We start from the raw sequence: 72,089 nt of genomic DNA, 5'->3' as shown, positions 1-72,089 counted from the left end.
AATTATCCCTTCCATCCACAGGAATGGATACCCTGAACAATGCCATAGAAAGTCTTATGACCTCCTCTAGCAAGGAGGAATGGCCGTCAGTGAACATGAACGTGGCCGATGCTACTGTGACTGTCATCAGTGAGAAGGTGAGAAGGGTGGCAGATGCGGTTGGCCTGTCTGGGATACAGTGCGGTTTCACATACGATAAGCTTCTGTGAAACTCAGGCACATGCCAAGGCTTGGCCTCTGGGGAGCTGTGCTTGCTTGTGGTTAAAATAACTTACATAAAAAAAAAAGAAAACTGCCCTTTGTGTCTGGATCTATGCACACACCTCAGAAGATTCTGTTCTGGTGCTCCTCATTCTTTGCCCAGGAGATTGGAATCATTTGCTAGAGGTGACTGTATGATGTTAGCAGTAACTCGCTAATGGGGCTTGGTTTTCTGACCACTCTCCAGGCTCGGCTGTTACCTAGGGCTGGGGTTTAGTAGATGCATCTGTTGCGGAGAGGTCCTGTGGTAGCAGGGGTCACTGGTCATCTGGAGAGAGGCCAGCAATTAGGCTCAGACACAAATTATCTCAACTTTGTGGTTGAGAAAACTGAGGCACAGAGAGGTTAAGCAACTGGCACCAGGCACACAGCTATGTTGGGGTCCTTTAATGGACCGGGACCCCTCGTCCAGAGGCAACGATAAGAAAGTGAAAGAGAGAAAGAGGCTGATTACGCAGAGAACCAATAAAGTTCCTGACACAGGACTTGCGTCGCTCACAAAGGCACCGGGCGCCTTCTCGAGAGAGTCAAAAGTCAACATTCTGGATGTATTTACTAATTTTCACAAATTACAAATGGCTGTTGCAGAGGATATAGTGTTCATTAGAGTGAGTTCCGAACATTTCTTAACTCAGCATCATATGGATATCAGTTTGTAAAAAAGAAAACAGAAAAAAAAGCATTTGGTAACTTTTTGTTTACATAGTTTTAGATAGAAATATGACTCAGTGGTTCCCTGGTGGCTCAGATGGTAAAGAATCTAGCTTCAATGCAGGAGACCAGGGTTCAGTCCCTAGATCAGGAAGCTCACCTGGAGAAAGGAATGACCGCCCACTCCAGTATTCCTGCCTGGAGAATTCTGTGGACGGAGGAGCCTGGCAGGCTACGGTCAGTGGGGTTGCAAAGAGTCAGACACGACTGAGCAACTAACACGATTCAGTGTGCTGTTGAGTTGGGGGAAGACCTGGGTGGAAAGAGATCCCGTAAATCCTTTCCTGTTGGTGCTCTGGGATTTCCAGTGGGTTTTCCAGGGCAAGTGGATTCTGAGCTACTGTATGGGCAATACATAAAAAGTGTACATGACATTGTTCCTACCCATAGTGAAGTCACAGGCTTGGAGTGGAGTGGACAGACACCAAAACACTCATACCTGGTTGCTGTGTGGTTCAGAGTAGACTCAATTTCAGAATGAGCCACCCACAGCAGTGAGGTCTCTCCAGACACATTTAGAAACTTCCCTTTCTAGAAAAAAATACAAGTCCTTTCTAAACTCAGTCTGGCTGTATATTTTTAAACACCACTTCCTCTGTGCAGCCACTGTCAGCCAATTCTATGACTTATGGCCCGAATGTGTCTGTCCCTGTGGCTGGGCTACTGAACAGGGTCTCTTGCAGAATGAAGAGGAGATCCTGGTGGAGTGTCGGGTGCGATTCCTGTCCTTCATGGGCGTCGGGAAGGACGTGCACACGTTTGCCTTCATCATGGATACTGGGAACCAGCGCTTTGAGTGCCACGTTTTCTGGTGTGAGCCTAACGCCGGTAACGTGTCGGAGGCGGTGCAGGCTGCCTGCATGGTGAGTAAGCCCACTGTGGGGGTTCCACTCTCAGGCCTTTGCTTTTGTCTGATATGCCATAAATTAGAGTAGAATTTCTGACTTAAAAGAAGCTAAGTCTAAGCTCTAAAGCAAGGCTTTGCTGTGTGACACCCTCATTCCTGAGCTATTTGCTGTCTTAAGAGGGCAGGACACCCGGAAGCAGCAGGACTTGCTGGAACCGAGTTCCTCTTAGAGACTCCAGGAACGCTGAAAGCGATGACCTTGAAAACCATAAATTTGAGGATTCTCAATTCTTGAGCCCTAGTTAATTTCAGTGTGTGATCAGGAGATGCTGGTCATTTGTGAACTGGTGACATTTTTGGAACCAAATCAGTAATTTTTTTTTAATTCAGAGTATCAGATGGTCTTTATTTTAGATAGTTGGTCTAAGTGCATTGTTCTTGTTTATTTTGTATCTATGAACTCTATTCTTACCACAGCCCTGTTAGGTAGAGGCTCAGAGGAAAGCATGCTACTGGGGACACTTGCTTATTTGTTTGGGATGGGGACAGGCCCCAGGACAGAGTTGTTAAGTGACAGAGCCTGTGTTTGCCCCCAAGTCTGAATGGAGGAATGACCCAGAGCAAGAAGAGGGCCCTGAAAATAGCTCGTTCCTAAAGTGAAGAAGTAGCTAGAAGCATGCTGTTGGGGCACTTGGTCATTTGTTTGAGAAAGGGCCAGCCCCAGGGCAGCGTTGGTAAGCGACAGAGCCTGTGTTCACCCCCAAGTCTCCAGGCAATAAAGCCAGTGCTTCTGTACCACATATATGATTTCAAATGATCCATTCCACAAATATCGTTTGAGCTCCTGTTATTCTAGCCCCTGGAAAAGTTCTAGTAAGGAGGAGGGAACTGTTTGAAGGAGGCATCCAAACCTGGGCTGCATGGTGTATTCTACAACAGCAGGTGGGGTGGGTGGAACCAGGTGGAAGGAGGTGCAGTCCATGTCACGAAGGGCCTGGGATCTCATGCCAGGGTGTTACCTTCAGCAGAGATTGTTAAGCAAGACAGTGAACAGACCGTGCTCCAAAAGAGAGAGAAGAAAACAAAATGGAGGAGGGTTAAAAGGATGCAGCTGAGGTGGGGAGATCACCAGGGGGCCAAGGGAGAACTGTGTCTAAACCAGGAGTGGCAGTGGGACAAGAAGGAAGCAGGCGATGGAGAATCATCTGGCTGGCGACGAGGAATGCGGAATTTGAAGCACCTGCCCGAAGGCAATGGCAGCCCACTCCAGTACTCTTGCCTGGAAAATCCCATGGACGGAGGAGCCTGGTGGGCTGCAGTCCATGGGGTCGCTAAGAGTTGGACACAACTGAGCAACTTCACTTTCACTTTTCACTTTCTGGAGAAGGAAATGGCAACCCACTCCAGTGTTCTTGCCTGGAGAATCCCAGGGACGGCGGAGCCTAGTGGGCTGCCATCAGACTCTGTGGGGTCGCACAGAGTCAGATACGACTGAAGTGACTTAGCAGCAGCAGCAGCACTTCCCTTAACTCAGTCCACCGTTTGTGGGCTGGACTCTGGGAAGTTCAAGTAGGACTAAGATGTGAGTACTGTGGAGTTTGGGACTGTGGGGAGATGCAAAACCCGACCTTCTGTTATGGTGCAGAGTGCTCTAAGTGTAAGACTGCACCTGATGGAGGAGTGACCTGGAGGAAGAAAGGGGCCCTGAAGAAAGGCTGCTCGTCAAGGCTGAGGTGAAGGAATAGCTGGAAGTACGCCGTCAGGGCTCTTACTCATTTGTTTGGGATGGGGGAGAGCCACACGGTTTTGAGGCTGAGGGAAATGAGCCAGCAAAGCCGGATTGAAACGAGTGTCATATTTGTTGTTGGGCCAAGGTCTTGGTGGAAGTTGAAGATCCTGGAGCTGGGCTTAGCCTGCCGATTGGGTTAGAGTGACTGAGACCTGCCAGAAGATGCCAGGAGTCCAGGAACAGGTGGAGCTGGCTGGGGCAGTGGAGGGCGTTCTCTGTTTCTTTGCAGACGAGCACGTTGCTAGGTTAAGAAGGGGAAAAAAAGGGGTGGCTGGACAGAGAGGCAGAGGCGGACACCTCTGAAAGCAGAGGGCAGAAGGGAAGGCGCTCTGTGTGGTGCACTTGTTACGTGGCTTCGTCCCCACCAGAGTCCTTTGTCAGAGAACAGTCTCCCCTCATGTACTGTGGGGTCAGGATTCCATCTCAAATCCACCTGCATATAAAGAACCAGGGCCCAGTGGAGGGGGACGGGGCAGTGGAGGAGTTGAGATGAACCTCCTGACTGGACATAGGGAGCTGAGATGGGATGAAGGGGCTGTGTGGAGAAAACAGAAAATGGGAGAATCCAGCCAGGCAAAAATGGATGGTAACTGTTGTGTGTGTGAAATTATAAACAAATCATAACAGATGATTTTAGTCATAAAATGAATGGCTTTTAGCCTTAATTATACATTTTCAGTGCTGATGACAATTAATTAGCTTTATCACTGGTTATAGTTTGTTCTGATTCCAAGACTCATTGTCTCTTCTCTAGAAATAATTTCTACTCATTTACTATTTTAAGAGGGCCACCAGCTGAAATGACTCAGCCAATCTAGTGTAAGACATTAGGGATAAACCTTTCTTTATACTCTGTATCCAGCATTTCTAACTTGGTGTCTTTCCTCTTGATTCAAATCTGCATGGTTCCCCATCTGAAATATCTATGTGTGGATGCATGCAATCTGAAATGTCTCTGGCATTAACACATTCTGAATTTACTTAATTGTTAGGCATATTTTGCAGCTGAGTGGTAGAGGCCCAGTTGAAAATATTTTGATGAAAGTGAGAGGGAGAGGGGTCCTCTTAATGAAATTCATCAGGCATAAGTTTGACTCACACTGGATGTAACATAACTAACACTAGAAACTCCCCATCCGGTGTCCCATGTTGCCATACCTGCCATTTATAAAACTGTGCTTTGGAAGTGTGTACTTCTGGTTGTGATGCAAACCTAGAAACATACTTTACACACAGGAGACATGATAAATTGTTTTTCATGTGACTGGGTTGAAAGGGGCTAATTTTGTAGCCTGTGGGCGATGACAGAGTATTGTGACAAGAGTCTTGCTGTAGGAAAGTTCATGCTTCCCAGAGAGAAACAACCTGTTTCACAGTTGTTCTGAGGAGCCTATTAATATTTAAGTAGATTTTTAAGAGTCACCTTAAAGTGCCTGGATTTTAAAGTGCTGGGATTAGAGGGAAAAATTGATACATTTTAACCTTCTAATCTAATTTTGAAGAACTAGTTATCTTTTCATTGATTCAAAAACAGGTGGATTGTATCTTTATATTTCTGAAGGATAGACCCTGTCCTTTGGTACCAGTGCTAATGTATTTTTAAAAATTAATCTATTAAGATTAATGTATCCTAAAATCCTTAATACATATTTTTTTTAAGTTAAAGCAGGAAACAGGAATGAGAACAAACATTTATGAATGCCTTCTGTTTTGCTAGGCCTCTTTTAGGCATTCTGCAAGTATTTCTTCATTGTAATACTGTCTTTTAAGGTCCCCATTCTTCACCCATTTAACAAATGAAGAAAAGGAGGCTCAGAGAGATTTAATAACTTGCCTGGGGCCATACAGTTCACGCATGGTAGCACCAGATTCAAACCCTGCCCTTTCTTACCACTCTGCTTCTCAATCAGCTACGAGCACCCCGCTTCATTACCTGCCTGAGGAAACAGTTCATACTCTCCCAATCCTTTTTCTTTTTCATCAGCTCATTCTTTGACTAGGAGGTGTATTAATCACAGCCTATCAATACAGAGAACTTAAAAGAGAATTTAAAACACTCTAAGGAAAAAACTAATAAATTCTTGGATTCATCTTTAGGAGCTAGGTTGTGAACCTTTGGGAGTAAATATACTGATGAATTAAAATCACATTAAACAGGAAGGAATGATACTATTAACAACCATAAAACTTTTTTTGTTTTCAGTTACGATACCAGAAGTGCTTGGTAGCCAGGCCACCTTCACAGAAAGTTCGACCGCCTCCCCCGCCAGCAGACTCTGTGACCAGAAGAGTCACAACCAATGTAAAACGAGGGGTCTTATCCCTCATTGACACTTTGAAACAGAAACGCCCCGTCACAGAAACGCCATAGCTGCATATGTGAAAGGACTCTGCACTATTCACTGAAGGTTGAATAGCTACACTAAAGAAGAGGCGCTGATCTCTGGCCTTCCATTCAGTTGCTGATGCTTTGTCTTCAGAGAATTTATCCTTAACCAAACAGTGTTAGACAAGCATGTTCTCTCATCTTGCCACCATCGTGTGATATGAAAAGAAGCATGACTAATTTTTTTTGCTGTTGGTAAGTTACATCATGAGCAGTGGAAGGTCCTTTTCTTATTGTAAATATCGTAAACATTGCGTAATTTCACACACACACATACACACACACACGGGGAAGAACGTGGCCACATCCCTCCCAGTGAAGATGCTGAATCCTTGGAGTGAATGACACCTGAGTTAGTTTCACTATCTTCTTGACTGGATCTGTCACAAGCAACTTTTAAGTCCTACGGCACTTTGCTCTGTTTTCAGCATTGGATTAGACACTGCATACTGGATACCATTGACTTGCTATAAAAATTGGATGACAAATTTTTGTTTTAGTTTTTCATAAAACTGAACCTTTGGTTGACAAGACTGGCTGTTGGCATCAGAATAGAAACCAACTGGCAGCTTTCCTTGACGAGCTTCTTGACACATGGACACCATTTCATGTCTACAGCTGTTTGTGGGATATTGGGGGGGAAAAGGGAAGCTTCACAATTGAAAAACTAAATTTCAGAAATTAAAATCGAACAAAATAGCCTTTCTGTTTAGGTGGTTTTCAAACTGATTAAGAAAAAGAAAGAGATTTGCAAAATCAGGATGCATTTTGGGTGGGACATTATTTCAAACTTCTGCCTTATATTGTACAATGCAGCTACAGAATTATAGTTCACTATGGCCATTCTCTACATAAACATTAAAATGAAGTATTCCTCGTAAGCCTTTCATCCTTAATTTGATAATTAGCCAATATGCAATCTGGAGTTGAGGAAATGCCATTTTCTATTTCAGATCTCCACCACCATGTCATGTTGTAGTCCCCATTCTAGGTAAACGTTCTGCTAGGATTCTACATCTAGCTCAGTCTTACCCTAATGCTTTTTGCCCAGAAAGCTGTCTGTCCATCATGTATTGTCCATGGCAACAAACTGCATTAAATTGAACCTTTCTGCATTTATGTGTTCAATATTAAAATTTGTTGAACTTTAGATATATTTTTAAATTTATATTTTTTCCATTTATCTTCAAGATTTAAGAATTTCTTATCAGAGTAAAATATACATAGGAACAATGTACTATTTAACAGGTTTCCCCAAAATAGCACTTTTCTCCTTCTTTATCAATAGACAAGAGACTTAGCTGTAAAGATACACAGATTTAGACTCTTGTTGATACTGTTTAAAAGAAGTTGCTAAGAAGCTAAATCTAAACATGTTTTTACTTTTCAGTGATAAAATTATCATTTTATAGCATCATCCAGTTATAAAAGCAATGCTTTATCTATTGCTATGTACTTGTCACAATGGTTTCCACATTTTTACCATCACATTTTGAGCCTTATGAGGTAGAGAAGGTAATAATTTGAGAAATTTAAAAAATATGAATTAAAGGGGCTCAACCACCTAGCCTAAGACCTCAGGAAAGTGAGTGAGAAAGCCAGGACTAGAACTCCATGTATCTCAACTCCCAGTTATTCAAGTTACGCTGCTTCCAAGCAAGTCAGGAGGAGTCTTTTCAAACTTACTCTGAGCATATCCAATTATTGTCAAGCAGTCTTAAGATTCCCTGTATAAGCAGGGAAGTATGGCCAAATTACTTGTGCAGTAGAATTAAGTATGAAACCAATGCCCTCTCTCAGTCCAGGACTGTTTTCCTGCATTGTGCCTCAGATGTGTTGTAAAGACAGGATTCTATGTGCAGCACAACCTGTTCAACCCACAGACTATCCAGAGATGGTGTTACATGTGGTAGAAATATTCCTAATTCATGATACTTAGCCACCAGAGAACACGATGGAATGAGCAGGTGGCCCCCTGCCTCTGTTCCCTCTCAGAACTCTGGAGTTGTTTGCTCGCACCCTAGAGCTATGGCAAAAAAGATGCCACTCTGGAAATGGATTATACTTCTCATCAGCCCAGATACTATTCTGTGGAAGTTATCAATAACATCCTAAGAAATTACTTCATTAAAGAAATCCTTACTGTGCCCTTCAGGATTCAATCATGATGATTTTTCATCTTGACCTCCACAGTGAAATATTTTAGTGTGATAAACTTCAAAATTCTTAACTAGTGAGCCACTTTTATATTGGAAATCTCTACCAGAACCGCATTCATTTTTAAGGCATACGTTTGTTTTCAGGATCAAGAATACTGAGCTAGCTTTAAATAGCAAACTGATTTATATATGCAATTATAGGATGCATTAAGATGAATGATAGCCTTTACATACTGAAAACTTTACTGCAGATATTTTGTTTTAAAGATAGCTTTGCATAGTAAATGCAATTACTTTTGTAAAACTAATTATGTTAAGCCGTATGTTCAGACACTTTCTGCCATGGCCAAAAAGTATGTATGAAAGTGTGTGTGTATTTTCTGTGAAAGGATGCCAGTGTTTTACCTGATATTGTAGTGACACTTCAGTTACCTATGCATTCTTTGTATCTGTGATTCTGTAAACAGGCAGCCATGTTCACTATGCCTTGTATGTCTTCTCATTTTTTTAATTAACCTGTTAAATACAGCTTAAACTATTTTTATTTTATTTATTCTATTTTTACTGAAATATACTGCATTATTGTGTTTAATGTATTATTATCTTTACTGGATATTATCTCTCAATGTATCCAGGTCTAAGTAATCTCAGTGAACTATACATTGCCTCAAAGGTGGTTTTGTAATGATTTGTAGTCACATTTTTATTGGAATATGTAGAAGAAACAGCAAAATACCTACAAGTTCCTTTTTATTTTTTAAAAGCAGCGAGACGCACACTTGCCACCTCGTATGCGTGCTCCTTGGCCCCATCCAGGGCAACAGCCAACATGCCTATGGCTAAACATTTTACTTTGCAAACTTAAAGCACTGCTTGGTGCTTCGTTTTTATATCCTTCACAACACGTGTGAACTCATCTAGAGACACACACATGTCCTCATTCCCTTTGTTTCCACCTGAATATATGATCAACCATAGCTAATTGGGACCATTGTTTATTGTTTATGTCTGTCTTACTGCATGAAGCAACATTAGACCCATTCTCATTAAAATAAGTTCTTGGTGATAAACTGTTGGCACTGCTAGTTTTTAAAAAATGCCACTTTTATGATTTTATGATGAACATCTGTACAAGTCTACACAAGGTCATTTACTAGAAGCCCTAAGTCTTTCCTCCTTTTCTTACATGACACACCCACTTCATAAGCATTGCAACACAAATTAAAGATTTCATTAACAATGTGAAAAACATTTCCCTAACTGATATTAGCACAGCTTAACTAGTAAAAGCATTAGCTCTCTAGTTTGCCAGACTTACTCCACCCAATACACAGCTAACATGTGTTACACAGGCTGTAAAATGAAGTTTAATTTATTTCACCTTCAGAGAAAAGATACTACACACATTTATCAGTGAGAGCACTCCCTGCCATCCAGAGCAGCTTGTTTATCCCAAAAGAACATTTGGTTTTGCTTTTGGCCCCTTCTGCTGTTGACCACTTTTACACATTTAAATGTAATATGTTGTGAGAATAAACTTAGCTGCGTAAAATGTTTGGCTCATTTATCTGACATCAGTTATACATATCCAGGCATAGTGATAAAAATCTCCACGTCAGTCATTTTATTTTCAAATTATTCTTAAAACCATTTTAGTAATGTAAGATTTTGCTTTGATTAGCTGTTGTATATTTCTACCTGGTAAGAACTAGAAAGTAACTTTAAATTTTGAATAACTCATCACACTGTCCTTATTTGTTACTCAGGAAGGACATCTGGCATTTTGGACTTAGAGGCCTATTTAGTCACCAACTTGATGCTCGTGTATGCACTCTTTCTAGTATTAAGAGAGTCCATTTTTACTTTAAGATTGTGATGTCAAAGAATGAAAGAGTTGTACAGGCACTAAATCCAAAATGAAAAGTAACTGGAAAAACAGTATTTGAATCTGGTTTAACTGTTAGGCATATAGAAGAAGATAAATGGAATTTAAAGTGTATAGCCATTTTTTTTTTGTTCATCTTGTATTTCCTTAGCTTTTTTTCTTAAAGGTAGTTACTCTTCAAAGAGCAAAATTTCAATTGGTTTCAGGTATTATACAGAGGTAAATAATTACAGGTTAAAAATCTGAATTTGCTATTGGGATATCTAAATACCAGTAATTTCATTATTTTAGTTTTTGCAGCATTTTTCTCTTAAGCTGAAGAAAGAAAAATGTTAGTGTAATCAGTATTTTTCACTAGAATTCTAGCATATTGTTTTTATCCAAAGTATTTTTCCCTTTTTACTCTACCAAAATATTTAAACAATTGATCATGTCCTTCTTAGAAGATTCTCAAAGAAGAAAACCAGAGACTTAATGAAGGAATGGTTTAATACAGAATCTCCATATACTTATAAAGAGAAAAATAATTTATAACAAGATTCATGTTATGAGATACTGAAGTTAAGTGGCTAAAGTTGTGACATGACATGAACTATACACTGCTATAGAGATGAGAAAAATATCCTGAACAACTCCATAAGAGGGTGAGTTTTCTTCTTATAACTTAGAAAGTAAAAATCTTGGACCTGCTACTACTGGACAGTGGAGTGCTCTTCAGCCTGGGGCAGAGGGGTGAGGGCAGGAAAGGGATAAAAGATTCCCGGGATAAAATATCAGGTCTTTACTGAACAAAGGTCAGTTCAGCTGCACTTGGCCTCCAGTTTTTGATTTTTGAAATTAGTAAAATAAGCTGAGCATTTAAAACATTTCCATAGTTTTTAAGTCATAGTTAACATGAAAATTCTTTGGGGATTTAAAAAAATATGTCTGGTTCAAGTACAAAAAGTCATGTTTCATTGACATGCATTAATGATGATAAGTGTAAATCTTCAGCTAAAGAAATTTATTACTACTAAATGAAATCCACCATCTTTATCCTCACTTCAAGTGAGGAAATTAGAGCGGAAATGAATACTAGAGCTGAAACAGACCTAAATATTCATCTTGAAGAAGATAATATTCTCCTAAAATTGTGACATCTGAATTGAAATTTAAGAATTTATATAACACTATTCAACACAACTGGATTCTGAAAACAGAACTTTAAATTCAAACTTTATAAATGTGACTGTGAACATGTTCTTAAACAGCAGGATTTATAGTTGTAACTTACTTGATTTAATATCAATTTTTGTTGCCATGATGAAAAAAAAGTCAATAGAACCAGAAATAATAACCATAACCAATTCTTGGAAGGCAATTGATAATACAGTTAAGATGAACTGACTTTTAATATAATTAAAATAGTGCTACAATATAGTTTAATTGAGCATCAGAAATGATTTACCAGAGCTTCACTACTTTGTGCCATTTGAAATAACTGTTTTCACCTGATCTTTGAATAGACCCAGAAATTTGTATACATTTCTTGAACAATAGGTGTGTCACTTACATTCAACAGTTTGACGTTGTCCTCAGAAGTACTACTTAGATGGAAATTTGCTTATAGTCTTTTTTTGTTTGTTTTTTTAACAACAGTATTTGGCCTAAATAATCAGAAGGGAGAGCTTATGTTCACTGTGCTTAGGATCCTGGAAGCTCTTCCAGTGAGAAAGTTTTCACTCTGAATGGACATATAAACTAAAACATTGGACCTTTCTGTTTTTCCTATTTCTACTCAACCTCAATCACATTACAAAAGATCAACCTTGATAGTGATTGAAATGTTTAAACTACAGCTGACTTGGTACTGAAGAGTGATCTAAGGTCTGTACAAGAGCATCTTTTCCACACTTAAGCTTGCTAATAAACGCCTCAAAAATTAACTTTGAAAACAAGTCTGTTACAAGGCACACACTGTTTCCCTTGTGGAAAAATTGTTGCAGCTTTAAAACCAGTGTCCTAAGTCCAGACTGAAAGTTACCAAGAGTGAAACCAGTCCTAACAGCTGTCTAACCTGCAGACTCTGGCGGTGGGGCGGGGGGGTGGGGGGGTTGGGGGGGAATCTACTCCTGACCCTGTAGAAAAAAATGCAAGACACTCACAGCTATGGTTGAGGATGCCTGGATAAAGAGGAAGGTAAGTTTTCTTTAGATTTTTCCCCTCTTCTGGGTATTGATGGTGTGGAAAGATAGCCAGGCAAGACAGTCTTGGGCCCAACCCAACGATAGTAAAAATGTGGAGCTGGTATGTGAGGCCTGATCCCTTGGGGACTGCGAAACGGCAACATGACTGGAGGCAAAGCAATCTCTATGGGTTTCAGTGCAATCATTCTGTCTTCTGGCCGAGGTCTCACAAAGTTTGTTGGCCGTTCATATGGTCTGGCAGATGTGTTCTTCATAACTGTAGGCACTAAAGGATTAGTGGTGGACTTGCTGGGTTTTCTTCCCTGTGAGGAAGAACCCACGTGATTTGTATTTTTCCGTGGAAGAGATGTTTTTGTTAATGTCTCCGACTGATTAGCACTCACATTAGTTTCTCGACTCAGGAACTCAGCAATTTTCATTTGGATGCCGCTGTTGTCAGCAATGGAAGATTTTGGCAATGACATTTTTTGTTTCTTCTTCTTCTTCTCCCGTTTTGAAGATTTACCCAACTCAATCCCCTCCAGTAGACCCTTTGCTGCTGCACGGGCCAAAACATCTTTCACAGACACTGTCTCAGATGGGTCCCGCTATAATTAAAGAAGCAGTTAGTAAATGTGGGAGTTAACTGTTACCATGTATATCACAAATACTTAATCAGTGTTTCAGTAAAGATAAAAGAGTATCATTATTATACTAAAAGAAACAGTTTTTAGGCTTCAGTCCCTACTATATCCCATAAGCTTCAGGAAATTACTATCATTGTACTCAGACCTCCCCATTTGTGAACCTGATAGAAAGAAAGAAAAAAAAAAAATTACAGAGCTTATTTCTTATCTGTGAGCTAAAATGAACTAGATGTTGACAAGTACTTAGAGAGGTGGGGGTAGAGAGTAAGCAAGGAAAGAACACTCAGGAGAAGCATAAATAAAAATAGGGATTTTGGCCACACAGTAATAATTCTTTTTCATGCCCTTTAGGTATTTATGAAATAAGCATACCATTATGAAATGTTCATAAAAGTTCCTAGGTTCCTTGTATGAAGCTTTGTTGTTTCTTAATCCCTAAGTATGAAATGGATTGGGATTTTATCCTTACCTCCCTTGTTAGAACAGAAAGAAAACAACCATTGGTAATTTCAGATGGTTCCATTCTAAAAAATTTGTCAGTAGACAAATGTATTTCCTTTAAGGAGCACAGTGGAAGGACAGGGGGACTAAGCCTGCAATAGATAACAGCAAATAATTAATAGTTAGAATGTTTTATTTGCTAATCAAGGGAGTCAGTAAATTGCAACAAAGCATGCATGCATGCACCAATTGTTTAAACAAAAATTCCAAATAATAAAATGTCAAGGGGAGCAATCAAAATGGCAGAGTACGGCATGATGTGAGCCAACCTCCTCTCACAACTATGCAAAATATATATATATGGAATGATTCTCACAGAATATCTACTGAACACTGGCAGAAGACCTCAGACATCTGAAAGGGCAATAAAATCTCTACATAACCAAGGAGGACAGAGGCAAAAAGAGGGAAAAAAGGATCAAAATGGAACCTGTGCCCCTGGGAGGGAACTATGCAAGAGGAAATGTTCCAGCACCCTGTGAAGTCCCTTCACCAGTAAGGAGATCCACTGGGACAGAGAGGGCACTTCCTCAGAGGAGAGCACAGACCTGTCTTCAGCAGGCAGAATAGAGAGAGACCTGTACAGGTGGTCAGTGCCTCAGCTGTGCACTCCCCAGCCTGAGACACACATCTACTGGTGCAAGTAGCAACTAGAAACTGAAGCTCGGGCTTCAGAGGGCCAATCTGGGGAGAGGACCAGGGTTGACTGTGCAGAAACAGCCTGAAGGGGCTGGATTCTGGTGCAACTGCAGCCAACAGTGTATGCAGAGAAAGCCTGAACCCACCATAGTGGTGATGTGCCATTGTTGAGGGCATGTGAAGGGAGGGGCGGAACCTGTCATAGCAGTCTCTTTCCCTGCACACACACTCCAAGACAATAGGACACAGGCTACATGAGTTCCAGGAGCAGGCACCAATCACTGCATGTGAGCGCCAGGAACTGGCATGAGCCACTGACAGTATCACAAGTTCCAGGGGCATGAGCAAGCTCCCTCTGAGAGCTCTGGGAGTGGGCACTAGGTGTTACTCAGAGAGAATGCCAGCAACTGCATCTGCACACACTCTATCAATCAATGGGATAATGGATAGCACACATTGAGGAAAGAGGCAGCAGGCATTCATACTGAAAACAACCCTCACACAAAAAATACTAAACCCACAAAAGCTACACAGGGCTGTTCCCACATATAAACAGCCCTCTAAGTCCACAGAAGATAATTCCTAAAAGGGAAAAATATGCAACCTAGAATACTATACCCAGCAAGATTATCCTTTAGAACAGAAGAAGAGATAAAGAATTTCTCAGACAAGCAAAAACTAAAAGAATACAGTAATACTAAACCTATCCTAAGTAATATTGAAAGGTCTTTTCTAAATAGAATAGGAGCAAGAATTTATTATTTAAAAAAAAGAGAGAAAACCATAACTGGACAGTAAGTCATGTAAGCCAGCAAAAAGATAAACATGAAGATGTAAAAGAATCAAAACACATTAAAATCATAAAATGTTGGGGAGGAGAGTAAGAAAATGTAGATTTTTTTTTTTAGAATGTGTTTGAGCCTGTATTACTATCAGTCTAAAGCAAGTTGATAAAAGGATAAACATCCTTGAAAAACAGAATAACCACAAGTCAAAAACATACAACAGATTTACAAAAGCCAAAAGAAGAGAACACAAACATAAAAGGAAATCATCAAATCACAAAAAGAAAAACAAAAGGAAAAAGTAACAAGAAATACAGAATCAACTGGAAAACAAGGTTTAAAATGGTAATAAATATATATCAATAATTACCTTCAATGTCAATGGCCTAATTGCTCCAAATGAAAGACAGAGTGGCAGACTGGATATTTTTAAAAAGCCTACAATATGCTGCCTTCAAGAGCCCCACTTTAGGACAGACAACATACAGATTCAAAATGAGGGGGATGGAAAAAGATTTAATACAAACAGAAATGACAAGTGGGGGTTGCAATAACCAAATAAGACAAAATAAACTTGAAAACAAAGGCCAAAAAGAGATATATAATAATAAAAGAATCAATATAAGAAGAGGTTTTTACACTCATCAACATTCATGTACCTAATATTATAATTGTTCAGTTGCTAAGTTGCATCCAACTCTTTCATGACCCCCATGGACTGTAGCCTGCCATGCTCCTCTGTCCATGAGGTTTCCAAGGCAAGAATACTGGAGTGGGTTGCCATTTCCTTCTCCAAGGGATCTTCCTGACCCAAGGATTAAACCCACATCTCCTGCATTGGCAGGCGGAGTCTTTACCACTGAGCCACCAGGGAAGCCCTGCACATAATATAGGAGCACCCAAATATATAAAACAAATACTAACAGACATAAAAGGAGAAATTGATGAGAATACAATAACAGTAGGAGATTCAACGTCCCATTCACATCAGTGGACATATCTTCTGGACAGAAAATCAATAAGGTACCAGATCCTAAATGATCAAAGAACAGTTCAGAATGCACAGCCAACATTCTCTAGGGATGATCACATACTGGGGCACAAAACAAATCTCAGTGAGGTTAAGAGCATAGAAAGAATCCAGCATCTTTTCTGACCATAACGTCATGGAGCTAGAGATCAATCACAGAAAAAGAAATGAGAAAAAAATGACCACATGGAGACAAAATATGTTATCTTAAAAATCAGCGGGTGAATGATGAAATCAAAGGGGAAATTTTAAAATACCTGAGACAAATGACAATGAAATCACAACAAAATTTATGGGATGCAGCAAAAGCAGTTCTTAGAGGGAAGTTCATAGTGATAAAAGCCTTCCTCAAGAAACAAGAAACATCTAAAACAAGTTAACCTACTACCTAAGAGAATTAGAAAAAGAAGAACAAAACCTAACATCAGCAGAAGGAAGGAAATAATAAAAATCACAATGGAAGTAAACAGAGATGGCGATTCCTTAAAAAACTAAAAATAGAGCTACCATATAATCCAGCAATTCCACTCCTGGGTATATATCTTGAAAAAGATTAAAACTCTAATTCAAAAAGATACATGTACCCCAATGTCCATAACATCACTATTTACAATAGACAAGACATGGATACAACCCAAGTGCCCATCAACAGATAATTGGCTTAAGATGTGATGCTATATACATATATAATGGAATATCAGCCATAAAAAGAATGAAATATTTCCATTTGAAGCAACATGGGTAGACCTACTAGAGAATATTATACTTAGTGAAGTCAGACAGAGAAAGGCAAATACTATTTGATATAACTTAAATGTAGAACCTAAAAATAATACAAATGAATCTATATATAAAATAGAAAGACTCACAGACATAGAAAACAAACTTATGGTTACCAATGGGAAAAGGGAGAGGAGGAAGGGGCAAATCAGGAATATGAGATTAACAGATCTAAACTATAATACATAAAAATAGATAAGCAACAGGATTTACTGTATAGTAAGTACAGGGAGCTGTATTCAATATCTTGTAACAATGGAAATATATATATAAATACATAAATAAATATAATGGAAAATGATCTGAAAATATATATATTCAATTATATATACACACATGAGCTTCCCAGGTGATCACATGGTAAAGAATCCGCCTGCAATGCAGGAGACCCAGATTCAATCCCTGGGTCTAGAAGACTCCTTTGGAGAAGAAAATGGCAACCCACTTCAGTATTCTTGCCTGGAGAATTCCATGGACAGAGGAGCCTGGCGGGCTACAGTCCATGGGGTTGCAAAGAGTCAGACAGGACTGAGTGACTAAGCATGCATAGATATACATAAATATATTTCAGTTATATATAACTGAATGATGTTATGATATACCTGAAATTAATATAATATTGTAAATCAACTATACTTCAACTTAAAAATAAAGAAAAAAATCTAATGAAATATAATACATACAGATTTTCCTCTATTTTTGCCATATTATATTCTTAGAAACATCATTCCTGACAGACAAATCACTCACACTGATGAATTTGGTTATATTGTGCAATAATTCTCTTTGCTACTAGATGGTGATTTAGTTTGTGCTGTGTTAAGAAGCTGGCAGAAATAAGGTTGGCTGTTAACTACCAACAAGAATTATTAAGGAAGTAAAGAAAGAAGGGAAATATAGATGTGGTTAACATGTCCACCTGTGAACTGGCAAAGGGAAAACATCAAATTAAAAGGAGGGAGCAAACCATATACCTATTAAGATCCTACTATAAGAATTACAGGGACATCCCTGGTAGTCCAGTGGTTAAGAATCTGCCTTGCAGTGCAGGGGATGCAGGTTTGATCCCTGGTTGGGGAAGTAAGATCCTACATGCCTTGGAGCAACTAAGCCCACACCACAACTACTGAGTCCAACACAGCCAAAGAAATAAATAACTTAAAAGAATTACAGGAAAATTTCAGAACAAGGGAAATAAGTTAAAAATTGGAGACATTTTAAAATATCTTATTAATTGTCACAGTCTTGAAGAACCAACTGGTGTCATATATTATTAATAGACACACTCCTTATCTTGATGTCCAGAATTTGGATGGAGTATTACAGTTTTTCTTCTCTACCCCTAGTTTAATATATCATTTTACCCCAAAGCTATTATGGTTATTCAGGCTATTTTTATTTCAATCCTTGTGGGTACCAAAGGCTAAACAGGTCTAAGAAACATATATTTTCAGATAATAAACATCCAATTTTCTTGCTACTTTCTAAGGTTATTTTATACTTTCCTTCTATTGAAGCATGTATCTAAGATTCAGGATATAAAGTTTATATTCAATTTACCCAGAAATCAATCAAGTCGAAGCCCAAATGCTTTTAACCTTATTTAACAATAACAATAACAACAACGAAACAAATCTTTTAGTGTACAATACAATTCACATACTAAGCCACTGCAAAGCTTTTACAGAATCTACTTTAAAGTTGTAACAAGTTAGGCTATTTGGTTGTATTAAAGTCCAATAAAAAAGAAATGAAATGCCTTCTAACTTAGAAAATCGTAATTTTTCACTTTCAAAGATATTTAGTTGAGTTGTTTAGAAGAATTTTCTTTCTTACCTATAAGGTTGTACTTTAATCCCGTGGTCTTGAAATTCCAGTGCTTTCTTAACAATAGCTTCATTTTCCTCTGGATAAACTGAACATGTGCAGTAAACAATAGCTTGAGCTCTAGTAACTATATTTAAAGAAGATGGAAATAATATAATGACTCCATTAACTATCGTGAACAAATCTCTTGTGTTTTCAGTGCTGGTGTGGTTCAGTCACTAAGTTGTGCCCAGCTTTTGCGACCTCATTGCAACCTGCCAGGCTCCTCTGTCCATGGAACTCTCTGGGCAAGAATACTGGAGTGGGTTGCCATTTCCTCTCCAGGGGATTTTCCTGACCCAGGGATCAAACCTGGATCTCCTGCATTGCAGGCAGATTCTTTACCAACTGAGGTACAAGGGAAGCCCAGATGTCTGTACTAATACCCCATGGTTTTGATGGGAATGATGTCTACAGATGCTTGCATGGCTCCCCTTTAAAGCATGTCTTAGTAATATAGTCTGGCCAATAAATGAAGTAAATACAACTGGATCATATAGAAATTGAAAATCCAATCCATGTGACCAACCTTATTACAAACACAAGCAAATAAGTACTGCAGATTACCATAGCTTGACACTTCCAGCCATTCTTCCAAAAGCCATATCACATAACTAGTTAAAAGGACTCTAGAGACAGACTTAGGTGTTAATCCCAGTTCTGTTATTTACTGATTTATGAACCTGGGAAGTTACTTACCTCTCCAATTCCTCAACTCTAAAGTGAGGTAATATTACTACCAGCAACTCACTCACGTATTCACATTTACCAAGCACGTACTACATGCTAAGCACTGTTCTTACTATTCAATACATACACACAAAAAACCCTGCCCCAGGGAGCTTATTTTCTATGTTTCATTGACATAAGACATAAACAGGGCTTCCCTGGTGACTCAGTGGTAAAGAATCTACCTGCCAGTACAGAAGACATGGTCCATCCCTGGTCCAGGAAGATCTCACTTGCCGTGGAGCAACTAAGCCCACGAGTCTAACCTGAGCTCTACTGCCCATGGGTTGCAGCTACTGAACCCACAGACTGCAGCTACTAAACACATGTGCTGCAACTGCTGAAGCCCATGTGACTAGGCCCCTACTTCACCACAAGAGAATCCACTGCAATGAGAAGCCTGGGCACCACAGTTAGAGAATAGCTCCTGCTCTCTGCAACTACAGAAAAGCCTGCCCAGCAATGGAGACCCAGCACAGTAAAAAATAATAAATAATTTTGAAAAAACATAAATAAACAAGAAATTTTGGAATTCCCAGCTGGTTCAGTGGTTAGGACAGAGCACTCTCACTGCCAGGGGCCCAGTTCTTAGTTCCCATGAGGGAAATAAGATCCTGCAAGCTGCACAGTGAGACCCCCCCACCTAAAACTAAAGCATTAGGAGGTAACAAATGCTATAGAGAAAATCAAAGCAGATATGGAGGATGGTTAATTTCAAGAGATTGTCTTGCAATTTTAAACAGAGTAATCATAGAAAGAATTTTTAAAATGTATTATTTATCAGCTCCCTAATCTTCCAACCAACTCATTTCATTGATCATATACATACTATCATATTCAAAATAGTATTTATTAATAGCATCAGTTAAAAGGACAGAACTTCTCTATGTTCTTCTGTTTTGCCTTATTTCTACTTCATATTTGCTATATCTTTATATATTAAATCATCTATACCCTATACTAACCTTTGAGCCTTTGCAGGTCAGGATTTATCCAAACTCATATTCTTAACAACTGGCTTAATACCTGACCCAGAGTAGACATTTGATAAACATGCACTAAGTTAATAAAAGTTAATGTAATTTCTCAGAGACTTCTAGATTTCCATATCTAAGTGTGAAAGGGCATTGGTATTCAAAATTTTAATGTAGGGATTGAAGCAATAATATAAATACTTAAATGGCCTTGTTACTCAGACTTTAAGAGATCTAGGCTTTATCTTTAGTTCATCTATTTTCTTTTTAGTATTAAAAAAATTAAGAGTTTAATTAAAGTTGGGATTATAGAAGAGTTGTTAGGGTGATACAAAACAGAAAAATTACATCAAAAAGCCAAAGAAGAAAAACAGAGAAGATGAAATTATGCAATTGATGTACATAATTATTTCATTTCAGCATTAAGAAGCTGATAATTCTTTTTGCTAACCTATATTTCATGTCAATGTATGGCAAAACCAATACAGAATTGTAAAGTAAAATAAAAAATAAATTAAAAAAAATAAAATGATAGTAAAGCATATATTTTTGAGACTTAGATTGGTGAAAATAAATATTTTGTTATTTTAAGGAGCTATGACTAAGGATTCTGGGAAATCCACTTATGGTTCACACATCATTGCCTGAATATGATAAATGAAGTATTAATGTTTCTAAGATTTACAACATATTTTCAGTTTGTGCTGATAACAAACTTACATTTCATGGCATATGTTAGCTGTTCATATTGCTGTTGAGCAAGAACATGAAGTTTATCTTCTGATGGGCCTCCTTGAGAGAAATCCTTAAGTAAATCTGTATCTAAAAACAAAAATATGCTTTTAAATATATTACTATTAGATTTTTCATATATTGCTGTGATCACATTATTTAATATTTTAATCATTTTCCCTATTAATGAGTTTTCATAGAAAATATTTATTAAAAATACAGTATTATAAAAATGCTGACTTAAAATTTTAAAATCTGAATTGATAATTTTGCTTAGCTTTAATATTACTTTTCCTTTATTCTCCAAATTCTTATCATAGAGTTATCTAACCAGCCAAAATAAGTCATTCAAGCACAAAAGATAGAATGCAGTCAGCCTGAGTATGAATAAAGGGAAAAAAGATTTATTTTCCAAGGCAGAAACTGATGGGCTATAGTCAGATCTGAGTAAGAAAGAATATAGTTAAAAACATTAGCTTACTAAAAGAAATCTTGGAAGAAAAAACTTCAGGGAAGCAACTGTATGTCTTCGTAATAAAGAATGGATCAAGAAATTCTTACAGTAACTTTTTAAATTTCTAAAACTATTTTTAACATATTTCTTGATAATATTAACTAAGATAATATTGACTACTACTCTATATAGATTATTTTATTCAACAACCCCTTGAAGCATTATTATTCCCCTTAACACTGAGAAAATTGTTCAAGCATACATTAAATAACTTGTCTAAGGTCATACAGCTACTAGATCAAAACCAGGTTCTAGCCTGGCAATCAGACCAAACTTCTAAGCCTTGTTTTATTCTGCCTCTCAGTAAGTCCCTGGAATATGTCCTAAGTCACTTCAGTCATGCCCAACTCTTTGCTACCGCCAGGCTCCTCTGTCCATGGGATTCTCCAGGCAAGAAAACTAGAGTGGGTTGCCAGCCCTCCTCCAGGGGATCTTCCGACCCAGGGATTGAACCTATCTATATCTCTTATGTCTCCCACATTGGCAGGTGAGTTCTTTACCACTGAGCCACCAGGGAAGCCCCCTGGGAATATAAGAGGCAATTATTTATACCAAATATTGGGCTGGTCCCCATTCCAGTAATATTACTAAAGGTTAACTAAACTTCATTTCTTTCAAATTTAGTTTTACACTTCACATTTTTCTAAGTCTTTAATCACTTTTTAAAGGATATTTATACATTATACTCTAAAACCATACCTTTTTCACCCCATTTTAAAATAATTTCAAGTGGTTAACAAAGATCAATTTCATATATTCCTCAAATATAGGAATTTTTTTAACCATTCTAAAAATGGTTGTAATGTTTTTCAATATTAAAATGTTTTTCAAACTAATTCATGATTTCTCATGAATCTAAGTTTATGGTCACTATATTTACAACTAATATTTTTACCATAATCACTAGGTCAGCAGCTCCTTATTTGCTCTGGCTATTACCTCCTCAAAGTAGTTTCCTTCAAAACTTTCTTTTTTTCCAGGCTTGCCAAAGACCACTTCTTGGCTTAGCTGGTCACCTCATCAAGGATTTCAAAATATTACCAATATCTAGGAAACTTTATTTTCCCTTTTTGTCATTTGTGGTTCCCTTTGGTCTTTTCTCCCCTAGACTGTAGATTATTTTTACCAATGGTTTATTTTATTCTGCATTCCCACTTCAAGATGGCTCAGGATAAGGCCAGTCTCACAGGAGTTCTAAGCTCGAGTTCTTTTGACTGCAGTGCTTATTGTAGCTGCTGCTATTACTTCCTATCTTCTTTCAAAATTTAATTCTTCTCTGATCATTTTCCAAAGTGAGTGTAGGAATTTTCTCAGTCTACCACACTCCCCTCTGAGCTGGTTATTCTTCTGTTTAACTCTCATGGAAAGAAATTTTCTATAGCAAGACAGAATTCCACATGGTTCAGTATAAGCCCAGTTAAAAATTATGTGGTATAGTGGAATTCTTTCTATAGTGTAGTATAGTAGAATATGCTAACTAAGCTGAATTTGAATTCCAGCTTTGAATCTAGCTACATGACCTCAGGCAACTTGCTAAATTTGTCTGAATCTTTGTTTTTTTGTCCCCTTTTATAAAACAGAGATAATTACATAACAGCACCCCACTCCAGTACTCTTGCCTGGACAATCCCATGGACGGAGGGGCCTGGTAGGCTGTAGTCCATGGGGTCGCTAGGAGTCGGACATGACTGAGTGGCTTCACTTTCACTTTTCACTTTCATGTATTGGAGAAGGAAATGGCAACCCACTCCAGTGTGTTCTTGCCTGGAGAATCCCAGGGATGGGGGAGCCTGGTGGGCTGCCGTCTATGGGGTCGCACAGAGTCAGACATGACTGAAGCGACTTAGCAGCAGCATCCTCACAAAGTTATTGTGAATATTAAGTTATAATGCATGAACACTTCCTGGAATATTAATTGGGGCATAGCTGTACTCCATAAATATTTCTTTCCCTCAATTTCTTTTCCTTCATTTTAAATTCTTTCCTTGCTAGAAATAGCAAATAGTTACTCAACATATTCTGAATGAGTGGAATGTCTTCTCTGTTTAATATCTAGTTAACCTTATCTATGCCTTTCACTATAAACAAGGGATTAAAGTAAGAATCAATTTCAGTTAACATACTGTGATTAACAGCAAGATTCAAAGGGCCGGAGTCAGAGCAGTAGTGTTTGAATCCAGGCTCTGACACTTACTTGTCAAAACACCAAGAGGCTTCAACCTCTTTGAGGCTTGTATTCAGTATTTGTAAAAGAGAAATAATAAGAGTTAACCACTTCACAGAGTTCTTGTAAGGACTTGATGAAATAATCCAAGCAAAGTGTTCAGTTCAGTGCCTTATATCTTTATATGTAACTGCTCAATAAATGTTAATGTTAAAAATATTTCTTAATTTAAAGAAGCAAATAAAATATTCTCAGAATTAATATTTGAGATATATCATAAAACATACATATGGCAGGTTAAAGAAGTCTTTGAAAGTCTGTTTACAATTTGATTAGAATCATCTTAGGGCACAGCCTCTAGAGTTAGGCAGATCTGAATCTTAATCCTGACTCTTACCAACTAGTTATATAACCTTATAAAAATGAATCAATGTCTCTCAGTCTCAGTTTTACTTATAAAATTCTCATAAATTTTAACACCTATATCTTGAGCTCTGGTATATACCAAAATAGTATACTGGCCAGCATCTGTTTTGATTGCCTATATTGCTCTAATTACTAAATATTTTTAATATCCCCCTTGTCCATATTTCACAGAACTGGTATAAAGATTAAATGGTATAACGGTTGTAAAATACTTTCTATATAAGTGCCTTATATATGGTAGCTATTCATTGATCAGATGTATCTATCATTTTAATGATTTTAAATAATTTCATTTTAAAATAATCATTTTAAGTGATTTAAATGATTTTTTTATTCTTAAGTGATTTTAAAATATTAACAAATTTAAATAATTTAGAAATTAAAAATTAAAGCAAGTACCTTCATGCTCATTTAAAATAAATTCTACTGGATTACTAACACCCAGCCCAGAACAACGAGGTAGCAGCAGAATCACTTTAACTTTCTGTAATCGATGATCCTTTAATTCAAGTTTCATAAATGTCTCATGAAGTATCTCAATATCTGGGAGAAAAAACACAGAAAATGTATGCAAAATATTAATTAAAAAATCTTAATGCAGTATGTAGTTATATCTTTATCACTATTCATTTTTAAATCTTCAACCACACAAAATGTTATTTTAATGCAGCCAGAAAAGAGGATTACCTTCTGATAACATCCTTAAGTTAACACATGAATTCTCTTATAGAATCCTTCCTCCTTCACTTGAATGATTTTGAAGGTTAAATATCTTCTACATAAAATATAATTTCGATTTTTCCATCCTGAACTTCAGATTCCATTTAAAGCAGCATGGTGTAGTGGGCTTCCCTGGCGGCTCAGTGGTAAAGAATCCCCCTGCATTGCAGGAGTCACAGAAGACGCAGGTTCCATCCCTGGGTCAGGGAGACCCCCTGGAGGAGGGCCTGACAACCCATTCCAATATTTTTGCCTGGAGAATCCCATGGACAGAGGAGGCTGGTGGGCTAGAGTCCACAGAGTGGCACAGTCAGACACAAGTGAAGCAACTTGGCATGTACGCCCAGTGTAGTGGAGGGAACAGGGTTTTAGAGGCAGAAATACCCAAGTTTGACTCCCAAATTCACTATTTACTGTATCTGTGTGACAAGCCTCTATTTCCTTATTTGTAAAATGGGATACTGTTGTCCACACCTCATTTAATTGTAGTGAAGATTGAGATAAAGTAGTTAGGCTCAGCATTGTGCCTAGTATACAATAAATGCTCAGTACTGGTTACTTCCCTTTCCCATTTTTTAAATCCCCTTTTATATTCTATTTTCCCTGGAAACAATTTTATTAGCATCTATATATTTTTTAGCATTTTATAATTTTTCCTTAGGCGCAGTCTGAAGGCTCTTAGGGACCCTGTAATTTGGGGCAGTCTGCCTCCCCTCAGGTTGTAACTGTCTGTGACCCTCCATTAGGGCAACACCTCCAGTCCTACTACAGTGGCTCTCCTTCTCCTCACCTGCTGAGGAGTTGCTCTTGAAATTGCAATACCCCACCCCTTTCTCTGGTCTGATCAATCTTCTTTCTCTTATGTCTCTTTTGAAAAAAAATTTTTAATCAAGTGCACCTTTCTGTTTTTTCCCCGTTTTTAACTCTTCATTGCAAAAGTTCACACATTATGTCAAAAACCCCAAAATAGTGAATTTTCAAATGTTCATTATATTGCTTCAACAGTGAAACATTCATGCCCAATCATGTTTCATCTATATCTGCACACACTTCCACCTCCCCATATTATTTTGAAACTATGAAATATTTCACCATTTACCTAAAAGATAAGAACTTCTTTAAAAATATAACCCCATACATTTTTTAAAGTAATTCTTTATTGTCATCAAATTATAATAGCATCCAATCATGGCTCAGATTTTCCAAGTCTCACACATCAAAATTTTTTTAGTTTGTTTAAATCAGGAGTTACATAGGTACACACATTGCAATGAGTCAATGTCTTAAATTTTTTTGTTGACAGGTACCCTGTCCATTTTTTCTTAGCATTTATTACTTAATGCAACACGGTTACTTGCACTACTAGTTTCCCAGAGCCTAGATTTTGTTCATTGCTTTCCTAGAAAGTAGTTTAACATGTTCTTGTCTTCTGTACTTCCTGTAAATTAGTAGTTGGATCTTCAGAGCTTAATTTAGGTTCAAGTTCTTTTTTTTTCCTTGGGAGGTGGCGGGCACAAAACTAATTCACAAGTGATGTCATATTCATTCATTAAATTGCCTTTATGGTATGAACAAAGGTGCTGCAAAATAGTCATATTCTAATTCCGTCTTCTTTTTTTATCAGTTGGAATGCTTCTAAAATGAGACATTTTCGTTCCTCTACTTCTTGGTTACCCAGTGGTTCCTATTCTCTCTACTTAACGAGGTAAAAATTCATACAGGTAATAAAACCAGAAGTGAAATGCTGGATCATAAGGCATGTATATTTTCAATTTTAGTGATCAATGCTAGTTTTCCAAAGTCTTGTACAAATTTATAATCCAACTTGCAGTGCTTGAGCATTCCTAAGGTTCCATACCTTGCCAGCACATGGTATGACCTGAAGAATGAAAGTTTTCATTTAGATGAAGTTCGATTTATCTTTTCTTTTGTTGTGCTTTTGGTGTTTAAACAACCACTGCCAAATTCAAGGTCTGAAAGTTTTACCCTTGTGTTTTCTTCTAAAAATTTGATAGTTTTACCTCTTATAAATAGGTTTTTTACCCAGTTTATGTGTATGATATGAAGTAGGGGTCCAACTTTATTCTTTCACATGTGGGTATCCAGTTATACCAGCACCGTTTGTTGAAAAGACTATTCTTTCTTTGTTGAATGGTTTTGGTACACTTGTTGAAAATTAGTTGACCATAAATGTAATTAGGGGTTTATGTTTGGATTCTCAATTCTATTCCATTGGTCTATGTTTATCTTTGCATGAAATATTCCCTTGGTATCTCTAATTTTCATGAAGAGATCTCTAGTCTTTCCCATCTGTTGTTTTCCTCTATTTCTTTGCATTGATAAAGGATAGAAATGGTATGGACCTAACAGAAGCAGATGATATTAAAAAGAGGTGGCAAGAATACACAGAAGAACTGTACAAAAAAGATCTTCATGACCAAGATAATCATGATGGTGTGATCACTCACCTAGAGACAGACATCCTGTATTGTGAAGTCAAGTGGGCCTTAGAAAGCATCACTATGAACAAAGCTAGTGGAGGTGATGGAATTCCAGTTAAGCTGTTTCAAATCCTGAAAGATGATGCTATGAAAGTGCTGCACTCAATATGCCAGCAAATCTGGAAAACTCAGCCATGGCCACAGGACTGGAAAAGGTCAGTTTTCATTCCAATACCAAAGAAAGGCAATGCCAAAGAATCCTCAAACTACTGCACAATTGCACTCATCTCACACGCTAGTAAAGTAATGCTCAAAATTCTCCAAGCCAGGCTTCAGCAATACGTGAACAGTGAACTCCCTGATGTTCAAGCTGGTTTTAGCAAAGGCAGAGGAACCAGAGATCAAATTGCCAACATCCACTGGATCATGGAAAAAGCAAGAGAGTTCCAGAAAAACATCTATTTCTGCTTTATTGACTATGCCAAAGCCTTTGACTGTGTGGATCACAATAAACTGTGGAAAATTCTGAAAGAGATGGGAATACCAGACCACCTGACTTGCCTCTTGAGAAACCTATATGCAGGTCAGGAAGCAACAGTTGAACAGGACGTAGAACAACAGACTGGTTCCAAATAAGAAAAGGAGTATGTCAAGGCTGTATACTGTCACCCTGCTTATTTAACTTATATGCAGAGTACTTCATGAGAAATGCTGGACTGGAAGAAGCACAAGCTGGAATCAAGATTGCTGGGAGAAATATCAATCACCTCAGATATGCAGATGACACCACCCTTGTGGCAGAAAGTGAAGAGGAACTAAAAAGCCTCTTGATGAAAGTGAAAGAGGAGAGTGAAAAAGTTGGCTTAAAGCTCAACATTCAGAAAACGAAGATCATGGCATCTGGTCCCATCACTTCATGGGAAATAGATGGGGAAACAGTGTAAACAGTGTCAGACTTTATTTTTGGGGGCTCCAAACTCACTGCAGATGGTGACTGCAGCCATGAAATTAAAAGATGCTTACTCTTTGAAAGGAAAGTTATGACCAACCTAGATAGCATTTTCAAAAGCAAAGACATTACTTTGCCAACAAATGTCTGTCTAGTCAAGGCTATGGTTTTTCCAGTGGTCATGTATGGATGTGAGAGTTGGACTGGGAAGAAAGCTGAGTGCCGAAGAATTGATGCTTTTGAACTGTGGTGTTGGAGAAGACTCTTGAGAGTCCCTTGGACTGCAAGGAGATCCAACCAGTCCATTTTAAAGGAGATTAGTCCTGGGTGTTCTCTGGAAGGACTGATGCTAAAGCTGAAACTCCACTACTTTGGCCACCTCATGCGAAGAGTTGACTCACTGGAAAAGACTCTGATGCTGGGAGGGATTGGGGGCAGGAGGAAAAGGGGACGACAGAGGATGAGATGGCTGGATGGCATCACTGACTCTATGGACGTGAGTCTGAGTGAACTCTGGGAGTTGGTGATGGACAGGGAGGCCTGGCGTGCTGCAATTCATGGGGTCGCAGAGAGTTGGACACAACTGAGTGACTGAACTGAACTGAACTGATGTTTATCTTTATGGCAGTACCACATTGTCTTGATTACAACTGGGTAGTCAGTTTTAAAATCAAGGAGTATGAGTCCTACAACTTTGTTCTTTTTCAAAACTATTCCATATCCCTTTGATTTCCATGTGAATTTTAAGACAGAATGTCAATTTCTGAAAAACACCACCTAGGGTTTTTTAATAGGGATTATATTAACTTTGCATTTTTTTTCATGGATTCCTTAGAATTTTCTATATACAGAGCATTTTATATGCTGATTCTAGATAACTTGGCTTTATATATTTTGAGACTGTATTAGTCTTTAGTACTATATATTTACCTGATGAATTAAACATGTTCTAACTGTATTTCTAGTAATTTTTCTTGATTTAGTACTGCTTTCCTGTATCTCTTTTTGTTAGTATGTTTACTGGATATCTTTTTCTGTCCAATTTTTAATACCCTTTTATGTTAGGGGTATCTCTTACAAAGAGCATTTTAGTTGATCTTTAAAACCATATGATTATCTCAATAGATGCTGAGAAAGCCTTTGACAAAAGTCAACATCCATTTATGATAAAAACCCTCCAGAAAGCAGGAATTGAAGGAACATACCTCAACATAATAAAAGCTATATATGACAAACCCACAGCAAACTTATCCTCAATGGTGAAAAACTGAAAGCATTACCCCTAAAGTCAGGAATAAGACAAGGGTGCCCACTCTCACCACTACTATTCAACATAGTTTTGGAAGTTTTGGCCACAGCAAGCAGAGCAGAAAAAGAAATAAAAGGACTCCAAATTGGAAAAGAAGAAGTAAAACTCTCACTGTTTGCAGATGACATGATCCTCTACATAGAAAACCCTAAAGACTCCACCAGAAAATTACTAGAGTTTATCAATGAATATAGTAAAGTTGCAGAATATAAAATCAATACACAGAAATCCCTTGCATTCCTATACACTAACAATGAGAAAATAGAAAGAGAAATTAAAGAAACAATTCCATTCACCATTGCAATGAAAAGAATAAAATACTTAGGAATATATCTACCTAAAGAAACAGAAGATCTATATATAGAAAACTATATAAAACACTGGTAAAAGAAATCAAAGAGGACACAAATAGATGGAGAAATATATCGTGTTCATGGATTGGAAGACTCAATATAGTGAAAATGAGTATACTACCCAAAGCAATCTACAGATTCAATGCAATCCCTATCAAGCTACCAACGGCATTTTTCACAGAGCTAGAACAAATAATTTCAAGATTTGTATGGAAATACAAAAAACCTCAAATAGCCAAAGCAATCTTGAGAAAGAAGAATGGAACTGGAGGAATCAACCTGCCTGACTTCAGGCTCTACTACAAAGCCACAGTCATCAAGACAGTATGGTACTGGCACAAAGACAGAAATATAGATCAATGGAACAAAATAGAAAGCCCAGAGATAAATCCACACACTTATGGACACCTTATCTTTGACAAAGGAGGCAAGAATATACAATGGAGAAAAGACAATCTCTTCAACAAGTGGTGCTGGGAAAAGTAGTCAACCACTTGTAAAAGAATGAAACTAGAACACTTTCTAACACCATACACAAAAATAAACTCAAAATGGATTAAAGATCTAAATGTAAGACCAGAAACTGTAAAACTCCTAGAGGAGAACATAGGCAAAACACTCTCCAACATAAATCACAGCAGGATTCTCTATGACCCACCTCCCAGAATATTGGAAATAAAAGCAAAAATAAACAAATGGGACCTAATTAAACTTAAAAGCTTCTGCACAACAAAGGAAACTATAAGCAAGGTGAAAAGACAGCCTTCAGAATGGGAGAAAATAATAGCAAATGAAGCAACTGACAAAGAATTAATCTCAAAAATATACAAGCAACTCCTACAGCTCAATTCCAGAAAAATAAACGACCCAATCAAAAAATGGGCCAAAGAACTAAAGAGACGTTTCTCCAAAGAAGACATACAGATGGCTAACAAACACATGAAAAGATGCTTAACATCACTCATTATCAGAGAAATGCAAATCAAAACCATAAATGAGGTACCATTTCACGCCAGTCAGAATGGCTGCTATCCAAAAGTCTACAAGCAATATATGCTGGAGAGGGTGTGGAGAAAAGGGAACCCTCTTACACTGTTGGTGGGAATGCAAACTAGTACAGCCACTATGGAGAACAGTGTGGAGATTCCTTAAAAAAACTGGAAATAGAACTGCCATATGACCCAGCAATCCCACTGCTGTGCATACACACTGAGGAAACCAGAATTGAAAGACATGTGTACCCCAATGTTCATCGCAGCACTGTTTATAATAGCCAGGACATGGAAGCAACTTAGATGTCCATCAGCAGATGAATGGATAAGAAAGCTGTGGTATATATACACAATGGAGTATTACTCAGCCATTAAAAAGAATACATTTAAATCAGTTCTAATGAGGTGGATGAAACTGGAGCCGATTATACAGAGTGAAGTAAGCCAGAAAGATATACTGTATACCAATACAGTATAATAACGCATATATATGGAATTTAGAAAGATGCTAACAATAACCCTGTATGCGAGACAGCAAAAGAGACACAGATGTATAGAACAGTCTTTTGGACTCTGTGGGAGAGGGCGAGGGTGGGATGATTTGGGAGAATGGCATTGAAACGTGTATTATCATATGTGAAATGAATCGCCAGTCCAGGTTTGATGCAGAATACAGGGTGCTCGGGGCTGGTGCACTGGGATGACCCAGAGGGATGGGATGGGGAGGGAGGTGGGAGAGTGTTTCAGGATGGGGAACACATGTACACCCATGGCAGATTCATGTCAATGTATGGCAAAACCAATACAATGTTGTAAAGTAATTAGCCTCCAATTAAAATAAATATATATTTTAAAAAATAAAAATCCAGTATTGATGCTGTCTTGTAATTTAAGTATGTCATGCATATTTAATGTTTAATTGATTTATATATTCATATTTTAAGTTTAATTTTCATACTTGTTTTCTATTTATTTTGCCTTGTGTATGTTAATGTGGTGTTTCCAATTCCATATTCCACATCTCCCCCTTAGCTTTTTAGTTTTACATCCTTTATTTATTGATTGCCTCCAATATTATAACACATTCATTGTTGTTTTAGTCACTAAGTTGTGTCTGACTCTTTTGCAACCAAATGATATAAAACCTTTATCATATCTTAGACAAAGCAAGGATGAGAGAACACATTAATTCACTTCCTTCTCTAAATTATATACCATTAATTACATATGACATATATTTTTAGCTCCACAAGACATTAGTTTACAATCTTGCAAGATATTAGACTACAACTATTTAGATTTACCTATGTACTAACCTTTTCCATTGCTCCTTCTAGCACCTATAACTTTCTCTATGAGATAATATTCCTTCTACTCAAAAAATAATCTGTAGTATTTCATTTATTGTATCTGCTGGTGACAAACTCAGGTTTTCTTTTCTGAGAATATATTTTATGTCAAAGGAAATTTCTGCTAAGTATATAAACCTAACCTGGCAGTTTCTTTCTGCACTGAAGATACTGTCTCTGGCCTCAGTTGTTTCTGTTGAAGTAGCTCATTTTTATTTTTATTCCTATTTCATTAAAGGTAATATGTATTCTCTCTCACTGCTTTGAACATTGTTCTCTATCTTTGGTTTTCAGCAGTTATGCTATGATATGATGTGCCTACCATGTTTTTTTACACATTTATTTTTGTTGGAGTTCATAGGGCTTCTTGAATCTGTGACTTTCATCAATTTTTAAACCACCCCCCCACACCTGAATTTCACATATTGATTCTTCTCAACTCCTTTTCTCCTCTCTTTCTGGGTTCCGAATCACAACATACATGAGATCACTGGATCACTGAGTGTTATGTATATTTTATGATCTCTTCCATATTATTTATCCTTTTCTCTTCTGATGTTTCAGTCTGGATAGTTCCTTCTGACTCATCAGTTCACTGATTCCTTCTTTTAGTTCTAATTTACTGTTAAAATCTATCTGTTTCTTAATTTCACATATTGTATTTTCAGTTCTAGATTTTTCTTCTAGCTTTTTAAAAGTTCTAAAAGTTTTTAAAAGTTCTGGCTTTTAAAAAGTTTCTAGTTCTTTGCTGAAATTCTACAACTTATCATTTAGTCTTTTTTTTTTTTTTTTATTTTGTTTTTTTAACATATTAGTTATAAAATCCACATCTGGTATCTCCAGTACCTGGACCTTCGTGGGTTTTCTTCTATTGCAGTATTTTTCTTTTTATTTCACCCACATCTTTCTTCCTTTTTTTTTTTTTTTTTTTTTTGAGTTCCAGACTCTGTATTTGAAAAAATCTAGGAGATAATATGACATTCAGGATATTGTTCCTTTCTTCCAAAGAGAATTTACTTTTGCCTCTGGTATGCAGTGAAGCTTGGGCACTAGCAATCTTACATCACTTTAATTCAATTGGGAACTGAGATGACTGGAATTTGGGCTTCAGTTCATCAAAGGACTGATCACTACCCAGAGTGTACTTCTGTGCTCCAATGAAATCCTGGGAATTTACAGTCTACCTCTCCATGTTAAGCCCTTAATTCTACTTATTGTCTCTCTGACCTTGTGAATCTGTCAAAAGATTAGTTTTCCAGCTCCACTGAACCTATAATAAAATGTTATCTTTTGTCACAGCTTGATCCAATGGAAACATTTTTTTAAAATAAGAAGCCTAAGGACTTAGAATCTGGTCCTAGATATTAGCTTTGTCCCTTAAGTGCTCCTGTGATTGTGTTCTTATGTATTAAGAGATGACAATTTCTACCACTTACTTTAATTATTGTTTGAACCTCAAATTATGCAGTAGCTGAACGTTAACCAATATACCAAAGTGCTAATATATTCATTAAACTGCAGTTGTTTAACCAATATTGAGCAACAGTAGTCTGATATAATATAGTGGGGATTTTAGGAGTATATTTCATATACAGAGTTTTGCATTAAAAAAATAACAAATTCAAATATTTTTAACATTTCTAAGTCTTACAGAAAGCAAATAAATATTTGTACATACTTTTACATCCCATTTTTGTGAAAAGGTTCTTCAGGTCAGGATCCTTAGCTTGTGACTGTACTCCACACACAAATATTTTTGAGGTATTATTATTTGTTAAGACTGACATATGGGCAACTGTGTACCAAGAACCTGTATTGACCATTAAGATATCATCATCCATATTTAATAAAGCCTTTACAGAATGGACAGCGAGACTTCGAGATTTGTCCTACAAGATAAGAGTATGATTAGAATTTCAAAGGGTTTAGGTAAAACAAGGTATTGGCAGAAATCTTGAGATTACCTAACCCATTTTAAGTTTAAAACACCTTAAATATATGTTTAAATATAAAGTTAGTAGTTTACATTTGTAAACTTTATAAATTTATATGTATATATGTTTAAGTTAACAAACAAAATTGGTTTAGCTTAAGTTATGACTGTTATCATTTAACTATTATATAGTGATGGAACAACAGACTGGTTCCAAATTAGAAGAGGAGTACGTCAAGGCTGTATATTGTCACACTGCTTATTTAACTTATATGCAGAGTACATCATGCGAAATGCCAGGCTGGATGAAGCACAAGCTGGAATCAAGATTGCTAGGAGAAATATCAATAACCTCAGACATGCAGATGACACCACCCTTAAAGCGAAGAACTAAAGAGCCTCTTGAAAATGAAAGAGGAGAACGAAAAAGTTGGCTTAAAACTCAACATTCGGAAAACTAAGATCATGGCATCTGGTCCCATCACTTCAAGGCAAACAGATGGGAAAACAATGGAAACTGACAGACTTTATTTCTGGGGGCTCCAAAATCACTGCAGATGGTGACTGCAGCCATGAAATTAAAAGACGCTTGCTCCTTGGAAGATAAGCTATGACCAACCTAGACGGCATATTAAAAAGCAGAGACATTACGTTATCAAAAAAGGTCCGTCTAGTCAAAGCTATGGTTTTTCCAGTAGTCATGTATGGATGTGAGAGTAGGACTACAAAGAAAGCTGAGTACTGAAGAATTGATGCTTTTGAACTGTGGTGTTGGAGAAGACTCTTGAGAGTCCCTTGGACAGCAAGGAGATCCAAACAGTCCATCCTAAAGGAAATCAGTCCTGAATATTCATTGGAAGGACTGATGCTGAAATTCCAATACTTTGGCCACCTAATGTGAAGAACTGACTCCCTGGAGAAAACTCTGATGCTGGGAAAGACTGAAGGCAGGAGAAGAAGGGGATGACTGAGGATGAGATGATTGGATGGCATCACCAATGTGATGGACATGAGTTTGAGTAGGCTCCGGGAGCTGGTGATGGACAGGGAACCCTGGCATGCTGCAGTCCATGAGGTCACAAAGAGTCAGACACAACTGAGCAACTGAACAGAACTGAACTGATAGTGATAAGGCAATGCCAAACTCCCCAAATGTGATGAATAGATTACTGGTGTCCTGCCTTAGCTCCCATTCTTAAACTTTCATGAAAATGTACTCATCCGCCACTGCCATTCTTTTTTCCCCATCACATTGTCATCTAACTGGCTGCTAGCTCCCAGAGATTAAAAGTAAGATGGTTGACAAGTTTACAAAGGGGGCTAAGCAGATGAGCTTCTGCAACTGATCTCAGTGCTCAATAGGATGTCACCACAAGATAAAGCCAAGAGACACTACCCAAGAACGCAGGTACTGTGAAGGTATAAACCTTACAAGATCAAAGTGAGTCTGAGGCACGAATTGGAATCTAAGGACATAAAAATTAATTTAACTCAATTTCTTGAACCTTTTCTTTTTCATTCTATTGAAATACCATTATAACTCACATTCTCTTCCTGTATTGATAGCCATTATACATATCTTACAAATCAAAGCTGTAAGACTATAGTAAAGAGATAATGCAAACACATTACACATTGCATTTTCAAATGCAGGATGGCACTAGCATCTTCCCCAGAAACAAAAAAAGAAAAGGGGATCACTATGCCTTCTCTTGAATCCTCCCTTGGGAGAGAAAAAGATAGCTTTTCAGCTATAAGCAATACAAGTTCCCCCATCTATGGTGTCTTGGAAGGAGAATATGTTCCTTACAATATGCCCACTTCACATGGGGCAAAGATGCCAAAGTGCAACAGGAAAACTGATGTAGCAGTATTAATTTTATATTTCTATGTGGAAATTAGGCCTTATAAACCTCCTTGATAACCTATACAAAATATAATCAATTTCTTAGGTTTTATTTTTAAGTAGAGAAATTCTTTGGGTGAGCAGGATTATTGAGAGACTCACAGTATTGAGAACCACAGTGAAAGTAAAAATTTGTTTACCTGAAATATAAGTTTATAATCTTTAAAAAGATCTATATTTAGAAGATCACTTTTAAGATGAGATGGAAAAATTAAGACATCATAGCAATGTTGATCCACAGCAAAGACTTTATTATCAATATGCAATACAGATTTGACTTTATTATAGCCATTTTTCTTCAAAGTATAATAAACTTCTTCAGGGCTGTAAATACATAATATTAGGTTCTAATTACAAATATAATACATAAAAATGTATTTAATATCAGCATCTTTTTCCTATAATAAATAAAATTATCATTGCATATACTGTATCTAATGGAATTTATAATTTAAGCCATCAGTAATAAGTCAAAAAAAAATTAGAGACAAAAAAGTTAACACATTTATTAAATTACTTTTGGTAATCTGGTGATAAAATCCTGAACAAAACTATAATTCCCACTCACTCCCTCAGATGAGCCCCTCATCCATTAAAAAGGTAATATACTTTTATCACATTATTTTGAAAGGCAAATGACTTGAGTAAAGAATTTGATTAGAACTCTTACCTGATTTTACAAGTATTTATCCAAGCATAAAGTGGCAAAGTAGAGGCCCTTAATTCTTGGTTCCTAACTGTTTCTGGAAGAATGTGGTAAATTGAAAGGGCATCATGTTTGATTCGGCATCTTGCCAATGCTGCAGCCAATTTTGTCTTAAAACTAGAGACAGAAAATCCATTCTTGGTAACTACTGCATTGAAGACAAGACTATCAATTTTCCACTTGAAAAATTAACAATTAGATTTAGAATTATAATGCTCTATAATTCTATTTCAAATTTTTGAAATCTAAAGTTAAAATTTGCCATATTTAAAAATGGGAATCCCCCAAATTTTTAAAAATGGAAACCCAATAATTCTGCTTCTTTTTTTTTCAGGTTTTGCTGTCTCTGTATAGTTGTATATCTTAATTGTTTATAATAACTGCTGGTTGAAAGACAAATTTTATGTAGTAAAGGTGAAGGGCTTAGAGCTTAGAGTCAGACAAATTTGAAGTTAAATTAAGGCTCCGTCACTTACTAGCTGTGTGACCTCAGGTACGATGCTGACTCTCACCAGCCTCAGTTTTCTCATCTGTAGAATGTGATCAGCTTACCTTGCTATTACTGTAGGGATTAGTATCATGGGGCTTCCCTGGTGGCTTAGCTGGTAAAGAATCCGCCTGCAATGTGGGAGACCTGGGTTCAAACCCTGGATTGGAACGATCCCCTGGAGAAGGGAAAGGCTACCCGCTCCAGTATTCTGGCCTGGAAAATTCCAGGGACTGTATAGTCCATGGGGTCGCAAAGAGTTGGACACAACTGAGTGAATTTCACTTAGTACCATGGGTGTCACCAAGCACCATACCTGGCAGGCACTCACTATAGGTCAGTCTGTGTTATCAGAGATGGCAAAAGTGTAGTCTTGACAAGATTAAGGAGCTTTCATGAATTGGTATCAAGTCCTTTCCAGTTCTGATTATCTCATATCTCATAGTTACAAATAACAGGAAACAAAAACAAGAACTGGTTAGCATAAAATGAAAACCCAATAATTCTTTTTTAATCTTATGGCCTAAATCACTGGGAGGTATTGCGTACTGACTGTCTCCTTGACCACAGGTGATTGGCAGAAGGTGGGCACTTGACCCAAACCAGTCAAGTGAATTTTTGTGTGTAGTAACAGAGAGCCAAGTCACTTTCTGGTTTTTGGTGCTGTACAATATAAAGCTCCTGAGTTGACAGCAGCCAAGTTTCCCATTCTACAAACAGAAAAAGAAGATGTTAAGAATGAAGCTAAAGCACACAAAGAGGCAGAGACCAGAGTGGAAGAGAGTCCTGAGGGTACCTGAGTCACAGGATTGTCAGGAAGCATTTAATAGGAGGCTTCCTGTGTGCTGTTTTGGATCTGTCATGAATCCTCTGTCGCTTATTAATTCCTGAATATTCAGGAATTAAGTGGAGTAGCAAACTACTCCTGGGGGCTTAGGAACGCATGCGTTTCCTTCTGTTAGTTTTTCCATATGGTGATAAGTAACTATTTACGACCTTCTTCCTTTTTATGAATCATAAGGTAAAAGTGATTACTTACAACCCTCTCTCTTTCATATGGATGACCTCATGTTTCCTTGATAACTTTAAGTTTTGATTTTATCTCTGCTGAAAATAGCTACTTTGTAAGACAGTATAAATACTCACACAATGTTAAATAAAACACCTTTGCTCCATCAGAGGTTTGGTCCCCATGTCTTTCTTTCTTTCTCTCTCTCTCTCTCTCAGGCTAATTCTCTGGAGCACAGAGACCCATCATGCTTATTCTCCTGACCAGGTTTCTAAGCCCCTCTCGACAAGGTGCACTGTGCCTTCGCCCCCATCGAGAGGGCACCAGGTGCCTTCGTGAGCGACGCAAGCCCGGTGTCTAAGGACTTTATCGGTTTTCTCTGTAAACCAAGGAATATCAGCCTCTTTCTCTCTCTCTTTTACTTTCTTATTGTTGACTCCGGACCACCAGGTTCCGGTCCATTAAAGGACCTCAACACAGGATGTAGTCAGCAGAAGCAGAAGCACATCAACGTCCTTCCTGCAAGTCTCACTGTGGAATTCTTTGGTGAGATACTTTATAATAAAATTTCTCTTTTGCCTAATCTAGTTTGAGTTGGATTCCTGTCTGGTTGTCAAAAAGGAATCCTACCTAGTACACCATTTTCTCTTAGTTTATTTTTTTTTAAGAAATGGGTTTTGTTCCTTTTTAGCTTAAAATTGTCAGAAATTTTATATACAAAGAACAAATGATCTCAAGGGGTGTTTTGTCTTTTGTTGTTGGTGGTGGTGGGTTTTGTCTTTGTTTTTTTGCTGTGCCACGTGGCTTGTGGGATTTTAGTTCCCCAACAAGGAACTAAACTCAGGCCTTCCACAGTAAAAGCACTGAGTCCTAACCACTAGACCACCAGGGAATTCTCAAAATATCTCAAATTTTGAAGTACCATTAGTAATGCCTAACACAATAGAAATGTGGCTCTCTTTAAATATAAATTATATTCTTAATGCCAAAAGATAATCTTCAGTGAACCGCTTGAATTTCCCATAGGAAAAAAAAAAAAATCAGACATTATACTGAGAACTGTTTCACAATATTCACTAAGTAAGTAAAACGGGCTAAGAGTTTCTAAAGAAGGGGGGGGGAAGAATATGAGAGATAAAACCCCATGAACAAGTGTTCAGAAGCATTTTGGCAAATGAGAAACTCTAAGCATTATGTGAATAAGAAAACTGGGAATAGAAGAAAAGGAATATCTAAGCAAATGTGATTTATCCCCCAAATCCATGAATGTTAAAAATGGTTTTAACATTCATGAATCATTCAAGGTAAATAAACTTACCACATTAATAAAATCAAGAAGAAAAATGATCACATCCAAACTCTGGTCTCTGTTTTCTTAATTTAGTAAGACTACAGTTTTCTCTAGAGATCATCCTTCCTGCACAGCAGTTGGAAAGTACCTATAAGCATAAAGCCAGGACTATTCTAGGGCTCACCTCATTTGTTTTCATTTTCTCAAGGATTAAATTTCTGTGCTGCTTTTTGTCTAATGTCCAAAATCTTTGCCTCATATATTTTGTCCATCTAGTTATTTATAGGGGCTTCCCAGGTGGCCACTAGTGGTAAAGAACATGCCTGCCAATGCAGGAGATGTAAGAGATGTGGGTTCACCCCTGGGTCTGGAAGATCCTCTGGAGAAGGAAATGGCAACCCACTCAAGTATTCTTGCCTGGAGAATGCCATGGACAGAGGAGCCTGACAGGCTACAGTCCATAGGGTCGCAAAGAGTTGGATACAACTGAAGCGACTTAGCACACAGTTATTTGTAGGAGAAATGAATAAGTCTGATCCAAGACATGACAGATCATGACTATATAACTACATTTTTAAAAGATCACTTTATCTATGGAAGAGATTGTGAAAAAAGAGTTACAGGCAGGAAATAAAGAAGCTATTGCAGTAGTCCAAGTGACAGATTATAAACTGCTTGGGTTTGGATAGTAGGAGTGGAATGGAAACAAGTAGACACATTCAGCATATGGCTTCCAACTGGAGTTACAGAACTTGATGTGACAGGTATGGCAAGGGCACTGGGGAGGGCAGGAAAGAAGAATCAAGGGTAACATCTAAGAAGCTGGTGGTGCCTTGACTGTAACAGGATAGTTTTGGGTGATTTGGGAGGAAGGGCTACTCAGTTTTTCCTCTCCTGTTGCTTCTCCAGTCTTTCACTGCCCATTTTCTAATTTCACCGTGCATTTTCTAGTTTTGCCTCACCAAAGTCCAACAAATTATTTGGCAGAATCAGATTCTTGGGCTAGTATGGGGCATGCAGAGAAAGAAAGGAAGAAGCTGTGGTCTCCTTTTATTTAACCCAGTCACACTATTTCAAAGATAGTTGCATTTGTACAAGAAATGAATTCTTAAAGCCCTTGCATATATCAAGAAGCTAGGGCTTCCCTGGTAGCTCAGCAGTAAAGAACCTGCCTGCCAATGCAGGAGACTCAGGTTCATCCTTGATCTAGGAAGATCCCACATGCCACAGAACAACTAAACCCACATACCACAACTGTGAGCCTGTGCTCTAGAGCTCAAGAACTGCAGTTACTGAGCCCATGAGCCACGACTACTGAAGCCTGAGCACCCTAGAGCCTGTGCTCCACAAGAGAAGCCACCACGATAAGCCATCAAAATGAGAAGCCTGCGGACGGCAACTAAAGAGTAGCCCACTCAGCAACAAAGACCCAGCACAGCCAAAAATAAAAAACAAATGAATGATAATAGGTTCATCTTGGATTCTATCCCTAGAGCCATGAACAAATGAAGAAAAAGATACCAGTTGGTATACAGAGTGATAAAACACAAGGATCTCTGGTAGAGACAACAACAAAGATCAAACACAATTTTTATAAGGAGAAAATTATTCTCATTCAGTTTCTTATTAAATAATTGCTTCTTCTATCACCTCTTAAAATTAGTCTTCATCGTCTTGGTAGAAACATACTAAGGTAACTTCAAGCTTAAAATGATTCTACTGCCCTGGGGACAATACTGCCCAGCCTCAAGGCCCAGATGATCTATAGAGATTAGCCTCCAACATTCTGAGTTCAGAATTCTACTCCATTAGCTATGGAGGACTGGCCCAAGGGAATGCACTTGACCCACGAGGAGCCAATCAAATTCCCTAGAAGGGGGTAGAATTTAGAACTGGGTGTAGAGATAATAAATTAATCTAAGTGAAGAAACTAACATACAAGTGTAACAAGTAAGCTTAAGACCTGGGGTGCAGCAGTAAGGTTTTTTCCTTGTAGGCTAGAAACAGAGAAGGCAGAACAGGAGAGAAAAGGAGAATGAAGCAGATATTAAGAGAGAAGCAGAAATAAAAAGGTAAAGAGACAAAGAAAATCCTGATGTCTTTCCAGTTCCCGATTTCATCCTCTTCCTGAGTCTCTGAATTGCATGAGACATTCCAGGATCTATTTAAGAACATTTTCCATTTTTGCTCACGTTAACTGAAAATAGCTTCTATTATTTGAAAGCTGCGATTCTTAATTAAAACCTTCTAGGTTATCTTTATACATGTATTTTCTTAGCATTATCTTTCTAATTATACATGGATTTTTCTCAGTGTTATCCTTATACCTGTATATTACACTATTATTCTCTTCAATTCAACCACTAAATACACACGTTTCTCCTATAACATATTATGAATTGAGCATAGCATGAATTAGATATAAAATAACTTACTAATATGGGAATAAGATCTGTATTTTATGAAGCCCGATTGGTTCAGGTAGTTTCTGTTGCACTGACAGGAATGTAACCAGATAACCTCCTCCAGGCAGGAGGTAGCACAGTATGTATTACAAGGAAAGGTAAAAATCTGAGGAATCAGGAACCTTAGACAATAATATCTCTGGCTCTTCTGGCCTCGTGAGCCATGGTCTTTGCTTGTCCTATTTCCTAACTGCCTTGTTAGCATTCTCAGCTAAGAATCTGCTGCTGCTGAAACCACAGTCTGGTCTTTCTTACTTGGTTAGAGCTCTGTGGCTTTCCTGGCTGCTTTAGTCTAACCTCAGCTCTCATTACGCACACTAAGTTGAGATTTCCATGAAAACCTCCTTAGTCCTAAGACAAATGGAAACTGAAAGCAGTTCAGGAAAGCTGAAACTCAGAGCTTGTCCCAAAGCACACTGCCCCACCACTTTTTCTCCAATGTATCTGCACCCATCCTGGGTACCCATCCTCAGAGGCAGGTTGCCTAGTACTGGTATGGGGGGTGAAGTGGTTGCCCAGGAACTTATGTAGTAAACAGGAGCAAGATCCTTGCTTATCTAAGGTACATACATTCAATTGCTTTTGCTTTTCTCCATCCCCAAATTTCTCATGGCTACAACTGACATATTACTATGTCATATTCCTTTACCCAAGATTCACTATCTTAAGTGGAAGGAACAGTAGCATATAAATGGTTAAATCCTGAGCTCTGAAGTGAAAGTGTAAGTGTTAGTCACTCAGTCCTGTCTGATTCTTTGGGTCCCTGTGGACTGTAGCCCACCAGGCTCCTCTGTCCTTGGAATTCTCCAGGCAAGAATACTGGAGTGGATTGCCATTCTCTTCTCCAGAGGATCTTCCTGACCCATGGATTGAACCTGGGTCTCCTGCACTGCAGGCAGATTCTTTACCATTTGAGCTACAGGGAAGTTCTCTGGAGAGTCTTCCTGAATTTGAATTCTGGCACTTCTCTTTCTAGCTCTATGGCATTAGACAGGTTCCTTTAACATGTCTGTTCTTCAGTTTTCCTCTGAGTAAAAATACAGGTTGGTAACAATATTCACTTGGAAGAATTGTTATGTAAAGAGCTTCTTGTAATAGTGATTGATACATATTAAGTGTTCTTCAACAAAGGTAAGTTATTACTATAACTCCATTCAGTGACTCTTTTGGTCTCAACCTTCAAAATGAAACTGAGTTTTCCATAACAATGTAAAATGAGATATGACAACTGTTTCAGATTATTCACCAGGTAAACATCTTCCTACAGGATTGCTGTTGTTTGCTATGTTGTACTTTCTACTAAGGCTTAAGAGCATAGGAGACTTCCCTGCTGGTCCAGTGAAGACACTGCGTTTCCACAGTAGGGGGCGTGGGTTCCATCCCTGGTTGGGGAACTAGGATCCTGCAGCACTAACAATAGTAGCATTTAATGAATGACCATCTACTATCATCTACTATGTGTCTGGCTCCTAGCTCAGCATTTTACATACATTACTTTAATTAGTTCTCCCAATCACCTTTTTAGGTAGGTGCTATTATTGTCCTCATGCTAGGCTTCTGCTGATATTTAGGGTAAAAGGAAAACAAATTTTAAATATGTTAGTTTTGCTCTTAACTACTGACATTAAGTTGTAAAAGCTGTAGATTCTTTTTTCAACTTGGCAAAGTGGTGGATTCTTATCTAATTGGAATTTTCTTGTTTGATACATGTTAGTTTAAGAGCTGTAAACAAAGCCAAGTAAATAAATAATAGCTGTTTCAAATGAAGTGTAAGTTATGTATGTGCTAAAAATTGTCAGGAATTTTTCATGATTTTCCAAATACTTACAAATTGGATCTTACAATTCAAGCTTTCAAAACAACTTGAATTTAAGTAGAATATTTACTTTGTTCAAGATCTGTTTTTAAAGGAATTCAAGAAACTTATGAACTTTTATATTTTTTCTCTATAAAATTTTAACACTTATCCACACATTATATTGTATACTATTTCACCAGTGAAATACTAATAACGAATTCATATAAAACATCCTTTTAACCTTTACAGTTACCTGTTAAGAAGGTTCTCCACTTCTAGAACTTCTGCTATAGACTCTTCGTTACCAGAAAGGAGACGAGCTTGAAATTTTCTGTCTTGGAAATCATATAGCATCACAATGATAAGACTGTTCAAATGATCTGGCTACCAAGGGGAAACACAGAGAAGGAACAGCATACAAATAATATCTAACAGCAATATTTCCCATTCCATTATTTTTCAAGACAGCAGGAGTATGACTATTTTCACATCATCTGATTAAACTGGGAGATAGAAAAGGACTGCAAACTAGAAAAAAAATTCAGTAAAAAATAAAACATTCAAAAAGGAAAATTTCTGGCATGTTCATCGAAATGAAAGTAGGATCTATATCAGAACCTTGGAAGTAGGAAAGAGTTAAGGCTGTGTTTTGAAGAGGTCTTAGCATTAAACAAACTAGTTATTTAAATCCCAAGGCTTATTTTTAGTTCTTTCTAAATAACACTCATGTGACAGCTAATTATATAAAAGTTATACACTTACTATTGTGGTACTTGGGAAGATATAGCTGTCTATTAATATAGTTTCCAAAATATCTTGATCTGCAAAATAAAGAAAATGTCTGTTATGAAAACACCAAAGCTGAAAATGAAAACTCTGGAATCAAAATACACTTTAGCCAATATTGCAAAATACTTTTACTTTCATATCCAAAATATACCTTAATTCTTGATAAAAGACCCAAATTACAATGGCAAGGAGATCCAACCAGTCCATTCTGAAGGAGATCAGCCCTGGGATTTCTTTGGAAGGAATGATGCTGAAGCTGAAACTCCAGTACTTTGGCCACCTCATGCAAAGAGTTGACTCATTGGAAAAGACTCTGATGCTGGGAGGGATTGAGGGCAGGAGGAGAAGGGGACGACAGAGGATGAGATGGCTGGATGGCATCACTGACTCGATGGACATGAGTCTGGGTGGGCTCAGGGAGTTGGTGATGGACAGGGAGGCCTGGCGTGCTGCAATTCAAGGGGTCGCAGGGAGTCAGACACGACTGAGCGACTGAACTGAACTGAACTGAATGAAATATTTGTAATCTTTATGAATCCTAGACCCCTGTGACCCAGGCTTCACATGGTGTTGTTGTTGTTTATTGTTTACTTGCTAAGCTGTGTCCGACTCTTTGCAACCCCATAGACTGTAGCCCACCAAGCTCCTCGGTCCATGGAATTTCCCTGGGCAAGAATACCGGAGTGGGCTGGCATGCCCTCCTCCAGAGGATCTCCCAGATGAGGGATTGAACTCACATCTCCTGCATTGGTAAGTAGATTCTTTACCACTGAGCCACCAGGAAGGCCTAGGCTCCACATGGAATCATAGTCAAAGGAGCATTATCTGAGTAGCTGAGGTAGTAATAAAGGAATTTCAATCTTTAATTTATATCCTTGAAAAACATTAAAGAAGATCTAAATGTCTTATCCTTTTATGTACTGTTGAATTCAATTTGCTAACATTTTATTTAAGATTTTTGTTCTATGTTTATGTTCATGAAGGATATTGGTCTATAATTTTCTCTTCATAATATCTTTGTCAATGTTGTTATCAGGGTTATGTTGGCCTTATAAAATTTGTGGGAAATATCCCCTCTTCTTCTAGTCTCTGGAATAATTTGCACTAAATTGGTGTTATTTCTTATTTAAACATTTGACAAAACTCACCAGTGAAGACACTGATAAGATGACACTTAATCTAAGACTCAAATGACAAGGAGTTACCCATGTAAAGATCCAGGATGAGACAGCATTATGGTCACAGGGATAATTACAAAGGTAATAAGTAAAAACATATGGACATATTTTGAAACCTCCACAGGGCACATGAGTGGTCCATTTGTTATAATGACTTAACTATATATACACACCATATAACAAATGCTTTAATCAGTTAACAGAAAGCTTGGATAGCTTCAATTCACCAGCATTTGTGGAACACCTCCTACATACACAGTACACATTGAATTTCAGTTTTTATCTAGGGGATGGGAAGACTAATAAGCGACAAATTTGGGAGAACAGACTCCAATTTTCACAGGAAATCTTTCAGGTATCATTATCCATGTTTTAGTCACCAATTATGGCTGTATTGTACAAGGCAATATCCCCATTTCACTTATAAGGAAAATGAAGTTTATAGATTCACACTCTTAAGTACTTGCAAACCAAATCCTATCTACTTCATAGTTTCTCAGCATGAGTCCCAGTTTTTGTCACAGAAAATACAGTCATCATAAGAATGAAGGCCTGCTAAGACAGGAGACCTGCATAGGCTGTAGAACTTTGAGCAGTGGAGTTACTGGACTCCTAAAAAATAGGAGAGGCAGAATGAAGGAAAAGAAGACAGAACATTTGATTTTGCCAACACTGCATTTTTTCCTTAGAGCTCTTGTCAACTGCGCAGAATGCACTGCCTTTATATATCTACAGTTTAAATTAGTCTCACACAGCAATATGAACATTAATTATGTATACTCTTTGTGTGGGCCGTGCATGTGGGATCTTAGTTCCCTGACCAGTGATCAAACAGATGCCCCCTGCATTGGAAGCATAGAATCTTGAACACTGGATCACCAGGTAAGTCCCCAATAATGTGTATTTTAGATAGTGCTTTCTATGTGATACACATTGTTCTAAAATACTTTCTATATATTAATTCATTTAACCCTCTCAAACAATCCTATGAATTAGGTACCATCATTATCCCCGTTTTATAGATTAGGAAATGAGGCACAGGATGGTTAAGTAATACGTTCAGGGTCACACAGCAAGCAGCAGATCAGGGAGTCAAACCCAGGCAGTCTGATACCCAAATGCATTCTCTTCGCCACATTATGCTGCCTTTCCTGTACTTACTCTTACAACACACCACACTGGCTAAATAAAACACACTGCTAATGACGGAGTTATCAGGACTTTTTGAAGACTGCAAAATTTACCTATCCTAGTTCAGCACAATAGCTCCAATTATCCCTCATCTCCCACTAATTCGAAACTCGAAGTCTCTTGAAGGGAACTCAATCCTCATTCCTCATGTTTCAAATGTAGAAGGCCTTCCCTAGAGAAACACTCCTAGACTCTCTCCCTACCTACTCATCACTCTACATGAAAGGAAAATTGAGTTTGAAATTGGAAAAAAGAATGGGGCATATCTTACTCCCTACCCCTTCCACTCTTTGTCTGCCAGTGTTTCTGCAGAAGATGGGCATGCATTCCAGACTGCTCTCTGCCATGAGCCTTGTGAGTTGGGTGGAAGGACTTGCATTTCTTCAGCTGTGTCTGGATTAGATGGAAAGTTCTAGTTCTAATTCTAAAGTATTTCACAAGTCTGCCTTGACTGACAATCTAAAGCCATGTCCCTGAACATTTTTTTTTTCTCTCTACTGGTTACAAACTCAGGTGTAAGAAAGTAAAAGCTAGTTGCTCAATCATGTCCAACTCTTTGCAGTCCTATAGACTGTAGCCCACCAGGCTCCTCTGTCCATGGAATTCTCCAGGCAAGAGTCCTGGAGTGGGTTGTCATTTCCTTCTGCAGGGAATCTTCTCGACCCAGAGACTGAACCCAGGTCTCTTGAATTGCAGGCAGGTTCTTTACCATTTGAGCCATCAGGGAAGCCCCAGGTATAAGAGGGGTGCTATTTATATGACCCCTAAAACTCACACAGTCTGTCTGATCATCCCTCCCATCCTGGAAGAAAGATGGAAGATGTTCCTTCTTTTGACTTTCCCCTAGGTTCTCCTTCTCTATTTTTATTATGTGTTCATAGTGTTTCTTTCAGTGATCTACTTTACATAATTCACTTCTAAAACTTACATTTCAAGAATGCCAAGGCTGAAAGGGAATAAGATGGTAGAGTAGAAAGATGTGGATCTCACCTTTCCCCATAAACACACTGAAATAACTTCTATATGTGGAACAATTCTCACAGCAAACTAACTGGAAACTGGCAGATGAACTGCTATACAACCAAGTTAGCAAGAAAGAGCTCTACGTAACTGGGCAGGGGCACTTCCCAATCCAAAAGGGTGAATATCATGGCCCTATTCACTCCATGCCACAGCCTGGAGTGAGACTGATGCAGAGATTCAGTGTAGCACAATCTTCAGCTCTACCACTCCAAGTGGGGAGCAGACCCCGCCCCTGACAGGGCAGTGACAGCCACGGAACAGAGAGGACACCCTGCTTCACATGCAGTACAGGCTCTGGACACCACAATACCAATCATACTCACAACAAGGGGAACAAATAGTAAAATACAGCTCATCAGTCTGCTAGACCCTGAGTTCAAAAAGGAGATAATAAAACGCTAATGGTATTAAGAGTATCGATAGAAATGCACATCACAAAACAATGAACTAGAAACTATAAAGATGGACCAATCAAAAACAGACAATATAATCGTCAAGATGAAAAACAAATCTAGAACCAATGAGTAGCAGAGTAAATGCCACAGAACAAATAAGTGACTTGGAAGATAGAATCATGGAAATCACTAAATGAGAAGAGCAGACAGAAAGACAATGAAAGAACAAATGCAACACATGAGATCTGTGAGATGTTTCAAACGTGACAACGGACACTTACAGAAAGAAAAGAGAACAACAATTGAAACTGCATTTGAAGAAGCTATGGATGAAAACTTCCAAAACCTAAAGGAGAAAACAGATACCAAGTACAAGAAGGACAGAAGGTCCCAAACAAGATGAACCCAAAGAGACCCATACCAAGACATATCATAATTAAAATGATGAATTTATTTTATCTTATTTGGCTGTGCCACATAGCTTGCAGGATCTCAGTTCCCCAACCAGAGATTAAACCCAGGCCACAGCAGTAAAAGTGCCAAGTCCTAAAAATTCAACTGCCAGGGAATTCCCTAAAACGACAAATTTAAAGATAAAGAAAGGATAGCAAGAGGAAAGCTAGCAAGAGGAAAACAGTCAGTCAGTTATAAGGGAACCCCATTATCACTATCAGTAGATTTCTCTGCAGAAAACTCTGAAGGTCAGAAATGAGTGGCATGATAGATTTAAAGTGCTGAAAGGGAAAAACCTGCAAGCTAGGATACTCTACCCAGCAAGATTATCATTTAAAATAGAAGAGAAAAAGTTTTTCACAAGCAAAAACTAAAAGAATTCGGCAATATTAAACCTACCCACATTCAGAAAACTAAGATCATGGCATCTGGTCCCATTACTTCATGGGAAATAGATGGGGAAACAGTGGAAACAGTGTCAGACTTTATTTTTTTGGTCTCCAAAATCGCTGCAGATGGTGATTCCAGCCATGAAATTAAAAGACGCTTACTCCTTGGAAGGAAAGTTATGACCAACCTAGATGGCATATTCAAAAGCAGAGACATCACTTTGCCAACAAATGTCCATCTAGTCAAGGCTATGTTTTTTCTAGTAGTCATGTATGGATGTGAGAGTTGGACTGTGAGAAAAGCCGAGCGCCAAAGAATTGATGCTTTTGAACTATGGTGTTGGAGAAGACTCTTGAGAGTCCCTTGGACTGCAAGGAGATCCAACCAGTCCATTCTGAAGGAGATCGGTCCTGGGTGTTCTTTGGAAGGATGATGCTAAAGCTGAAACTCTAGTACTCTGGCCACCTCATGTGAAAAGTTGACTCATTGGAAAAGACTCTGATGCTGGGAGGGATTGGGGGCAGGAGGAGAAGGGGACGACAGAGGATGAGACGGCTGGATGGCATTACCGACTTGATGGACATGAGTCTGAGTGAACTCCGGGAGTTGGTGATGGACAGGGAGGCCTGGCGTGCTACAATTCATGGGGTCGCAAAGAGTTGGACACGACTGAGCGACGGAACTGAACTGAAAAGAAATATTGAAGGATATTCTCTAAGAAAAGAAACAAAGAATTTATAGGACAAGGAAAAACACAATAGGATAGGCAAATATATAAAAGGATTGACAGTCACTTCAGTTCAGTTGCTCTGTCATGTCCAGCTCTCTGCGACCTCATGGACTGCAGCACGCCAGGCTTCCCTGTCCATCACCAACTCCCGAAGCCTACTCAAACTCATGTCCCTCATGTTGGTGATGCCATCCAACCATCTCATCCTCTGTCGTCCCCTTCTCCTCCCACCTTCAATCTTTCCCAGTATCAGGGTCTTTTCCAATGAATCAGTTCTTCACATCAGGTGGCCAAAGTATTGGAGTTTCAGCTTCAGCATCAGTCCTTCCAATGAATATTCAGGACTGATTTCTTTAGGATGGACTGGTTGGATCTCCTTGCAGTCCAAGGAACTCTCAAGAGTCTTCTCCAACACCACAGTTCAAAAGCATCAATTCTTCAGTGCTCAGCTTTCTCTGTAGTCCAACTCTCACGTCCATACATGACTACTGGAAAAACCATAGCTTTGACTAGACGGACCTTTTTTGGTAAAGTGATGTCTCTGCTTTTTAATATGCTGTCTAGGCTGGTCATAGCTTTCTTCCAAGGAGCAAGCATCTTTTAATTTCATGGCTGCAGTCACCATCTGCAGTGATTTTGGAGAGTACATAGATCAAAACAGAATCAAAAATTGTAAAAAAAAAAAAGTTATAACTACAATTAACAGTAAAAGGATATGTATAACGATGTAAAATAGGACATCAAAATCACAAAATGTGAGCGATGGCAGAATATAGATCTTTTACAGTGTGTTTGAAATTGGATGACTATCATCTTAAAGCCAGGAGATATAGTTTTGAGTTAACATACTTGAGCTCCATGATAACCACAAGTCAAAAATATACAACAGTATATTTTGAAAAGAATATAAAGGAAATCAAGCATACCATCAAAGAAAATTATCAAACCACAAAAGGAAAAAGAAACAAACAAAAGAAACAGAACTATAAGAACTGAAAAACAAGGATTATATGGCAATTAGTACATACATACCCATAATTACCTCAAATGTCAATGGACTAGTGCTTCAATCAAAAGACACACAGTGGCAGACTGAATGGAAAAACAAAACAAAACCAAGAACCTGCAATATGCTGCCTATATGAGACTCACTTCAGGGTGAAAGACATACACAGACCAAAAAGGAAGAGATAAAAAATAGATAGCTCAAGAAAACGGAAACAATAAGAAAGCAGGCGTAGCCATATTCACATCAGACAAAATAGATTTTAAAACAAAGCCCATAAAGAAAAGCAAAGAAGGGCATTATATAATGATAAAGGGATCAATGCAAGAAGATAACATGCTTGTTAACATAAATGCCTCCAATAGAGAAGCACCTAAATATACATTAAAAAGAAATACTAACAGACATAAAGGGAGAAACTAACAATAATACAATAATAATAGACCTTAACACTCCATGACGATAATACAATAATAAAGGACCTTAACACCCTACTGGCATCAATAGACAGATTATTCAGAGAAAAAACTCTGTAAGGCAACAGAAGTTCTAAATGACACAATCATTTGAACTTAACTGATATCTACAAAACACTATATCCAAAAAACCAGCAGACAGATTCTTTTCAAGGACACATGGAACATTATCTAGAATAGATCACAGACTAAGTCATAAAACAAGACTCAATGAATTTAAAAGGGTAGAAACTATTTCAAGCAGCTTTTATGACCAAAATTCTATGAAACCAGAAATCAATCACAGGAAGAAAAATTGGAAAAAAATGAACATATGGAAACTAAACAACATGCTACTAAAAACCCAATGAGTTCAACAATGAAATCAAGATTTCCCTGATGGTCCAGTTGTTGAGAATCTGCTTCTAGTGCAGGGAGCGTGGGTTCAATCCTTGGTCAGGGAACTAAGATCCCACATGCCATGGAGCAACTAAGGTTTTGAGCCACAACTAGAGAGTCTGTGTGCCACACAAAAGTTCCCCATGATGCAATGAAGATCCCGCATGCAGCAACAAAGACCCAACACAGCCAAATAAACAAATCAAAATGTATTCAAATTGGAAGGGAAGCAGTAAAACTGTCACTATTTGGATATAATATGATATTCTACATGGAGAACCCTAAAGTCTTCACACAAACGCTATTACAGTTAATAAATGAATTCAGCAAGGTAGCCAAATATATAAATCTATTGTAGTTCTTTACACGATGAAAAAGAAAGTTTTTTTAAAAAGTTATCTCATTTATTGTATTAAAAACAGCCAGGAATAAACTTAAACAAGGAGGTGAAAGACCTATACATTGAAAATAACAAACACTGATAAAGGAAACTGAAGATAATTCAAAGACATGGAATGATAGTCCATGCTCTTGGATTGGAAGAATTAGTATTGCTAAAGTAAGTGGTCAGTCTACCTAAAGCACTGCACAGATTTAATGCAATCCCTATCAAAATACCCATGACATTTTTTAAGAACTAGAACAAATAATCCTAAAATGTATATGGAACCACAAAAGGCCCAGAACTGCCAAAGCAATCCTAAGGAAAAAGAACAAAGCTGAAGGTATAACCCTACCAGATTTCAGACTATACTACAAAACCACAGTAACCAAAGTAGCATAGTATTAGCACAAAAACAGACATAAAGATAAGTGGAATGGAATAGACAATCCAGAAATAAACCCACATACCTATTGTCAGTTCGTCTAAGCTGACAAAGGCAAGAATATACAATGGAGAAAAGACAGCCTCTTCAGCAAGCAGTGTTAGAAAAACTGGACAGCTATTTCTATCAATAAAATTACAGCACCATCCATAAAAATAAATTCAAAATGGCTTAAAGACCTAAATACCACACATGATACCATAAAAGTCCTAAAATAGAACTAAAACAAAACATTTTTGGACATAAATCGTAGCAATATTTTCTTAGGTCAATCTCCCCAGGCCAAAAAAAAAGAAACGAGACCTAATTGGTCAAAAGCTTTTGTACAGCAAAGGAAACCATTCACCAAACAAAAACACAACCTATGGAATGGGAGAAAAGATTTGTAAAAAATGTGACCAGCAAGGGCTTCATATTCAAAATATACAAAGAGCTCATACAACAGGTAGCAAAAAAACAAACAACCCAATCAAAACAGGGCCGAAGACCTAAATAGACATTTCTCCAAAGAAGATATACAGATGGCCAACAGGCACACGAAAAGATGTTCAACTTCACTAATCATTACAGAAATGCAAATCAAAACCACAATGAGATATCACCTCACATCAGTCAGAATGACTATCATCAAAAAATCTACACATAACAAATGCTGGAGAGGGTGTGGAGAAAAGGGAACCCTTGTACACTATTGGTGGGAATGCAAATTGTTGTAGCCACTATTGAAAATCATATGGAGGCTTCTTAAAAAAAAAAAATTCATATCATCAGTAATCCCACTCCTGGGTATATATCCAGAAAGGGCAAAAACTCTAATTCAAAATGATACATGCATTCCAGGGACCTCTCTGCTAAGACTCTGTGCTCCCAATACAGGGGGCCTGGGTTTGATCCCTGGTCGGGGAACTAGATCCCACATGTCACAACTAAGAGTTGACATGCCGCAACAAAGATCAAAGATCCCACATGCCAAAACTAATACCCAGCTCAATCAAACAAATAAATAAAAGTTTTTAACGTAAAAAAAAAATACACACACTTCAATGTTCACAGCAGCACTATTTACAACAGCCAAGACATGGAAAGAACCCAAGTGCCCATCAATAGATGATTGACTTAAGATGTGGAATATATATATATATATATATATATATACACACAACAGAATATTACTGTCATAAAAAAGAATGAATGTTACTGCCATTTGCACCAACATGGATGGAACTATAGAACACTATACTTAGTGAAGTCAGATAGAGAGGCCATATAAGCTATCACTTATATGTAGAATTTAAAAATAATGCAAATGAATCTATATACAAAACTGAAACAGAATCAGAAACATAGAAAACAAACTTATGGTTACTAAAGGGGAAAGAAAGGAAAGGAGGGACAAATCAGGAATATGGGAGTAACAGGGATTAACTACTATAAATAAAATAGATAAGTTACAAAATTTATTGTATAGCATAGGAAACTATATTCAATATCTTATAATAGCCTCTAATGGAATATAATCTGAAAAAATAAGTAACTAATTTAGCTATAACCTGAAACTAACAGGATATTGTAAACCAACTATACTTCAATTTTAAAAAGAATAATTATAAATATAAGCACATGGGGTTTTTGTATCTGTGGAAGGAGGGAAATTGACCACCTTCATTCATGTTGTCAAACATTGTTGCTAGGAGAATTAAGTACTGTCCCTAAGACTCCTTTGAGAAAGGACAATAGAAAGCTTGTACCTGGTCTCTTCTGAACTTTATCCTGTGTACATTTTCCCAGTGCTGACCTTAATCTTAATCCTTTCATTGTAATAAACTGTAACTATGAATATAACAGCTTTGCTGGGTTCTGTGAGTACTTCTAGTGAATCACTGAACCTGAGGGTGGTCTTAGGGATCCATGACTACAGTTAGTGATTCCCAAAGCCATAACTCAACTATACATTAAGTATTTGCCAGGTTTTTCACTGACAGGTTACATGAATCTAAAATAACCAGATTACTGACATAACCAGTTCCTTAGAGGTTGGAGAAAGAATTAAGCCAGAAAGAAGATCAACATTCAGAAAACGAAGATCATGGCAGCCGGTCCCATCACTTCATGGCAAATAGATGGGGAAACAGTGTCAGACTTTATTTTGGGGGGCTCCAAAATCACTGCAGATGGTGACTGCAGCCATGAAATTAAAAGACGCTTACTCTTTAGAAGGAAAGTTATGACCAACCTAGATAGCACATTCTAAAGCAGAGACACATTACTTTGTCAACAACGGTCCATCTAGTCAAGGCTATGGTTTTTCCAGTAATCATGTATGGATGTAAGAGCTGGACTATAAAGAAAGCTGAGCGCAGAATTGATGCTTTTGAACTGTGGTGTTGGAGAAGACTCTTGAGAGTCCCTTGGACTGCAAGGAGACCCAACCTGTCCATCCTAAAGGAGATCAGTCTTCGGTGTTCATTGGAAGGACTGATGTTGAAGCTGAAACTCCAATACTTTAGCCACCTGATGCGACGAGCTGACTCATTTGAAAAGACCCTGATCCTGGGAAAGACTGAGGGCAAGAGAAGGGGACGACAGAGGATGAGATGGTCGGATGACATCACTGACTCAATGGACATGAGTGTGGGTAAACTCCGGGAGTTGGTGACGGACAGAGAGGCCTGGTGTGCTGTGGTTCATGGGATCACAAAGAGTTAGACACAACTGAGCAACTGAACTGAACTGATGATCAATAATTTCAGGAATACCTTCTTCCTCAAATTTTTTTCTTAATGGGTTGTTCATTAATTTATTTTTTAAGATATCATTTTGCCAGTTTTTCTTCTGTTTTAATATTTGGTAGTCCTTGAAACATCCAGAGATTCTTTGAAAAATAAATTAGCTGCTAATACTCTACTTCTCTGACATAAGTCATACTTAATATGAATAGATTACTCTTCATTACCTTCTTTAGTAGAAAATTGACCTTGCATCTTATTTAGCGGAGTAAGAATAGGGGTTTTCATTTCAAAAATCATTATTCTGAACCCTTTAAACAATCAGAAAAACACACTCTCTACTTTGAAAGAGCTTCTACACAAAGGACATCAACAAAAGGGCAAATAATAAAACTGGAAATCATAAAAAATAAAAAAGATGATCATTACCCAAGCTCTCTTTAGTTTGTGCATTAACCTTTTCAGCTTTACTGCTCCTATAAAACCTTAGAGAAGAAATCCTGAGTTTTCTTTCCTGAACCATGATTCCCTGAACCTATGCTATATAAGCCAGATGTTGAGTTTATAAAATATTACATGTGAAAATATTGAAAGAACACTGATAATACATAAGACAAAAGTGAAATATATAAAAACCTCCAATATTTTAAAGCAAAATATCAGGCTCTTAATTACCTTGGAAATCCACTGCATTTAGGAATTCTAGCTTTATCCCATATGAATATTTGGAAATTATTCAGATGATAATTTAAAGCAAAGTATTATTATCATTAAAAAGAAAATAACAGCTGTACCAAGTAAACAACCAAAGCCATCTCATCTTGGAATGTGAACTTATAAAATGAACATTTCAAGGAAAAGTAGGTTTATAAAGGCCTTTGCTGACAATGAAAGAGATTGAAAAAGCTGGCTTAAAATTCAACATTCAAAAAACCAAAATCATGGCATCCAGTCCCATCACTTCATGGCAAACAGATGGGGAAACAGTGACAGGCTTTTTCTTGTGCTCAAAAATCACTGCAGATGGTGACTGCAGCCATGAAATTAAAAGATGCTTGCTCCTTGGAAGAAAAGCTATGACCAACCTAGACAGCATATTAAAAAGCAGAGACATTACTTTGCCAACAAAGGTCCATCTAGTCAAAACTATGGTTTTTCCAGTAGTCATATATGGATGTGAGAGTTGGACCATAAAGAAGGATGAGTGCTGAAGAATTGATGCTTTTGAACTGTGGTGTTGGAGAAGACTCTTGAGAGCTCCTTGGACTGCAAGGAGATCCAACCAGTCAATCCTAAAAGAAATCAGTCCTGAATACTCACTGGAAGGATTCATGCTGAAGTTAAAGCTCCAATATTTTGGCCACCTGATGTGAAGAGCTGACTCATTGGAAAAGACCCTGATGCTGGGAAAGACTGAAGCCAGGAGGAGAAGGGGACGACAGAGGATGAGATGGTTGGATGGCATCACCAACTCAATGGACATGAGTTTGAGCAGACTCCAGGAGATAGTGAAGGACAGGGAAGCCTGACATATTGAAGTCCATGGGGCCGCAAAGAGTCGGACACAACTGAGCGACTGAACAACAACAAATGACAATAATTTATCTAAATGGGATCTGGGTTATTAAAAAATGTCAGTCACAAGATACTTTCAGAAAACAGAAATAAAGATTAAAAGAAAGAAAATGATAATCTACCATATATACATTACAACATGACTGTCTAATCAATGGATTAATTTTACAAAGAATAATCTCAGGCTTTTATTACTGATTTATAAAGGCAATCCACTCCAGTATTCTCACCTGAAAAATCCCTTGGACAGAGGAGCCTGGTGGGCTATAGACCACAGGGTCACAAAGAGTCGGACATGACTGAGCAATTAAGCACACACAGCACACACAAAGGTAAGATTCAATACTCTATCAGGAAAAAATTGTCTATAATAGAGTTTGGGCATTAACATTAAATATCAATTAATTGACACAGATGCCTAGTGTGCATCTCACTGTTGCAAGGAGAAGATCTTCAAATGTTAATTTGACTTGTGATTTAAAGTACCAACACTCTGGTTGGTCTTTAAGTTTTAAAAAAGAAGAGGAGGGAAGGGATGAAATAGAATCTGAAAGTTTAAACTGGAGGAGGGAAAAATGGCTAAGACAGATTTTTAAAAAAAAAGATCACAAGCAGAAACTAAAGAAATGGAATGAAACTCAGAGATGCCTCTGAACATTACACAAATTTTTCTCTGTGATGACAAATTCCTGGCTTCAGAACTGAGCTACATCATGTCTGTAGACAACCAAAAACACACATTTATAGCTGAGTAATTAATGGGACATTTTAATTCAACTGAACAATTGTTAACCACCTCTCAACAAGGATGTGCAAGGCCCAGTAAGTATTAACAGTAAGTAAATGATGCATGTAATGCCCTTTCTAGGTGTCTCTTTAGGAAGTTTTATCATTTTAGCCATGCTGGTAATACTCCAAACATTTCTGAAACTTCTTTGGAACTTCTTTTCAGTCAGTATACAAATCAATACAAACTTTACAGTTTATATTGTATTATAGTTGATGGCTAGTACTAAAACCTGTCTCCAGGCCCTTTGACTACTCTCATAGTAAAAATATTTGGTTTTGTACTGTACTGGAATCAACTCCATACTCAGAAGTTGATAATTACCCACCATCGAAGAAATTTGAAATATTACACCTCAAATCCTAGAGGCAGATTAAAAGGGATTTCTACAAAAATTTGGAAGAATAAATTTACAAGCTTCCAAAAGTAAACAAAGAAAATGGCAGTGAATAGGATCATCTTAATTTTGACCCACCTAAGCACAGGGAGATCTACAGTGGAAAATATATCTGAATGAAAGAGACTGTTTTACTGGAAACTCTCCTTAAAGCCTTGACATCTGCAACTGACCACAGATATTCAGAAGCCTAAAAACAAAACCTGGTGTATGTGTGTGAGGGTGCGAGGAGGAGGTTCGATGCACTTCACAAATTCTCTCATTATTCCCTTTTAGTGCTGTCAAAACTGGTACTACTCACACTTAAGGGCACTGAAAGCCAACTCATAGGACAAACGCTGAAAGGATTCATCCTCGGATTCGGTTGAGGACGACAAGGGCTCATTTCCATACTTTATTAAGGCTTTCTCTGGTGACTTTTCGAGTCTAGTGCCCTGAAAAATGTTCGCTGCCAGAATGTAAACGGAGTCCGGATAGCCAGTTTTTTCGGGTGAACCAGTTGAGCCGTTTTCGCCGCAGGCTGGGTCACCTGACGGTGCCAGCGAAGAGAGCTGGGAGATCTCAGCGGTTGTTTCTTCCAAAAACTCCAGTTCATTTGCGGAGTTAAACATGGTTGCCCCCTTGACTGTCCTAGGTAACTCAAGCTTGAATTACAATTCAGATGTTCAGGGAAATGGTTTTCCTTGTTCAAGCATCGTCTCTGTGAAAATAAAAGATTATCTTGGTTAAACCACTGTTTCCGCAGGACCACACTTGGTGACCCACCTCGTGTGGCCCTAGAGAGCCAGCGGTGGCATTCCCTGGCCGCCCCGAGCATCCCTTACTTCAAGCCGGGAAACCTCCACACCCTCACAAAGGGAGAGGGGTGGAGACCGAATGGCCTCCGAAGCTACGAGACCTTAACCGAGGCCCTTTGGGTGCAGAGCTCCCCCAAGAGCCGCACCTGCGGCCCCTGCGGCGCTCCTTTCACTGGCTCCCGCGAGTCCTCCCTTACCCCAGAGGGCGGATGTTCCCCGGGGCTTTGGGAACAGAGACGCGGCAGCCGCAGCACTTCGGGCCCCGGTGGCTGGAATCTTACACAGTGCCCTCGGGGGCCCCGGGACTGCAGGGCTGCCGCGGTGGTCCGCGCAGGCAGTTTGGTTCAAATGAGCTTCTCCCACCCGCCGGGGTCGGGGCAGGGGGGTCGCGACCCCCGGCTCTCGCTTAGCTCGGGTTCCTGAGGGAGGATGCGCCTCAGGGCTTCGCCCGCCAGCACGGTCGTCTTCACGGATGCGGCAGCTGAGCCGGGTAGAGCACGAGGCTGGTGGGCCCGCCGGCTCCGGCCGCGGAAAGGTAGGCCTCCCCCGTCTGCCGCAGTCAGCCGGCCCAGGACCCGGGTCTCCGTGGCAACCAAGGGTGCGACGAGGGGGGTGGGAACGTTGCCTGAGGGCAGTTCCCGCGGGATTTGGCCAGCGCTTCCTTTTTTTCTTGAGTTGCTCCTCCTCTCTCACCCCGACACCTGTGCCGGCCCCGCCTCACGTTGAAGGCCCCTGCATAATTGGACTGCGCAGTCCTGAAGATCCTCGACTTCCCCAGAGTCACAAGTGACCCTTCTTCAACTTGTCCCCTGTGATCTCCTTGAAAGCAAGAATTTTGTATTGCTGATAACACCTAGTTTAGCGGATTAGTGGGCACGCAGGAAATGTTAAAACAGCTCAGTGTAGAACTATTGAAGAAAAAAAAAAAAGGTAAAAAGAAGAGTCGACTGTATTTCCACGCTTTTTAGAACAATAGATACCACAGATAGCACATTAGATGGACCCTTCCAGGACTGACTGTGCTGCGCTTAGTCGTGGTGGACTCTTTGTGACCCCATGGACTGTAGTCCTCCAGGCTCCTCTGTCCATGGAATTTTCCAGGCTAGAATACTGTACTGGAGTGAGTTGCCATTTCCTTGTCCAGAGGATCTTCCCAATCCAGGGATGGAACCTCTGCCCCGTCTTCCGTTCTCCTAAACTGCAAGCAGATTCTTTACCCGTTGAGCCACGGGTGAAGCCTTCCAGGGCAAGCTGTGTAAAGATCTTTGCCAGCCTCCTTCCCAGGAGCTGCCTGCAAAGAAAGATGTTGCTGAAATAGGCCTACAAACAAGCAAATTCACACCCCTCAAAGTATAGAATAGGCTCTGGGGATATATATAAACTTCCCCCAAAGGGTTTTAATATGCCTACTTTAATTTTTGAGTGTCCTGGAGAGAAGTCTGAATCCTAACTCATCAAAAAAAAAAAAAAAAAAACAGTTGTACTCAAGTATTAAAGGTAGCGGAAAAATACTTTAATTTCTAGAATAAAACCCAACTGACTTGAGATTTAAGTTTATATGCTTCTTAAGCTCTTCATTGATTGCCTGTTAACCTGTCTCCAAAGTGCATGTTCTAAAACTGGAGAAAAAGAAAAGGTTGCTTTTTTCCTCTACTGTATACCATTTGTGTTGCTGCTTTGAAACTTCTCCAACAGACTTCAATAGGTCTAATTTTTGAGAGCTTCAATAGCTCTCAAATTTTTCTTACAGTACGATTCAGTGAACAAATGCAAATATGAATATATAAAGATCATGTGATGAATAACATGTATGTACTTAACATTTCTTGTCTGGTTTAGAAAAGTCCTAGGTTTTGAAATGGGCATTGGATTGTGCAACTTGACAAATTACGTTTCAAGTTTTAAGTGAAAAAAATTATGAAATCATTTTAAAAATAAGATTTTATTTTATTGAAAATAAAATAGATGCTAATATCTACTTAAAGAAATATCTGCTAGATACTTGGTCTCCATTTTCTATATGAAGCAAAAACCAAAGCCTACAAGTTGAATGAAGTTCTTCATTTTGGACTGAGATTAAAGTCACAGGAAAATCTTGCAAGTGCAAGCCCCAAATTCAGCAAGAAGTATGGTAAATATACTTGAGTAAATACTTTATTTGCTGCTGGTTGGGAATCTCAAATTTTGTTCATCTTCTTTGTAGAAGTGGTCCAATCTGGAAAAGAAACATAATTTAGGTAACTAAGATCAGTATCAGAGAAGGCAATGGCACCCCACTCTAGTACTCTTGCCTGGAAAATCCCATGAATGGAGGAGCCTGGTAGGCTGCAGTCCATGGGGCCGCTAAGAGTCAGATACGACTGAGCGACTTCACTTTCACTTTTCACTTTCATGCATTGGAGAAGGAAATGGCAACCCACTCCAGTGTTCTTGCCTGGAGAATCCCAGGGACGGGGGAGCCTGGTGGGCTGCCATCTACGGGGTCGCACAGAATCAGACACAACTGAAGCAACTTAGCAGCACCAGCAGCAGTAGCAAGATCAGTATGGTCGCTCAAGAGATTCTAAATTGTACTCGCTGGTTCTTCCTCTGTGTGTTAAACAGGAAGGGCTAGACTTTGGCATTTGGTTTATTATCTGTGTAACCTTAGGCAAGTCCTTACATCCCTCAGCTTCCGTTTCTAGACCTATAAGGCGGACTGAATAATAATGCTGCCTTTGAGGAGGTTTGTATTTAATGGAATGATGTATGTCAAGATTGTCTGGAAAGTAGTAGCTCAATAGTTAGTTCCTCCTTTCCCCCTCTGTTGTTAAGAAGGGGAGAATATATATTGGGGAACTATTAGTAGCAATTTGCTACAAATTTGTTTGCCCTGACCCCATCACCCACCAGTTCACTCACTCCTATTATTCTCAATGTGGAGTCTCCCCTACTTTATGTTCCCATAATACTTTGTGTATGTATATGTGCATTCATTCATTCATTTATCAGATATGTATTAAATTCTTACCATGTGCCTCACACTTTCCTCAGTCCTAAAGGTTAAAAAAAAAATGTATAGAATGACTGGAGACCTTACTCTCAGGAAATTAATGGATATGTATACTTGTATTTTGAGACACTTTATTTTTTATTGTATATATTTATTTTTTATTGTATACACTTCTGCCATCCTTACTTGCACAACCTGAACAATACACACACTCTATAAAATAGTTTTATTGTGTCTTTTAAGTTTTATTATATCTTTTTATTCCCAGAAAGAGCAAAATATCACTCTTTCACATGCACAGATTATAAGTATGAAGGTGTCTTTAAGGGTCATGGTATATTTTATTATGCATCACACAGTACACAGTATGATCTGTGGAAAATGTAAGATAAAAAGCTAGCTATAAACTTTAAAATACTGTTGTTTTTCAAAATATAGTTTGAGTAGCTCTTGTTTGGTATTTTGTTTGTTTTTTTAAATGATATATCAATGTAACAACTCACTGTATTAAAAACAAGATTTAATGAGAGTCTTTATCCCCAAAGTAAAGCTTAGGCCAACAGTTGTGGGTTAGTGAATTCGTGGTTACTATTTACTCTAACCCTGACTCCTTACCTTTCCTGGTTTATGGGCTCATTGTGGACTTAAAGTATTGGAGGGGAGGACTAGAGGGAAGCATATCAAATCTCAGTGAGCACTCTAAAAAGTAACCGGAGAGATAGGTATGTGGATTCAGCTGTTGTGAAAGCGCGTATGAAAAAATACAGTATTTGTTTAAATTGCACTCTGTAATATGATCAGAACATTAAGTCAGAGACGATGTAGAAAATTAAAGGTTAGTTACCTGGAGCTTTCTGCAAAGGCACTTAAAGGAGTAATTTTCTTTCCCCAGGGGGTAGAGTATATTAAATATTTGTAAATTAACATTCCTTGTATTTGAATCAGAGTAGCTCCTGTATGTTAGTCAAGTAGGTATTCAAAAAACATTTGCTCTATGTCTGCATTTCCTTTGCTGCCCTGCAAATAGGTTCATCAGTACCATCTTTCTATATTCCATATATATGCATTAATATACGATAATATACCCATGGTTGATTCATGTTGATGTATGGCAGAAATCAACACAATACTGTAAAGCAATTATCCTTTAGTTAAATAAATTAAAAAACAAAACAAAACAAAAACACATTTGCTCACTTGCTTCAGTTTGATCTGGGCATAAAAAGTTGTGCTCAGTTTCACTGCAACTTGTTATAGAAATGTAAAAAGTGTATGAAACAAAGAATTTTAACTTATGTTCTTAAACATCACAGCATAATTTATCATTATGGCTACTGAGAAATAGTACTACTGATTTTTTTTGTGTACAATAATTTTTTTCCCTTAATCTTTTTTATTTGACACAGCTATCTAATGTTCCAGCCTGGACCTAAGCTTTTCCCAACTCTGAACTTTAGAGCTGATAGATACTGAAATAGCCCATTCCAGAGGAGGGACGAGGGATAGATAACCCAAGAAGGCAGGAAACTCACTTTGAGGTAAAGAGCATCAATCTTCTGATGGTGTGTGAGTGTTGACGTGAAGGAATACTTTGCATTATTCAAGTGTTTCCTATCCTAGTCCTTATGGAAACTTGTTTCAAGCAACTTGAAAAGGAAATGCAAAGATCCCTTTGGGAAAATCAAAATATGATCATGGGTTCTTTACTACAAGACAGTCAAAGATTAACCAGAAGAGCCATAACCGTTTGCCGAGCCGGGGAATATCTTCATTAATTTGGAAGCAGCAGAAGACTGAGATGGAGCAAAGATTATTGAAGGGTAGGCAAGTGAAAAAGAACAAAAGTCCAATTGAGCAAAAATGCCATTAGGAATAACTTTGAGATTTAGAAACCAAAAATGACAACAGCAACTAAGGAGGAGTTTGTTACCTAAGACGCAAGAGGAAAAGAAGATTCGGGAGACTTGTAACCCTAGCCCTTGATTGTTCTTGTGGCCTAAGAGAATCAAGGGTTACAGCAGACAACCATTGTAATAAATTTCAGCCATACAGTAGTCTCCCAGAGTTAGTCATTCAAACACCACATTCATGAATTATTTTTACATATTCATATACTACCATTTATATTACTTACTCAGTATTTTATTTTAACTCAGAATCATGGCTTTTCTTAAATAGAAAACTTGTACATGGAAAATCATAATCATTTGCCATAAATGAAAATAACCACAACGAAAGCAAAATAACACTATTAAATTCTAGTTAGAAATGGTTGTACCAAAGCTCCAGGCTTGAGGTTGACTGTTCTTGGTTAAAAAGGAAAATGGGTGGGCTTCTCAGTGGTAAAGAATCTTCCTGCCAATGCAGGAGGCAGGGGTTCAATCTCTGATCCAGGAGGATCCCACATGCCACAGAGCAAATAAGCCTATATGCCTTAATAGAAAGAAAGAGGAGAAAAAGGAGGATGGGCAATGTTAGCAAGGTGTTAAATACCAGTATAAATGACATTTTTCTCCTTGACAGAGGGAATAAAAGAGAATTGGATAAAGCAACTTTCTCATTGTGTGTTTGTTTTTCAACACTAGGTTGGCATACCACTTCAAATCATTTCCCATACTTGAGGAAATACCATGTTAAGAGATTTGAGTTCAAGAATTAGAGAAACAATGCTGTCTGAAATAAGAGGAAGAAAATGCAAGAAATTTTAAATTGATCAAAAAAAAATTAGAAGGATCCAATGGCACAGTGGAAACAGTGTCAGACTTTATTTTTTTGGGGCTCCAAAATCACTGCAGATGGTGACTGCAGCCAAGAAATTAAAAGACGCTTACTCCTTGGAAGGAAAGTTATGACCAACCTAGATAGCATATTCAAAAGCAAAGATATTCCTTTGCCAACAAAGGTCCATCTAGTCAAGGCTATGGTTTTTCCAGTGGTCATGTATGGATGTGAGAGTTGCACTGTGAAGAAAGCTGAGTGCTGAAGAATTGATGCTTTTGAACTGTGGTGTTGGAGAACACTCTTGAGAGTCTGTTGGAATGCAAGGAGATCCAACCAGTCCATCCTAAAGGAGATCAGTCCTGGGTGTTCTATTGGAAGGACTGATGCTGATGCTGAAACTCCAATACTTTGGCCACCTCATGCGAAGAGTTGACTCATTGGAAAAGACCCTGATGCTGGGAGGGATTGAGGGCAGGAGGAGAAGGGGACAACAGAGGATGAGATGGCTGGATGGCATCACCGACTCAATGGGCATGAGTCTGAGTGAACTCCAGGAGTTGGTGATGAACAGGGAGGCCTGGCGTGCTGCGATTCATGGGGTCACAAAGAGTCGGACATGACTGAGCGACTGAACTGAACTGAACTGAACTGAACTGAACTGAACTGAACTGAATGGCACAGTTGTAGTGGGACTTTGAAACCAGAGTCAGAAGACCTGATTTTTAGTCTTAATGTGTGTGTGTGTTCAGTCACTCAGTCATGTCCAACTCTTTGCAACCCTATGGGACTGTAACCCTCTAGACTCCTCTGTCCATGGGATTTTCCAGGCAAAAATTCTGGAGTGAGTTGCCATTTAGTTGTGTAATCCTAGGCAAATCTCTTCATTCTTTCTATTTGTTCTTTGACATGTTCAAATCAAGCTTCCCTGGTGGCTAAGCGGTAAAGAATCCGCCTGCAGGAGACAGGTTCAGTATCTAGGTTGGGAAGATCCCCTGGAGGAGGGCATGCAACTCACTGTAGTATTCTTGCCTGGAGAATCCCATGGCCAGAAGAGCCTGGTGGGCTGCAGCCCATGGGGTCACAAAGAGTTGGACATGACTGAAGCAACTTGGAACGCTTGCATGCTCAAGTCTGTGGTTTATTTACTAAGAAAAAAGTGAGTGGGGAAGGATTTAATGAGCCTGAAAAGATTGGCAGTTTATAGGGGAAAGATATTTAAATATCTATTTTAATATTTACCTAATATATATTTAAAATATCCATTTAAAAGTTTATTTTGACAAAAAATGCAGAAATGGAAGGATAAAAAAATGAAGATATACAACATATAGAAAACAAATAGAAAAATGGTTGATATAAATTCTGTCTAATCTGTATTTACATTAAATGTAAAGGGGTTAGTAAAATGGATTTAAAAGTCCAACTATAAGCTGGCTGCCAAAGACATGTTTAGATTCAAAGATTCAAATGGATTGAATGAAAGGATGGAAAACTATAGCCTTGCAAAATAGAACCAAGAGAGCCATCAGAGACTGGCTATACTATTATCAAACAAAATAGACTTTAAGATAACAGTTGTTTCTATAACATGTTTTTCTTAGAAAACATACTTGAATATATCAATACACACTGGCATTTGCAAAATGTTAGTAAATTTGTGGCATGTCAAAAAATTCCATTGAATCAGTGATTTCATTGGGAGCATTAGATATGTATTTTGGGTAATAGTACAGCATGTGTGAAGTGGTATCAACAAATACATATAAAATAAACTACAAGGATATATTACACAACATGGAAAATATAGTTAACATTTTATGATAATTATAAATGGAATATACTTCCCTGATAGCTCACTTGGTAAAGAATCCACCTGGAATACAGGAGACCCTGGTTCGATTCCTGGCTTGGGAAGATCCATTGGAGAAGGGATAGGCTACCCACTCCAGTATTCCTGAGCTTTCCCTGTGGCTCAGCTGGTAAGGAATCTGCCTGCAATGAGGGAGACCTGAGTTCGATCCCTGGGTTGGGAAGATCCCCTGGAGAAAGGAAAGGCTATCCACTCTCATATTCTGGCCTGAAAAATTCCATTAACTGTATAGTCCATGGGATTGCAAGTTGAACACGGCTGAGCAATTTTCATTAAGTGGAATACAACTTTTTAAAATTGTGAATCACTACATTGTACACATGTAACATATATCAACTATACTTCAATTTTTTAAAGTATAAATAAATTGAAAAAACAGAGCTCATGCCTCAGTGCAATTCCATGGACTGTGGCCCACCAGGCTCCTCTCAGGTCAGTTCAGTTCAGTTGCTCAGTCATGTATGACTCTGTGACTCCGTGGACTGCAGCACACCAGGCTTCCCTGTCCGTCACCAACTCCCAGAGCCTGCTCAAACTCATGTTCATCGCGCCGGTGATGCCATCCAATCACCTTATCCTCGGTCACCCTCTTCTCCTCCTGCCTTCAGTCTTTCCCAGCATTAGGATCTTTACCAATGAGTCTGTTCTTCACATCAGGTGGCCAAAGTATTGGAGTTTCAGCTTCAGCATCAGTCCTTCCAATGAATATTCAGGACTGACTTCCTTTAGGATGGACTGGTTGGATCTTCCTTGCAGTCCAAGGAACTCTCAAGAGTCTTCTTCAACACCACAGTTCAAAAGCATCAATTCTTTGGCGCTCAGCTTTCTTTATCCATGGGTTCCTCTATCCATGGGATTTTCCAGGCAAGAATACTGGAGTGTGTTGCCATTTTCTTCTCCAAGGGATCTTCCTGATGCAGAGATTGAATCCACATCTCCTGCACTGCAGGTGGATTCTTTACCACTGAACCATGGAGGAATCCAGAGAGACTCAATGCTAGAATATTCTAGCAAATCAGACTGCATGAAAGAGGTAAAAGTGTAGTTTTCATGGAGATCTTTGCCTTAAAGCTCAGGATACATAATTTAATTGGTATGAAATTCCTTTGTGAAATGTCAGAGTCACTTTACACTGAAATTATATATGTCGCCTTAGCATTTAAATGCTTGAACAAATATAAAAGAAAAATATTATAAATGATTTTTTTCACTTTAATTCTAAAGTTAAGGATTATGAAGAATCATATGAAATGGCTGGAAGGGATATTTTATGTTTTCATATAACTAAGTAAAAATTCCCATCTCCCCACCCCTCAACAAATTAACCCACCCACAACAGACTAATCAAACGAGTAAACACTCATAACAACAAAAACCCTGAAACAGTGACTCCTCACTAGGGGGTGAGTGTACTATTTTAAACTAGATTTAGGGAGCCATCTGCTGGTAAACTGATGAGCTGTCTGATTTTTTTTTTTTTTTAATTTATTTTTTTTACTTTACAATTCTGTATTGGTTTTGGCATACATTGACATGAATCCACCACGGGTGTACATGCGTTCCCAAACATGAACCCCCCTCCCCACAACATCTCTCTGGGTCATCCCCACGTACCAGCCCCAAGCGTGCCATATCCTGCATCCGACATAGACTGGCAATTCGATTCTTACATGATATTATACATGTTTCAATGCCATTCTCCCAAATCATCTCACCCTCTCCCTCTCCCACTGAGTCCAAAAGTCCGCTATACACATCTGTGTCTTTTTTGCTGTCCTGCATACAGGGTCATCATTGCCGTCTTTCTAAATTCCATATATATGTGTTAGTATACTGTACTGGTGTTTTTCTTTCTGGCTTACTTCACTCTGTATAATCGGCTCCAGTTTCATCCATCTCATCAGAACTGATTCAAATGTATTCTTTTAAAGAATAGAGTTGCCAGATAATTTACAAAATGCTCAGTTAAATTTGAGAATTCCATGGACTGTATAGTCCATGGGGTCGCAAAGAGTCGAACTTCTACTTTCTTTTACTGAGTGAATTTTACTTTCTTTCACTTCAGTTAAATTTGAATTTCAGATAAACTACAAATAATTATTTTAGCATAACTATGTCATGGCAGTACTTGCTTCATATTCCAACACTACTTTGTTTTAAGTTTATAATTATACTCTTTTAAGTGATTCAGAAGAGGTTGTCTTGAAATCCAGATAGTATGCTTATTTAGGAATCTGTGTTTGTGTGTGTTAGCTGCTCAGTCGTGTCTGACTGTTTGCAACCCCATGGACTATAGCCCAACAAGCTCCTCTGTCCATGGAATTCTCCAGTCAAGAATACTGGAGTGGGTTGCCGTTCCCTTCTCCAGGGGATCTTTCTGACCCAGGGATCAAACCTGGATCTCCTGCATTGCAGGCAGATGCTTTACTGTCTGAGCCAATGTATTCATTGCTATCTTCACATGCTCCAGCATGATGTGTTTGTCTTCCTCTGTTGTATTTTTATCTGTCTCTGTTATTTTTCACTTGAGTTTTTCCTAGTCTGTATATTTCTTTCCTGCTGCTACAGTCTCATATTTAAAGGAATCTAGGGGACTTCTCTGGTTGTCTAGTGGTTAAGACTCCACACTCCCAGTGCGGGGACATGGGTTCAATCCGTGGTTGGAGAACTAAAATGTGGCATGATGTGGCTTAAAATTTTTTAAATTTTTCAGAAAAGGAATCTGGGTCAATTACAGCTGAAAAATGGAAAACCAAAAGAGAATTAATCTTATTTTCTGTAGTACCTCAGTTGCAGATTCCACTTATCTTTTAAAAAGTAAAAGGTATACATGTATATTTTATTTTTTACCTTTAACATTTTAATTTGTGTTTAATTGGTAATTTATTCACATGGTTTTAATTTTTTTTAAAAAAATACAAGAGAATATGCAGTAAAAAGTCTCTCTCACTCCTGTCTTTGACATAGAGACAACTAATATATCTTATGTGATCCTTATCATCTTAAGAAAGGTCATTTATTTTAAAGTAAAATAAGGCAATAGGGTTGTCTCTCAAGGGGAAAAAAAGTATTGTAGGTGACTATAAAAGACATTTCTTTCTTCATAAACTATAGTTTTTAATTGAATGGCTCAATTTTACTTTGCCTATGGGGCAAATATCTAGAAAATGTATTCTCTTACATCTTGGTAGCATACAAATAATTGCCTATAGTTGCAAAATTCAAATTATTAAAAACCCATGTTATAAAATATCGCAAGAGGGAGATATCGCTTCATGAAAATAGTTAAAGAGGGTGAGGGGAAAAAGTCTTTTGTCTGTTTTGGACACTTTTTTCCCTCACTATCTTGTCTTCAGTCATTTGAGATAGTGACAGGCATTCAGACAGCCCATATTCAAATTCCTATTTTGTCTCATTCTGTTTGTAGTTCTGAATTAAATTGACCTTTAGGAGTCTTAAGGTCATCTGTAAATTCAGGCTTATGCTCTTGTTTTGAACATTACATTAAATAGTATATTTGAAATGGTGATGCCCTCCAGCCAAAGCTAGGAACACACCTGCAGTTGGGCAAGTTGGCTTTATCACTCATTGCAGTAAGGCAGAATGCACGCCATGGGTGGAGGGCGGCCCCTCAGTAGGAGGAAAGGACCTATTATAGGATTTGGGCTGTGGCTGGACGATTTGTGGGAGGATCTGATGAAACAGGGTTTCCTCTAGATTGAGTGCTGTTAGAATGCAGGGACAATTAATGACTGGATAACTTGAAATTTATTTATAAGGGAGGGTGTGTGCTGTGTGCTTAGTCGCTCAGTCATGTCCAGCTCCTGCCAACCCATGGACTGTGGCCTGCCTGCCAGGCTCCTTTGTCCATGAGGATTCTCCAGGCATAATACTGGAGTGGGTTGCCATGCCCTCCTCCAGGGGATCTTCCCAACCCAGGGATAAAATCCAGGTCTCCCACGTTGCTGGTGGATTCTTTATCATCTGAGCCACCAGGGAAGACCCATAAGGGAGGGTAGAGTGAGGCTAAATTTTTATGGTAAAGAAGCAGTACTGAGTCCTATGAGCTGGGAAAACAGCTATTTGGTATTTTATGGGTTGTAGAGTGACTTTGTTTTTGTCCATGCTTAGACAAAATTAAGAAGTTGTCTTGTTTTGTCTCACTTGCTTGTGGTCCCAGAGCAACCTTGACTGATTTGGGTGTTTTGTGAAGTGGTATATGTCCAAAGGAGAATAACTTGACCTAGCAATGAGCTCCAGGCCAGCTTCTGAGCACACCCAAGTCTAGCTGTAAGTTTAAGGTCAATTGTTGGATGTCAGGGGTTGCTTTTTTTCTTTCTTAGAAATCATGTGGCACTTAGCTGATGCTCAATAAAAATTGATTAGATCTAGATTGTATTCAAATTATTTGATGATATATTCTTCTCGCCTGTCACTGGACAATGAGCTTCAACAGGACAGAGGTAATGCTTCATTCAACCTCTCTCTCTCACATGAAACAGGTACTAATTCTACTGATACAATAAGTGTCTTCACAGCCTTGCTCTTGGTACCGCTACTCCTCTCTCCCTCCTTTCTGTGTTCGCCCTTCATTTTCACTCTCTTAATCAGCTGTAGTAAACAAATATATGTAAGGTTGATAAAGCAGTGATTTCTGTAGCACAATCATAGAATGATATTGTTTCAAAGAAGTCAGCCAAAATAGAAATTGTCTCTTTGTTCTCCCAACCATTTAAGGGGGTCTATAGTAGCTCATTTAAATTTGTCACTATTTTTTAAAAGTATAGATAAATCAATAATCCTCACTATTTAAAATTCTCTTGCACCCAGAGGCTTCTAGGAGCCTCTCATCTGCCCTCACCACAATTCCATACACTTGCTTTGTGGTCTGTGGTCCCCTCACTTCTCACCTTTCTGCTCTACACAGTGCCACACAACACACTTGGAAGGACCTGCTGCTTTTCATAGACTCTGTTTGGTTTCCTCTGGTTCTATTTCCTTCTTAAAGAGTTTGGGTGGGTGTGGGTGACTTTTCATTTCCTGTAATGTTGGGCAAGGTTTTTCAGATCAGTGTTCTCATAGGAAAACAAAATTTCTGGAAAAATATGAAAACAGTAACTGGATGCTTCAAAATGGACAAGAATCAAAAGATGAAAGCTAAAGCTAATGCAAGAACCGATAAAAGTGATCAGAATACAGAATCTGCTTTTACTCTGAGAGCATTCGTTGATCCCAGCAAATCTGAAACTTCATTGAGATGGCTTTGACCGGTGAGGAGGTCAAAAATGAAAGCACTGGGTCTACAGAAGACGCAAAGTCTAGTAAGAGACCATTCCCACAGTAGGCTGAGAGGGTTACAAAGGGTTACACCCTTAGAGTCAGGCTGAACCAGAAGTAAATGAGACTTCAAGCACGCTTCCTGTGTGAGTTGCGCAAGTCTTGGACCCACTGGTCTCCTGTTGGCTGTGTCCCCAGGGACCTGTAAAAAAGAAATGCACTAGAAGATTCCTCAAAATCTTCTTTTGAGGAAGGGACGCTTCATCTAGGCCTCAAATCATTCCTACAAATAATATAAGATGCATGTTTCCTTTACATTAATGTTTATTATATTTTCACTATTATTTTTCATTACATATTTCTGAAAACAAAACATCTAAAACAGTTCTTAAAAGAGAGGCTTTAAGTGTGGA

At 38.3% G+C, this 72,089-nt stretch overlaps 2 protein-coding genes across 13 annotated transcripts in view; one reads left to right on the top strand and one right to left on the bottom strand.

Moving 5' to 3' along the window:
- The window catches only part of APBB2 (amyloid beta precursor protein binding family B member 2), a 376,132-nt gene extending 366,427 nt beyond the window's left edge, over positions 1 to 9,705 (top strand). For 10 of the 11 annotated variants that reach the window (XM_040238101.1, XM_040238100.1, XM_040238096.1 and 7 more), the window contains 3 exons: positions 22 to 137; positions 1,656 to 1,835; positions 5,812 to 9,705. In XM_040238101.1, the coding sequence (XP_040094035.1) occupies positions 22 to 137; positions 1,656 to 1,835; positions 5,812 to 5,979 (464 nt within the window). In that variant the 3' untranslated portion in view covers positions 5,980 to 9,705. The remainder of the gene's footprint in view (positions 1 to 21; positions 138 to 1,655; positions 1,836 to 5,811) is intronic. The other variant, XM_040238103.1, reaches the window with a different exon arrangement.
- A 2,433-nt stretch (positions 9,706 to 12,138) lies between these two features.
- Positions 12,139 to 59,410, bottom strand: NSUN7 (NOP2/Sun RNA methyltransferase family member 7). 2 transcript variants are annotated; one of them, XM_040238107.1, is made up of 12 exons: positions 59,014 to 59,410; positions 58,321 to 58,719; positions 44,461 to 44,519; positions 43,952 to 44,082; positions 36,613 to 36,765; positions 36,083 to 36,266; positions 33,782 to 33,992; positions 24,390 to 24,533; positions 20,875 to 20,976; positions 18,422 to 18,539; positions 13,320 to 13,443; positions 12,139 to 12,811 (listed from the first exon to the last, which is right to left on the bottom strand). In XM_040238107.1, exons 2-12 carry the CDS (start codon positions 58,628 to 58,630, stop codon positions 12,185 to 12,187), a joined length of 2,163 nt encoding a protein of 720 aa, XP_040094041.1. In that variant the 5' UTR covers positions 58,631 to 58,719; positions 59,014 to 59,410; the 3' UTR covers positions 12,139 to 12,184. The 2 variants fall into 2 exon arrangements, with proteins under 2 accessions (XP_040094041.1, XP_040094043.1); XM_040238109.1 differs by having other exon boundaries at positions 59,098 to 59,358.
- Positions 59,411 to 72,089: the final 12,679 nt, after the last annotated feature.

This window comes from Oryx dammah, unplaced genomic scaffold (assembly GCF_014754425.2).
Source record: "Oryx dammah isolate SB20612 unplaced genomic scaffold, SCBI_Odam_1.1 HiC_scaffold_3, whole genome shotgun sequence".
NCBI classification, from domain to species: Eukaryota; Metazoa; Chordata; class Mammalia; order Artiodactyla; family Bovidae; genus Oryx; species Oryx dammah.
Note: the sequence above shows the minus strand (reverse complement) of the source record. Positions and strands in the feature narration are given on the sequence as shown.

What these genes read in the sequence shown, in the direction of transcription:
- NSUN7 (XM_040238107.1), bottom strand. Translation starts at nt 58,630, where the DNA reads ATGTTTAACTCCGCAAATGAACTGGAGTTTTTGGAAGAAACAACCGCT. An exon ending in TCTTCCCAAGTACCACAATA is followed by an intron (nt 44,083 to 44,460) that starts GTAAGTGTATAA and finishes TCCCCTTGGTAG; the next exon opens with CCAGATCATTTGAACAGTCT. An exon ending in TATTTTAAATGAGCATGAAG is followed by an intron (nt 20,977 to 24,389) that starts GTACTTGCTTTA and finishes TTTTGTTTTTAG; the next exon opens with ATACAGATTTACTTAAGGAT.